The 61,223-nt window shown below is 44.2% G+C and overlaps 1 protein-coding gene and 1 long non-coding RNA gene across 6 annotated transcripts in view; both read left to right on the forward strand.

Moving 5' to 3' along the window:
* Positions 1-15,799, forward strand: part of LOC107317314 — an 84,147-nt gene extending 68,348 nt beyond the window's left edge. For 3 of the 4 annotated variants that reach the window (XR_004308185.1, XR_004308188.1, XR_004308187.1), the window contains one exon: positions 1-82. This exon is cut by the window's left edge and continues 71 nt beyond it. This is a non-coding gene — a long non-coding RNA (uncharacterized LOC107317314). Of the gene's footprint in view, positions 83-8,487 lie in introns of those variants that run through there. The other variant, XR_004308186.1, reaches the window with a different exon arrangement.
* Positions 15,800-50,930: 35,131 nt separating this feature from the next.
* Positions 50,931-54,184, forward strand: LOC116653781. 2 transcript variants are annotated; one of them, XM_032446324.1, is made up of 2 exons: positions 50,931-51,587; positions 52,322-53,886. In XM_032446324.1, the coding sequence occupies exons 1-2, from the start codon at positions 51,020-51,022 to the stop codon at positions 52,387-52,389; spliced, it is 636 nt and encodes a 211-aa protein (XP_032302215.1). In that variant the 5' UTR covers positions 50,931-51,019; the 3' UTR covers positions 52,390-53,886. The 2 variants fall into 2 exon arrangements, with proteins under 2 accessions (XP_032302215.1, XP_032302216.1); XM_032446325.1 differs by lacking the exon at positions 52,322-53,886 and adding an exon at positions 53,894-54,184 and having other exon boundaries at positions 50,932-51,587.
* Positions 54,185-61,223: the final 7,039 nt, after the last annotated feature.

A 61,223-nucleotide genomic window follows, 5' to 3' on the forward strand; every position in this document is an offset into this window, starting at 1 on the left:
TCAGCAGTTTTGTGAGTCATATCATAGTATCATAGTATCATAGTCTCGTGCGGGTTGGAAGGGACCTTAGTGATCATCGAGTCCAACCCCCCGGGATTCGAGCCTCCTGTGTAGCAGAGCGGCACTTCTACCACTTGCGCCACAGGGGGGATTCGAACTCAAGGCCTCCAGTGTTGCAACACAGCATTCCTACCACTTGCGCCACCGGGGCACACAAGTCTGTGATAAAGCTTAAGATACACACAATGCTTAGCTTCAATCCTTCACATATTTTATTTTCTTCTACCTTCCCTCCCTGTCTAGCATTCAATTAGAGTTTTCACTCTATTGAGGTAACCTCTTTAAAGGCTTGCCTATCATAATCCTAATACACTTGAATGATCAGCTAAGAGCTAGTCCTGATTTTATGTTTTTTTCTTCTTATATACATTACTTATGTTTAAATGTAATTAATTTATAGCGTGCTGTGCTTGGGAGTGGTTGAACGCTCTAGTTGTAGTGCCAGGACAGACAGACAACTTTCACAAAGCATCAGTCTGAAGATAGAGATGGTAATAACAGGACCATTTTTCACACTAATACATGAACTGCAAAGTCCTTCTCACATCTGCCTAATTGAATACATAGAAGCAGAGGCAGCTGCTCTTCTCAAACCAAGAAGAGCACTTGTAGTTCAAGCACTTATTGGAGTGAACGAAGAGGGGAACAGTGTGATTAATATCCGACTACTGTTAATTAGCAGCGTCTCTTGTACTCTGTGCCAGAGGGTCTAATAGTTTAGATGACTGATTCCCTACAGTGCCATGTAAACACAAGATGGTTATCCTCAGTTTTCAGTACTTTCTTTTTAGGGTTGTATTTTCAGCAAGAAGCAGTGTGACATGCAGCATCTAAGTTCTTCTAGGTTCATAGGTATCTTCAGGGTTGAGAGTCTGGGTCAGCACAGTGGCAGAATGGGGGCTTCTAGCAACCAAGTGAGTTTACATAATGATATAAAATATTGGCAGAAGCCAGAGTTTAAAATGCTGTCGTTTTGATTAGCATGAACTGGTATAACCTTCATGGAAGGAAGGGAAAACAATCTTTTTCACTTATGTCAACAAGTATAGATTGCTGATCTATCTAGTTTGTGTGTTTGTTCTGATTTGTTTTGTTTATGAGGACGAAGGGGGTGCAATAGGGGGGAAGTTTATGTTCTTTTCAAACCATGTTTCAAATTTCTAATGGGTTTCCCCCTCAGAAGTATCATCCTGTTATTACGGTGAGAAGACTTGCCATGAAATGAGACCAAATCTGAGTTAGTTTGTCATGATCCATTTTCAGAGTCTAATGTTACTGGACACATTACTGCACTTAAAAAGTACCAAGAAAATGCTGTTTCAGAGCCATCCAATTATTTATATGCAAGTATTAACTGTGAAGCAGCTCGGCATTATGTTTATGCTGGCACATTTTGCATCTCTCTTTAAATATCTGTGTAAAAACTGTCTTGCTGAAGGTCGTTAAAACTGTTTCTAACTAATGCATATATAAACAGACACATATATGCATACATTTATTTTTATTTATATTTCCACTTTTTAATGTACAGATATGGGGGTTTGATTTTCTGCTAGAAATATGTGGAATATTAGGGATGCAAATGTAAAACTCCTTAAAGGCAGAAGAGGTTTGCTTCTGTGTTCAAGTTTATTTCCATATTTGCAAGTTGAGATGATGAATGTTGTGGATCATTTTTTTAAGTCTAATTTAAATATGTAAATATTGCAAAATCGCTGCACACCCAGGCTCTCTCTGAACAAATCTTCTGATTTGATGGTGTCATGGATCTTTCCAATCTAACCTTTGCTGGTAGAAGAAAATATTTTCACACTAAATTTGCTGATATGCAAATCTCAAAACGAAACCTCTGTATAAAGTGAATCTTATATTCTATGTGAACATGTAAACTGACAGCAAAAAAAACTTCATTCAGAAGTAGAAATGGGATTTCTGCACATAGTGACCGGGGATTAGATGAAGTGGACAGGAAGCCTTGGGCAGCAAACTGCAAGCCCCATCCTTGAGGAATGTTGTGTAATAATGAATTGTAACAGACATTTTAAAACACCCCTATTCTAATAAGTGGCAAATCTTACCTCAAAAGTCTCCCACTTTCAGTCATATCCCTCTGTTAGATTTAGTGGCAGTGCACTCATTTCATTGGTCAGGGATGTGTTAGGGTGTGCCTTCTGTCTGTGTGTTTTCAACGAAGAGAATCACAGAGCCGTCTGAGTTGGAAGGTTCTGTCTGGTCCAACCCCCTGGCTTTGTATGTCCCCAGCAGGGACACTCACAGCTCCATCAGTGCTCAGAGCCCAACTAGCATGACCTTGAGTGCCTCCAGGGATGGGGCACCCACCACCTCTCTGGGCAACCTGTGCCAGTGCCTCACCACCTCTATTATATACAACTTCTTCCTTACATCTAATCTAATCTCCCCTCATTTAGATTGAAACCCTTTCCCCTCATCCTATCACAACAAGCCCTGCTATGGAGTCCCCTTCCTTCTTACACACCCCCTTTAGATTCCGAAAAGCCAGAGCCTTCTCTTTTCCATGCTACACAGCACCAGCCCATCCTCACAGGGAGGTGTTCCAACCCTGGGATCATTTCTGTGCTCCAACAGCTCCGTGTCTCTCCTGTACTCCTGTGGATGCAGTGCTCCAGGTGAGGCCTCACAGTGCAGAGCAGAGAAGCAGGACCACCTCCCTCAACCTGCTGGCCACACTGCTTTCATTTTGTTTTGTATCCTTTTGTTTTTATCTGAAGAGCATAACTGTTTAAGGAATGGAAGGCCTTTATTCTAAAGATTGCCAGCAGATACAGTACCCTTGCAGGCAATGTAGGCAGAAAGGTTTAGGAACGAATGCAAAGATTAACCCAGACATTATCTCTATCACAGAGTTACAGGTATAAAACCACAACAGTTAGAGGAAGTTTGCATTTTTGCAGCTGCAGGTTTCCTCTGGGCTTTCTTTACAGTGCTTACTACTCATAAAAATGACATAATAAAATATTCATGAATAGCAGGTGTAATGCATTAAACATGATGAGCCTGCAGTGGAAGAATACTACTGTTGAACTGAAAGTTGTCAGCACAGACAAATACACTGTGTAAGGATATATGGAACGTGAGGTGTTGCATTAGGCGTGCACGAACACTCAGGATGTAATGCGATAGGCCCTCCCCTGCTCGGTTATGCATATGTAGAAGGGGTTATGCATATGTAGAAGGGGTGTAGACGAAGTAGATAGTGGCTTATTTAAACCGCTAACACGCATAATAAAACGCCATTTAGCTATTCACCATATTGGTGTGAACGTGTAGTTAAATGGGCCCCAGCTGGACCAGGCCGGATTCGCGGAGGCTTAGCCCTTGAATCCTGGCGTGATAGGGACCACTGGTAACAGTGAGGGTAACCAGGATACAAGGACGTCTGTTTCATGAGGATATGTGATTAATCATATACAGAGCTATTTGGAGTATAACGTGTATTTTTCTCAGATTTGCTAGCAAAATTCAATCATCTGGACTTGCTGACATGGAGGAGGATACCAAAGAAGTACTCAGATTTGGGGCTGGAGAATGGATGAAAAGGAAAACAGCACATGCTTGATCACATAAAGAACGAGCACGTGATCCTAGACAGACAGCATGGCTTCACCAGTGGAAGGTCATGCTTAACTAATCTTGTGGCCTTCTATGATGGAGTGACAACGTTGGTGGACGAAGGGAAGGCGACCAATGTCATTTACCTGGACCTGAGCAAGGCCTTTGACATGGTCCCCCATCACATCCTCATCTCCAAATTGGAGGGAAGTGGATTTGATGGGTGGACAACTAGATGGATAAGCAATTGGTTGAAAGGCTGCAGACAGAGGGTGGTGGTCAATGGCTCTATGTCCAGGTGGAGGCCGGTAATGAGCGGTGTCCCTCAAGGGTCTCTCTTGGGACCGGTGCTCTTTAATATCTTTAAAAATGACATCGATGAGGGAATGGAGTGCACCCTCAGCAAGTTTGCTGATGACACCAAGCTGAGTGGTGCAGTCGATACGGTGGAGGGAACGGATGCCATTCAGAGGGACCTTGACAGGCTGGAAAGCTGGGCTCGGGTGAACCTAATGAGGTTCAACACGGCAAAGTGCAAGGTTTTGCACTTGGGCCGGAAGAACCCCAGGCACCTGTACAGGCTGGGAGGAGTTGTCCTTGAGAGCAGCTCGGCAGAGAAAGACCTAGGGGTCCTGTTCTGGCAGCCCGGAAAGCAAATGGGATCCTGGACTCCATCAGGAGAGGGGTGGTCAGCAAGGATAGGGAGGTGATTGTCCCTCTCTACTCTGCTCTTGTGAGGCCCCATCTGGAGTACTGTGTCCAGGTGTGGAGCCCTCAGTACAAAAAAGACATGGAGATTTTGGAAAGGGTCCAGAGGAGGGCCACAAAGATGATCAGAGGGCTGGAGCACCTCCCCTGTGAGGACAGGCTGAGGGAGTTGGGTTTGTTCAGCCTGGAGAAGAGAAGGTTGCGGGGTGACCTCATTGCAGCCTTTCAATACCTGAAGGGAACTTACTCCCAGGAGGGGAGTAAACTCTTCGAAAAGGCTGATAATAGCAGGACTAGGGGAAATGGTTTTAAGTTAAAAGAAGGAAGATTTAGGTTGGATATTAGGGGGAAGTTCTTTACTAGGAGAGTGGTTAGGTCCTGGAACAGGCTGCCCAGGGAGGTTGTGGATGCCCCGTCCTTGGAGGTGTTCAAGACCAGGTTGGACAGGGCTCTGGGCAACCTGATCTAGTAAAGGTGTATGTTTGGTGGCCCTGCCAGGCAGGGGGGTTGGAACTACATGATCCTTGAGGTCCTTTCCAACCCGGGTCATTCTGTGATTCTGTGTGATTCTGTAATACTCATACAGAACATAACAGACTCATTTTTTTTCCTGCATCTAAGTGATTTTGTTAGAGGAAGTAATTTTTTTGTTAATTTATATGGCCATCTGATATGGCCACGGATGCTGGAAAGAATTAGGGTCAGTTCTAGGGGTTTAGAGACCCACCCCTGTGAGTGTGGGGGTGAATTACCACCGTGCAGGTATATGTGACCCAGGAGCAAAGCGCAGTCCTGCTCAGCTGCTGCGGCCATCTGTGGTTCTGTGTGAAGGTGGAAAGGAGGTGGTCATCTGTGCCAGTCAGACTGTGGAGAGGGCAGGAAAACATCTCTGGCCACAGCTTTGCTGAGTGCTGGCACTCCTGGGTGACAACATGTGAGGCATGATGCAGCATTACCCCACTTTCTAATATTGACATTTTTTTCATTTTCTACAGTGTTTTCTAGATGTGAGCACAGGAAACAAGCCGGTCAGCCACCAGTTCTCTGAAGCGTGAGATGGCAGATGTTTGACTATTGACTTGTTTTAAATGGTGTACTTCATTTTTGATCATTTTCTTTAGCTGTCCTTCTCCTCAGTCTTCAGGTTCCTTATTAACAGAAGACTGGCAAAATCTGCAAGACAGCAGCAAGCTCCATGTAGCACTGCTGTACATTTTCCATGTATCACAATAATACAGGGTTCATTAAACACTGCATTACTTGTGTTATGGAGTTGTTTCAGACACCTTGTCCTTGCCAAAGGCTATTCTTGTTATTAACACACTGGTCTTTTTTCTCTCACCTTTTTTTTTTTTTTTTTTTTTTACCCCAAAACGTGCATTCATTTTTATTAAGATTATTTATGATGGTATCTGTCTAAAGAATACCTTTAGATTCCTTTAATATTTACCCCTGTTATTCTCATTTGGATGCATGAGCAATTTAAGTTTTCTCAGCCACTGGCAATACCAGCTCTGGAGAGTTTCCTAAGCAAAATTATTAATAACAATAACAATAATAATAATAATAATTATTATTATATATATATGAAACTTCAGAATGTGATGCTCCATTCACTTTCTGGTATTTGTGATGTTAACAGATAAGTGTGACTTGGGATTCTGGAGGAGAAAAAAGTGCACAGTGAGAGTTACATCTTACAAGTACTGTGTGAATGGGGATGGTGAAAAGTAGAGTGACAGCATAAAAGCACTGCGAATAATGGAGAATTTTGCTGTGAGTTTGTCGAGACTGCTGTGTGTTACTATCGTTTTACATCAAAGTACTGAACAGAAAATACACACTAATTATCATTTAGCATGGAGTCAAAGGGAGACCTGCCACATGCTTGAGTGGGGGAACAACGTGAGGAAGAAGGAGCTGGAGAGTTGAAGCATTTTGAACTGACCTCAGACTGCTCTCCCTAAGCAACCAGAAAGGGGGTAGAGGAGTCAGGAGTGTTGCTGAACCTGGGAAGGAGGAGGATAAGGAAAGGTGAATTAAGTTTTATTATATTTCTTACTATCCTATCCTCTTTTAAATTGAGAATGAATTAATCTTCCCCAGATTTACTTTTTTTTTCCCAGGCAATAGCTGATGAGCAATCGCCCTGCCCATGTCTCAACCCGTAGGTTTTTTCACCTTGTCCTGATGAGGAGACTGAGTGAGTGAGTGGCTTGCTGGGCATCCAGTGACCAGACGAGGTCAACTTACCACACAGACATACAGAGTGCTTGTTATAAGCCCACCTCTTAAAGCAATTATACCACAGCACTAGGGCTCTCCTATAGCTAAGAATGCTTTTCCTCTACAGGAATACGTAGACCTTCCAGAAGCCTAGTGACAGTCTGACCCTGGTGCAATAGTCTGTTTGGTTTAAGTAGTGCTTATAATTAGCATTCATATTTATTTTCTGTGTTTAGAAATTAGATAAATATGTAGAAACTTCACTATTTCTTCATTTTAAATGTTGGCTTGCAGTGATTTGACACTTTATAACTTCAGAAGCATGCTGAAGCTCTTTGCTTTCTACATTTGTGCAAAGTTTAGCACTGAAAACAAACCACAGTGAATTAATTTAAAAATACATTCAGAAAAGGCTCCCTTACTGCAGTTTTGAACTTTGCCACTGATTACAGAGTCATTAGTGGCTAATTACGAACAAACCGTAAGCAATCTGTCAGCAGCAGAAAATTATTAAAAAAAAATACAGTCCTTGCCACTCAATGGAGTAGTTAGAAGAATAGAAAAAATAACAGCTTTGCATCTTTAGCTCGTAATAGTAGGTGTCAGTAGTTCTCGCAGACACTTAAATTACATAATCAGATCTTAAGTTTCAGGAAGGTCAAGGAGATGCTACTTAGGTTTTCCTTCAACCTGTGTATTTACAACTTATTCTGGAGTACAGAAATAGTTCATGAAGTGAAATGAATCAGAATCTATCCTTTTGCTGTTGTTGTTTTTTTCCCCCTGATACATACAGCCTTATTAGGGTAGCACGCTGGGGCTTTTCCTTATCGTTCCTACAAAATGTGTGCCTATTGAGTTTGGATGTTCATTCTGTGTTGGCGGCCAGGCTGCCTGTGCCAAGCAGGGCAGTTCAGCCCATTTCCCTGTTACTCTGGGGCTTTGCAGTTGTTTCACGGCTGTCATTCTGTAGCCCTGAAACAGCATAAAATATTCTGAACATGATCCAGGCTGAAGTCTGGAGCTCATTTTAAACACATCGTTTATATAATTATTTTGATGACAGTGTTAACACTTTTCATGAACACGAGTCTCACTGGAAATGTTTTCATTGAAGACTGTCTTCTAAAACTCATAGAGAAATGTAATGGCAATGAACAAAACAACTGCACGAATGCATGGAAGATTTCACAGCTTTTACTGCATGTATTTTGCATGCATTTCATTGTGTGTATTTTAATTTCCACATTATTACAGAAGCATTCCATGGTGGTAGCTCAAAGTCCATGAGGTCTGAGTGCTTTGAGTTTTCTTTGGCAAAAGTCATCTTTGTTTCATTGCGAGCCCAGCTGTGAAGAATATTATATATTGATAGTATTTTTCTAAAAAGCATTTTTGCTGTATATTAAATCTAAATTATATTGTTCAACTCTTTTTCACCTTAAACCCTTTGAAACATGCAGCAAAATGTAATCAACATAATTCAGCAAAGGAAATACGCTGCATCATTTAGTGGTGTTAAACACATATTTGATGAGACTGCTCACAGTCCATCCTTGGGCAATGTTTCTATTTCCTCTTTGTTCTTCTTCTAACCAAACCCGCAGGTTTGCAGGATGAGAGCAGATCCCGACCTCTGTCTGCTATTGAATAAGGCTGAACTTTGAAGGCACCTTGCTAATTGCAAAAAAGGGGGCAGAAATGGGATTGGGAAACACCTTTGTGTTTTCCATAAGAAATTGTTTCATTTCCTGCCTTCTGAAATATTTTTCCTTTTCCCAATCTTGTTCTTCCTTTCTCCCCCTCTTTTTTTTCTCTGTAAGTTTCACACAATGAAGCATCTCATATAAATCCCTGTTCTGTGAGACCCCCTGGTAATCTTATCTTCTTTCCATTCACCAGGAACAGAGATCTGGCTCAAGCTATCCTGGAAGCAGAGGAAGACAGAAGAAGCTACTATAGACCTGAACTGAATCTTGTGAGAACCACCTTCTTGTTCCCACTGCCCACCAGGCACCACAGGAGAAGGAGTAGCAAAATCTGAGTGTTAGCCAGTGTCCCTTAGCTGTCTTTTCAAACTGTCTGGAGACACTGTTCTGAGTACCTGAGCTCCTTAAGAAATTTAAGTAGAAGAAAGTTATTTACTTTGTGTAAAACAGTATGATATAGATTTAGTTGTATTAATAATACATTCTGCCAGACTGCCCATCTGCTGCCATCTGTCACACAGCAACAACGTGTAATAGGATATTGATGGGAAGGTTCAACCTCTGCTGCCATGCCACCAGCATCCACTTCTGACATGGTGAGGCAGCATCATCATATAGGAGGCATTACTTTTGGAGTATCCCTCATAGTAGTAGACAAGCACTAGGCATCTTTAGATGCAGATTTATTTACAGGTACAGGTGGTGACATATTTTTTTGTGTGTAGTTAAATCCTCATAGCGTACAAAGTAGCTGTTGTAACTGCTTAGGGTCAAATGACTGATTGGTACATCACTAATATTTACAGCTGAACTCCAACTGAAAAGGTCTTTTTGCTGTTATGAATCAAGCAAAGCACCTGCCTGTCTTATGGTCCCTCTGGTTTGAGGGATATGATTTTAAGGGATATGATTTAGCTGGGAAGTATTGGTAATGGTTGGACCGGATGATCTTCTAGGTCTTTTCCAACCTTGATAATTCTGTGATTCTGTGATTCTGTGAGAAGCAGTCCCCAGTGCTCACTGCCCTGTGGCCAACAGTGTTATTTAAAGAAAACCTCATAGACAACATCAGTTCCTGCTCTCCTTCTCACTTCCAGTTGTAAGTTTTAATTTTGTGTGGCTCCCAGCATTATTGTTGCCTCTTGCAGGGAGCATATTCCTAGGGACACGAACATGAGGAAGGAACGTGCTTTTTGTTTTCTCAAATAGTTTTCTCCCAACCCACAAGTTGTACTTTTAGTTCTCTCCCCCATTCCACTGTGAACTGGGGGGAATGAGTGAACAGAGGTGCAGTGCTGAGCCACCTGCTGGGTTAAACCACAACGTTTTATCACTCCAGATCCATACAATCATTTCTGCACATGTTGATTATAGCCCTTGTACAGTAAAGAGATTCTGCCTGGAAGAGTTCACTTATCTCTTCATAAAACTGAAATATAGATCGAGCCTTCTATGGATGAGGACAGCTGGGCACTAAAATGTTTGTGCTTGTCAACGCTATGCACAGTGCAGTGTAATTATCACATGCTTATTAATATCTTTTTCCTGATGTGTATATCTGCCTACACGTACAGGAAATCGTCTCAGTTAATGGATGAAGGAAAGAAACATCTGAACACAAAAGTTCTTTTGCAAAAGAGATACTTAAATATTGTACTGGAACTACTACAGTTTGTATTCACAGACCAGGTAGCTACTCCTGAGAGAGATGTTCTCCCAGAGTATACACTGGGGCTCGCTTATCTGCTCTCTGTGGAATGTGAAGGGTGAATTGTATGGTTCTGTCTTCAGCCATACGACTGAGCTGGTTCTTTTTTCTCCATGGTCCATCTTTTTTCCCTTTTCTTTTTGTTACTGCTTCTCATGCCTTCCCCAATTAAGATCATAAATTCTCATATTTTTGTGGGTTTTCCTTTAGGAAAGACTCGCCAGGTGCTTTTCCCTTCTTCTGGGAGAATATATACATGGAAAATGTTTCATTTCAGAGGTCAGTAACAAGAAGGAGGAGAAGCTGAAATACATTTTCATCTGCACAGATCCATCAGCTTAGCATCAGATAGGCAGAGTCTGAGATTAACAAGCTTTACCTTGACAGTGACTCAACTATGAAAGCAGTACTGTGACATTTCTTAAGAAAGGCTGCCCACATGCATATTTACAATTCAACCTGTTGGTTTTTTTCTCTCACTCGCTAATCTCTCTCCATTTTGTAGTGAATTACTTACTATAATACTGCAAAAGGAGTTGGTTATGGGCTGTACCTCTTGGCATTTAGGGCACAAGAGAAGTACCAGAATTTCTCTGGTTTCATATTCACTTGTACAGTGTGACGGTGAATGTGGATGCAAAGAGAATAGCAAGTAACCACCCTTTCTTATAGAGACTTCATGCATGTCAGAATACATCCCCTAAAAGCAACAGAGCAATCTTCCTCAATGTTTTGCCTCTCTACTTTTGGTGTTGTTTTTTTTTTTTTAAACAAATAGTCTAGACCAGAAATCCATATTTTCTGTTTGTGTACCCAACAGACAAACTAATAAAGAATACAAGACATATATTCAGATATACAAAATCCTGTCCTAATCAGATGGATCGAAACCTATAAGCACAGGTAATTAGGAAAGATGTAGTTGGCCATCCAAAAAACATTCTTCAGATGTTTCACATGGTAACGTGAGACACAAATGTGGTATCAAGAAGGTCTCTTTTGTCTGCATGTTAGCATTCACTTATCTTGGATTAACTGGGCATTAACAGATGCTGAAACATGGGGAATCTTTTTTTCTTCTTTTTTTTTAATTAGGCGGAATAAAAGCCTTTTATTTGCTATTTAAGGCTTTTGTGGTACTTCTTTGTAGTTATTTTTTCATTGTCTGGTATTTTGCCCACTCAGCAGATGAAACAGCTGTGAGATGAGCGGTTCTTGCCTACAGGATATTATTGTAGCATTAAAATGATGCACGCTCATCATCTAGTGAAATCCTTATATTTTTATATATTTCTTTATAATTGTTTGTCATTTATTTATTTTTATGTATAAGCATAAATATGCATGCTTTCATTTATTTTTAACATGTTTTCCTGCTTAAAAATCACCTTTATGCTCAGTCTGCAAAGAAAATTGGGTATCGATACATACTTGTCTAAAAACATCAATGTGAAAGTTTCCAAATGTTTTTTTCAGCCATTATTAACAGAAATTAGTTGTGATTTACGCATAGTTCTCTGCCTTCAGGGTTTTTGATTGCTTTAGCTGTTCTTTTTGATGAAATAAAAAGATGAAGTAAAGATGAATTTAAAATAAATGAATTAAAAAATACAGAAATAAAATGGAGCAGGTCTGGATCATGACAAGCTGGTATTAGCTGTGGTGTGCAAAAGGAGCACAAATTCCATGAGTTTCCCCAGAATTCTGTGGCTGCAGTAGGTGCTCAATGCCAGGGATGGATAACGCACACAACGCATGAACATATTTGCACCACAACATTCTGTGGCGCTAACAGAAAAATATATGTAATATAGAAGCACTCATGGAAGCAAAGATAAAGAATGCAATTGCTATTTTTTTTCCCCCACTAATAGTCACATATGACGTTTGCATGTTTTATGTCAGTGAATTTAAGAGCTAACGATGTCATAGTAGAATGCAGATAGGACTGAGCGCTGGTCAAAGTGCTTCAATTTATTTATTTATCTGTTTATTAAATTTGTATGCTTTTCTCCAAAACAGGACAAAGTGCACCAGTTTCAGTGACCCTGCTCAGGGACAAAGGGAAAAGGTCAAAGCATTCCATTTGAAGAACATATGTTCCTGGGCTGTCTGGATTATGTTCATTAGATAGTGTAAGAATATAACAACAATAAGTCTTATTTTCAAAATCTAATAAAAACTAATGAAAGGGATTGTATTTAAATGAAAAGTTTTAATGATACTTAAATTGTTCTTCCTTGCAGATATCCATGTTTTATTACATTCTTTTATTAGCTAGCACTAGTATTTGCAATAACATTATCTGAGATTAACATCTATTCCTCATATAGTGTTACTTGAAGATAAATTGTTTGATAATCCAAGTAAAATGCTTGGCCTTTGTGCAATAGAATAAAAAAGGGACAAAAGAGTTGCCAAAATGTGAGTAAATAATACAGGTCATAAGCAAGGATAAAGACCATATACACAAACATATGAATTTTCCAATAAAGAATGCCATGGCAGGGCAACTGATCTGCACTCTGTGTAAACTGAAGAGATTTCATTTCCCTTCCCTACTGATGTGTACAAACTGCAGAGATGTTTGGCTTTGTGAAGGGCTCTGGAGCCCTTTCCTTTTCTGAAAATGTTGTTAAGTGACAACCTGTTATTCCCAGGAATCTTAACAACTGTATTGTAAATAGTAATGCATAATTTCTTTTAACAAAACTTTCTAAGATGAGTCTAATTTCAGGCCATGAAATAAATGCCGTGTTTGCATTATGCTTGTTTCAAGGCTACAAGAGAACTTTCGAATCCTGCAACGAACATTAAATGAGTTTCAGTGCTTAATGGATTACTGCACAACCCCCTCCAACTTTTCTAGGGATAAGGATCTGATTTGCAATGAAAATGATAACAGGATGTTGGTTTTTCTTTCATAGTCTTTGTCTGTAAAAGAAGGCCAGGTAATATAATGCTAAGGCAATATCACTTAGGAAACAGAATTCATATTGTGTGTACTGAAACCAAACTAAAAGCTGCAGAATCCACTCTACTAATCTTTGGAGATAACATGCTCATAGCTCTAGTCATAGCACAGCTGTGTGGGAATCCTTGGCACCCAGGAGCACTACATTCTACTTTCCTCTCAACATTTAAGAGCAGAAATATTTTAAGGCAGTCCTAACAGCCATTTCTTCTGGGGGTTGCTATTGTGGAGAGAGGAAGGATACAGTACTGTAGTATTTTAGCATTGTGGCTGTTGTGCAATAAAGAACACCACCAAAACCAAACAACAACAAAACACAACCCTGTGTCATCAGTTTTCCTACTGATGAAAATGTATCACAGAACAGACTCCGCTATGTTGAGTAGGGAGGAATATTAGAGTATCACTGCACTGCTTTAGTGTGTGCTCAGCAGTTGATGCATCTGAAAAGTCAGGATTCTGAAGTTCATCCTTATCATTTTGGCACTGCTTTTAAAAGTGCTTCCACAGATTTACTAACATAGGTTTTTGATGTTTCTGTGAATATTTGAAGTATTGTACTATTTGGGATAAAACTCTATGACAACTCTATGAAGTTCTTAACATGTACGAATAAATAAGTTCAGATAGATGTTGTGGCCTAAGAGTATGTGTTCATTCTTCTTAATTAAAATACATACTTGGAAATTCTGAAAAATGCCTCATTTCAGTGCAGTGACATTTGAAGATGTTTTTAATTCTTTTTGTCCTTGTTTTGGGGCTTTATTCACCAGCAAAACTAGAATCTAAGCAATAATGATTTTACAGATGATTCATAATGTCAACGGCACCAAGATCCACTGGAGAACAATTTTATTAGCTCATGATTTTAATGTTCTGTAGCAGCCAGACATTCCACAAGCTGTGAAAGAGTGCATGTTTGATACTCTACAAAGTTCTTTGGAATAAAAACAGTGTCATTATATTCAGTCTATTGAATTGTATGTTTTCAGTGAAGAGCTTTGATTTCTTTTCCCTTAACAAATTACTAAGGCAGGACTTTCCCTTGATGAACACACGCTGACTATGAATGATAAATATTTTGTTCCATAACTGCTTCTTAGTATCCTCGAGCATAATCTTCTCCATAACTTTTCCAGGCACTGAGGTTAGACTAACAGGTCTGTAGTTTTCTGGGTCTTCTTTGAGCTGGAAATAAGACTGACTTGCTCCCTGTCAACAGAGGTGTTCCCAGAGTCTCCAGACCTCTGGTAAATTTTAGTAGGGTTCAGCTACAGCACCTGCTAGCTCCTGCAACACTTTGATATCCATTCATCCTTTAATAGTGCTCTCTGTAACTCCTATGAGATTTTCTCTCTGTTATTTTCTGTGCCCACGGTTTTTCATGTGAAATCCAGTAGTTTTTCAAGGTCTACTCAATGAGCTAAAACTCGGGCCAGGGCCAGCTCATCTGCCTGCCTATCGATGCAGTCATTCCACTGTACTAAGACATGAATCTAAACAAAGTGATTTTCCTTTTTGGGAAGCTGTAGAAAAACAAGGAAAGAGAAATGAAAATGGCTGACTAAATGTTATCCATATGATATCACAGAAAGAAACTAGCTTCTGTAGCTCAAAAAGAAATATTCTGAAGGAATACAGTAGGATAAAAGCGGGTGAAAAGGAATAGGGAGTATTAAATGAAATTATTAAGCAGCGTGTTGAAGGAAAACAAGTACCTTTATCATGCAAATAATGTTGCAGTACTGAGACAGCACTAATTGAGAATTAGTGTAGCCTGTTTGGAGAGGATCCTGTGAGCTGGCCTACAAAGAGGAGAGAATGTCTACATACTGTGGGTGATGTGAAGATGATGGATTTGCACAGATCTCTAGCAACGGTACAAGAAGTAAGACATTGTCATGCTGACTGGCACTCGATTTAGAACAGAATATTATGAAGATGTTACTGGTTAGATACCTGAGCAAGAAAGTTACAATTGACTTAAGTGCCTGAAGTTGTTGACTTCCCAGCTATTGCTATGACCAGTAAGACGGGGAATCATTAGTGATTTCCAGTAGTACGGCTGTCTGCAAAATAGCCTCTGACATCCAGAATAACCACTGGGGCGTGAGAGGTTGAATAAAGATACTTGTGAAAAACTGTATCTCTTTGTTCCAGTGCAAGCTTACAAGAAATACTGGAAGAAATGTTACAAGGCCATATTTCTCTGATTCAGCGTATATGTTCTGTGTAGGTTCTTCAGAAGAACAAATCTCCATGCGTTTGCAGCTTCTGTGATGCAGCTGTTTACTAATTTAGTGTACAGCCCTCTTCAAGACTTTAGATTCTGCTGAATGGATACTCTTCTAAGCACTGGTTTAAAATATTAAATATTAAAACTTTCCTGTAATAACACTGTAGGAAGCATTTCCCACTTGTGATAATGTCCAAAGTCCACTACAGAAGTTGAAAATTCTGTCTCCAATCCCATTTGGATCCAGGCATTAGTCTGTGAGGTTCCTGTTTTTTTTCTCTCACATTTCATAAGGATGCTATTTAACATTAGGGTAACCTGAATTTGACCAAACCATCATAAAGTCCTTTGGGTAGTCAGTTTTTAGCACAAGCAAAGACTAGTATAACGGAGTGCTTGCTAGAGAGGAACTTCCAGTCTTCTACAGGTGAAGTGTCACGTGTTACTTTATTCCAACATTAAGACAAACAGAAGTTTGTGTGCATTATTTTTAATTGAATGGACTCGTGCCAAATACATGACCTTCATAAATGTATTTTTCTAATGAAAACAAGTGAGCTCCAAATGCTACTGACAGCTTAAGCTAAGAAAATAAAACTAATTATGCTCAAATTAAATTAATTTTCCAAGAAAATTTATTCCAAGAAAAATTAAAAATGCAAAGGTCATGGGATTTTTTTGCATTTTTCCCCCTTTTAACTCACCCTACTGAGACTCCATAATTGAAATAGAAATAATTAATTAAGCAGCAGTGGGAAAAAGGAAGCTCCAATCAATCTAAGTGTTCCCTTGATAATTCTGAAGTATCTTATGTTTATACAGATTTAAATTACTGCATATTACTAATGCAGTTCTTTATTATTTTATTGCAATGTAATTGTGATATCAGTGGCTGTAATTTAAAGGCAGAATTTCCTTCACGAATGCTGTATTCATATACTTTACAGTTCAAGATTTGTTTTTTAGTTTACTTCACTTATGTCATGTGAAAAGGTTTTTTAAAATGTCTGTAATCTGTAAACTCATGGCAAAAACTTCCATTAATGTGTCTTATTATTTGAACCACAGCTTTTTAGTTTTAATATTAAGTACATTTTCCCCATTTATCATGTACATTAATTTCCAAACACTTTATTCCTGAAATCAAGAGTCAGCTGACATCAAGGAACAGGCCATTTACATGGCATGAATGGGATTTTTCTGTTTTAATTCTTTTGTGTGTCACATCCTTGGCTTAGATCAATTTATGCTTCCTAGTTATACAAACACTGTACATACATAGTGCTGTGAACTGGAAGGTCAAAAGGACTGAGACATTTTAGTCCAGTCTAATCCAGTTTGTTCAGAAAAGTTCAGCAACTTTAGTAGATACACAGGAAAATGTTATCAAACACTGCACAATCTGGGAAGTTTAATTTAACATCATTTGATTATTGTTTATGCTTCCCATTCTCATAATTCTACATGACTAAACCTAAGTTTAGTACAGTATCTTTCTTTCCTTTGTATCATGTAGTAGAGAGACATTTTATTCATTAGCGTATGTAGATTTTCCTGTTGAACTTACACATTCACAATCTAAATGCAAAGACTGACTGTGAAATATCACTTTGGCTAATTACCCTAAGTTTGTTCATTGACTAGTGAGGCAAACAAAATGAAGCATTCCATAACTGTGCTTATCAGAATGTTAAAATATCTTTTAAATTAAGATACCATATAAGAATTTGCCTTTTCATCTTTGAAACTACTTACCATTTACAAAGAAAAGGAAGTTATAACTGGAAAAACAGCTTATTTCTTTATCAAGGTGTTGAGATTCTCAAAAAGGCACCAAGGAGAGCTGTTTAATTAAGCTTGCTAAACAAATGCCTAAACTTTCTGTGTGAGTATTTATCTTGCACTAAGCAGCCCTTTTTGCCCTTGTTAAACACTGACTCATATCAGAGGCATTACAAACACAGTATTTTAGGAAGATCGTGAAGTCTGATTATTAAGACAGGGAGCAACACACAGAGCCACAGCAACTGTTGTAGCTGTTACCAGTCTTCTTCAGAGGATCCTGGTGACTGCTCTGGGTGAGAGCTTGCTTCTGGCAGGCTGGAAGATGCTACACCTCATATCCGCAGATGACTTTCTTCCTGGGGATTTAGCTCCGTGCAGCTCCTCTGCACCTCTGCAGAAACCTTGCATGTGGTGTAGCAGCGGATCCTGTGGTGGACAAATGGCTATAGATGCTCTCAGCAGTGCTAGAAGAACTGCTGCTGTCATCGCTGGACTCTTCCTGCACAACTGGCAGTCTACCAGCCCACATTCGGGAATCACCAGAGTCAAGAAAAGAGCCATGAGCCCGTGATGTTGTGGGCTGGATGGCCGGCATGCCCTGAGCAGCGCCAGCAGTGTTGAAAGCATCACCTCTTGCCTGCACTCTTTGCTGCCTGGTGCTCATCACACTCCTTGGCATGGAAATATTCCAGCGTGACAACAGCTGCTCATCAAGAATTCTTCGGGGTCCTGAGATCATACGAGGGCACCCACAGGCCCTCCTGCTGATCTCAGTGGGATCCTGGAAACTCCCTGCTTCTCCCAGCGCTTCAGTCATGGCCACAGCTGGTTCTTCTCTTTCTCCTCCCTCAGACACAGACAAGAGGAGTGCTGCTGCATTGGCCTCCACCGCAGAGCATGCAGACTCAGAAGAATACGAGCTTTCTGAATCTTCTTCTGTATCTACATGTGATGCAGACAGAGGCTCCAGGAGAGATGCTGAACACACAGTGTGTGCCTCATCAGATGGGCCAAGAGATGCAACCTGCAGGGTGCCAGATGACTCTCCTGCCGTTTCTCTCCCAGCGCTCTCTTCCAGTTCTTGCTGCAAATCCTGGACTAACACATCCCTGGCTGGGGAATCATCAGAGGCAGAGAACTAGCCCCAGTCCCCGATGTAGTGTATTAGGTGAAAAGCGGGGTTTCGGGTTGTTACGGGAAAGGTTCCACCTCCCTAGTTAATATGCGTGACGCAAGCATGTGGGTGTAATAAGCCATGCCTACTGCCCAGAAGGCTCTGTGCCAAGGGTCCTTCAGGAGGGCCCACCAGTAAAAGTTAAAGGTGATAGCGGGTCCTGGGAATCAGGATGGACTGTATTAGTGTGGGGCAGGGGGTTTGCAGCAGTAAAGAGCAATGAGACTGGGGATATTCAATGGGTACCCTCGCATCTAGTTAAACCAGAATTGGCTAAACAAAACAAGAAGGCTAAGGAAGTAACAAGAGCTGAGTGTTTCTTCATAGGATTTGCCGATTGGATGCCCTAAGAGACCGGAGAACCCAGAACAAAAGAAGCACAGGAAGACGCTCCTGTTGATACCAAAGAAGAAGGGACGTGAATCCCCTGACAAAGAATCTTTGCTGCCTACGAGAATTACTGTGTTGACATTTATATACCTCATGTGTTTATTGTGGTCACCAGTGGGGGGCATTCACCTGCTTAAACAGCCAGGAAACCTTTGGGTTACATGGGCTAATCAGACGGGGAATATGCATTTTTGCCTTGCTTTACAATCAGCTGCCTCACCCTTTCAAACGTGCCTTATTGGGATTCCGGAATGGGATGACTCGGTGTTTATGGGATATCTTGGGAAGGGCCCGCCTTATTACCGGGATCACCGTTGTTACCGTGACTGTATGAACTTGAAATCTACCTTAAGGGCGTTAGGAAATGATACCATGGATTATTTGGGAAAAAGGATGGCATGTATTATCTGTAGGTTAAATGTCACTCTTCCAGGGGACCCCGAGGAAGTGGAGTTGCTTGGCTCTCAGGCAGTGCAGAATGACACTTGGGACACCAATAGTTTGCAGTGGCTGAGCCCTAGATGCTTATTTTTTGGCACACAAAGGAAACCTCTAGATATGCTGCAATTCCTGGGGCATGGAGGCCCTTATTGGGATCACAAAACTGACCAATCTGCTCCATTTACTCTTGTATATCCCCGGAATAGCCGGACCTTTAACGGAGATGGGGAATATTGCGGTTTCACTCCTAATGTAACAAGGGCATACAGTCCACTGAATCCATTGAATGGGTCCTGGGTTCCACCAGCAACGACTTTTAATGTTAGCAGACCGGATGGATCGGTTAGAGAGGTATATTGTGGGAATTATTCCAGGTACAATGGCTGCGTCATTGCCTCCTTTCCCAAAGGCTCAGGCATAAATGCAATTTCCGTCTGGAATAATAATACCGCTAAAGCCTTACCCCCAGGAATTTTCCTTATCTGTGGGGATCGCGCTTGGCAAGGGATTCCAAGAAATGCAATAGGGGGACCCTGTTATCTAGGAAGGTTAACTATTTTATCACCCAACATTACGGAGGTATATAAGGCACTCAATCACACTCGACCTAAGAGAGGAATTCACGCCTTGGATTCTGAATGTGGCGATGATGTTAAATTGTGGGGACCCACGGCAAGGATCTTTGCTTCGTTCCTTGCCCCTGGGGTAGCGGCTGCACATGCTTTGAAGGAAATTGAAAGATTGGCTTGTTGGACTGCAAAACAGGCTAATGTTACTTCTCAACTCCTTTCGGACCTACTTGTAGACGTAAGCGGCATTAGACATGCTGTACTTCAGAACAGAGCAGCTATAGATTTCTTGCTTCTGGACCAAGGACATGGATGTCAAGATGTGTAGGAGGTGTGCTGCTTTACCTGAGTGATCACAGTGAATCCATACATAAGAAGCTGGCTTGGTTGCAAGATCATACCAAGAAGATTGGCATCCAGGATGATCCATTTGGGAACTGGCTGAGTAGTATATTTGGAGGTATTGGACCTTGGATTAAGCAATTATTAAAGGTGCTAGTAATAGGGCTCATTCTATTTCTCGCACTGCTGATCTGCATACCGTGTATCATTCAGTGCCTCCAAGGATGCATCAGACGGATGGTGACAGGAATCTTCGAAGAGAGACGTGAGCAAGAACGGATGTATGAGAGGCTCTAAAGAAGCATGAAGAATAAAAGCGATCGGGTTGTCACAGGTATTTTACCATAGGGAGGGGGAAATGTAGTGTATTAGGCGAAAAGCGGGGTTTCGGGTTGTTACGGGAAAGGTTCCACCTCCCTAGTTAATATGCGTGATGCAAGCATGTGGGCATCATAAGCCATGCCTACTGCCCAGAAGGCTCTGTGCCAAGGGTATATAAGGATGTGTAAACTTGAATAAAACGCCATTTGCCATGTGCTCTCTTGTCAGCCGCGGATAGTCAGGGATGAACACGGGACAATTCAGAACTACACCCCGATGTCAAATTGAGGACACTCAGCACAGCCAAACCACTGTCAGCTGCATCGGCACTATCTTCACTATGCCTCAGCAGCCTGGGCACGCGAATGCTATTTGCCCAGGATGTGTTCCAACTGGACAGCATCTGTTCCTTCTTTGCTTCATCCCGGATTCTCCGGATTGCTGGATGAACTGGAGGACATCCATACTCCTTCCCACACACCTCTCTGGAATCTTGTAATCTCTGTGCTTCTCCCAGAGATTGGTTGGAGAATTCAGGCATGGTGGTAGTTGGTTCTCCCTCAGATGCTCTCCAGAGAAGTGGTGCCGCCGCATTGGCCTCCTCTGGAAAGCATTCAGCCTTGGAAGAAGTTGAGTTCTCCCCATCTTCAGGTCCAGTTTCTGGCAAAGGCTCAAGTTGCCCTGCAGGCCCTGGGCCTGAGTCCAGAAGAGAAGCTGAACGCGCTGTTTCTGCCTCTTCAGATGGGGCAAGAGATGTGGATCCTCTGGGGGACAGATGGCCATAGGTATGGGACAGGACGGGCACTGTATTCTGAAAATGTCAAGGGACTTCTCCTGGTGTGGAAGCCTAATGGGAAGTGGGAGACTTATAGGCACCTGGATGCCAACACTGCCCCTTCAGCAACAGCTGTCCCAAATGTTTCAGAATTGATTGCTGCTCTACAGGAACAGGCTCACCCCTTTCTGGCTGCTGTTGATGTCAAAGACAGGTTTTTTATGGTCCCCTTGAGGAAGGCAGAGGACAGTCAGTTTGCATTTACTTGGAGGGACTGCAATGCACATTCAGCTGATTACCCCAGGGGTACAAACACTCGCCCACTCTGGAGCTCAGAGCATAGGCACGGAGGATGGAGAAGGTTACGTTGGACCACAGTGTCCGGGTTTGTCTGTATGCTGATGACATCCTCATATGGGGGAATGATGTTGTCATGGTTTAATAATTTTGTAATTTTGCTCTCAGTATTCCACATCATAACATCATATAAAGCATGAATAATTTTACTGAATCTGCAACTTACAGAAGAAGACTACATCTCCCAGAGAACAACACGATGGGTCACGAGACCTGGACATTATATTAACTCGCTCGCAGGCTAGACTGACGTCTTTCGAGTTCCGGCGTTCAGGGGAGTGTGTGGCAGCCTTCGCCGTTTCGCCTAGATTTCACAGTAGGCCTCTCGGTTACGGGACTCATTCTCTCTCCTATTTTGCTTGATTCGTTAGTTTATTCTTCAATTATATTGTATTATATTGTGTTATCCTGTATTTCGATATAGTANAGAAAAGGAGCCAAAGCAATGATGTGTCTTAAAATTATCCTTCTGTGAATGTTCACAATCTCAGGCTGCTGTCACAAATCAACCTGACACATTTGCTTTAGTGGAAGCCACTATCTGACAGGGAATCACAACGATGCCATGATGTTTTTTGCAGCTCTGTCAGAGCACAGGCTCTCTAGTAAAGGGACAGAAAACAATCAAAGGTATCATCTGAGCATCCTTGTAAGCAAACGCTGATTTAGCAAGTTATGCTTCTATGTCCTCAGCTCCCAAAGCTGTACTAAAGTCCTTCAGTTTTCTAACAGCTTTACAAATCATTACTCAATTAATGTGAAACACAGAGGTGGAATCACAGAACCTTTTGAGTTGGAAAGGATCCTTAAAGGTCACTTGGTCCAACTCCTCTGCAAGGATGTAGACAGGTCTGGAAACAATCCCACATTCACCCCTTCCCATTCATAGGCATTTGATGGGCATGACCAGAGTCTCCACTCGAATTCATACAGAGCAATCATACTGTGGTCCAGTAAAGCAACCAGAACTCTGCTATTCAATAGCCGTGTACTAATCTTTATTTTTCCTTTATCATTCTTGCACCTTACCCTGAGATTAGTATATTTTCACTGCTGTGTATACATTAGTGCCCAAGGCGCTAATGGACTGTAAAAGATCCCTTCAGCCAATAGAGACATACTAGGAGTTCTGCTTACTTTTTATTACAAAAACATATATATATTAGAAAACAACCTCTATTCAGCTCCAGCTAGATGCTGTGCATTACAGTCTACCTTAGTAATGCTTTAAAACAGCAACAAGCAAAAACTACTTTTCACAAAGGCATCAGTTGCATTTTGCTATTTCCAAACATTTTCTTCTTTCTCCCATCATCATGATTTAGTGCTGTTTTGCAGGCTCATTGCTGAGCTAAACTTATGGGACTGTGTTGTTGTAGTTGAGAATGAGGCTCTTGAGGACTCCTAATGGACAACAGCTGTAAATAGCACAAAGCAAAATAAAACATGCTCCCTTGCAACTGATGAAAACGGCTTTAACTCCTGTCTCTTCTATACATTGGGAAAGCATGCAGCATGTTAATTGAGCGATTCTTTCTTCAGTTACTCTATGAGAAAACGAAACCACAAGAAAGGGTCTTCACATCTCAGAAATGGAAGGTTTGCCACAATTCAGCTAATTGAGGATACTGTGAGACTGGCAGAGATGTGAATTCTGCTCTCCTCAAGACTGATAAACCTCTGTCTAACATTCAACGTGACAAAAGCTTCTAGAGAGTCCTGATTTTAAACCCCAGGAAATAGTGGATCCATAGGATCCAGGTGGGGAAACATCTCTATTCCACTTAAAACTCCCTTTCTAAGCTTCACTCCCCTCCTGACAGGTATATTTGCAATGCCAAAATCACATCTCCGGGCACCAACTGGCCGGCAATAGTCAAGATTTCTGCACTTAGCTGAGCTGCTACACTTCATTCTTGATTCACTATGCCCCATAACAGCAGTGCTGATGAAGCCACCCCAGTGCTGCTGATCTGCTCTGGGACACACCTACTGTTCTGAAGTGTAATTTTGGTCCAGAGCCCCTTGATACCACCTTGTGCTACACTGCACCTCCTCAGGACACCGAGACACATGTTCTTCTATGTTTCCTTCAGGGCCCAGAACTGAGTTTGATGCTTCAAAATCCCCAAGTCAGTCCTTACACTGAATCCTCCCCAAGTCCTGGGGAAGCTGCCAGAAAGCTCAGGTTACCCATTTATCTCTGCAAAGCCCACATGACACGTAACCTTCACTGGGAATGTAAATAATAAAAAGAGTGAGCAGAGGAACCTTTTCGTGCTACATAAAGCCCCATCCAACAGATCTTGTCTCATTACTCTGTGCTACATTCTGACATGGCCAGGATATAACGTGCCACTAACAAAACCAGAGATGAGAGATTAAAGGCACTGATGCCTCTTGCAAAACATGGAGCAAAAACCCTTTGAGTAATAAATCTAACGTATCAACCACCTCCCACCTTCCCTTCTCTTTATTCATTTTAACTGTGGATATATGCATGAAAATAAGAGCTTTGTTCCTACAGTACTGCTAACTTGTTGCTTAATCTCCTGCCTATTGCAGGGATCTTCCTCTTGATTTTATCTGATTTGGAAGTTAGAAATCATGACATCAATCTGAAATAAAAGAATGAAACCCCGTTAACAAATCAATGTCTCGCCTCATAAAAAGAGGCACAGAAGGGAAATGAAGTGCACTTCCAGATGCCCTGACATGGGTTAAAATTCTATGCATTGTCAAGCTGCTATTTGGGCCACAGCGTTTGAAAGGGAACAAGGTTTTGAAATGACACAAGACTGGGATTTCATTAGGAGTCAAAGGGAATCATAAAGAGCGTGTGACAAATTCAACCTAGATCCAGGTCTTGACTGGAATGATTCTGGCTGTGCCTCTGCATACCTCTCATCCTATCAGCCCCAAGCCAGAGCCCACAAAACATAGGCCTTCCCTCCACTCCCCCTTATTCCTAAATACAACATGACTTTATCATGAGAGCTGCACAGATCAAAGGTTCAAGTTTACCCCCTGGACATAAGAGATAAACAAAGAAAGCCAACATTCCCACCCAACTTCATTATGTGTGACCTCTACAGCATATTCTGAGAGTCAAATGATGTGTAAAAAAGAGCATCAAACGCAGTTCTGCTGCGTGTATCACGGCTGCATCCTGCCTTGGATACATCTGAACTGCCCAAGGCTGCCTAGTTAAACAAAGTCTGACAAAGACAGGATATGGTGTGATGTACATCAAATATATTCAAGGAGAAGGAAAAAAAAAAACAACTTCAAATACTGAGATCACAGAAAACTTGAGACTGCTCTGAGGCAGAACCTGTGTTGGTCACTTTCCTCCGCTCCCCACCCAAAATCTTTCCCCAAGTTGTCACATTTTCAGTTACTCCACGATGTAATACTATGCTCCTCCATTTACCCCACCTCCTCCTTATTTCCTGACCCTGCATTTGGCAAAATCCTACTCAAAGAGACACATCTTAATGCAGAGGCAGCTTACCTAGTCTGACAGGGCCCACTGCTGTTTTCCAGAATTATCAGAGAGATAACCCTCCCTTAAATACACTTACACGATATGCGTTATCAATGGTCCTCATGGCAAAGAAGTGAATGTTACAAATCACCTTGGTTAACTGCTTTCTACCATCAAAGCTGGGTGAAGGTATTCCAGGCTCCAAGTTGCTTGGAAACATCCCTTAGTGGATGAGTTTTATGAATTCACTCACCAATGAATCAGAATGATTAGAAATGACTGCAGAGACCAATACATGTACAAAGCATCCAGACATAGTACAGTTTAACATCCTACTAAAGATGGATATTCTCGTTATTCTTTTTCTGGGTTATTCCCCCAGCCCCTTAACTCCAAGAAATTAGAATGTCAGGTTCTATAAATCATTTTGGGGCAGATCCCAAAATCCCAAATTCTGAAGGCAGATGGAAATTCTACACACATTGACTAATATTCCATATGATGCAACTAAAAACAACCAAGTGAACTAATACCTGATGAAACAAAAGCATACCTATAGCGAAGGATAGGGAAACAAGTCTGCAAAGAATCCTCAATGATGAGAAGCCTCAATGCTTTACTTAGAATCCTCAATGCTTAGAACACTCAATGTTTAGATCCTCAATGGCTTAGAACAATCAATGCATAGATCCTCAATGCTTAGAATTCCAATGCTTAACAGAGAATCCAATGCTTAGAAACCTCAATGCTTAGAAACCTCAATGCTTAGAAACATCAATGCTTAGCATCCTCAATGCACAGCTTAGAATCCTCAATGCTTAGAAAACTCTATGCATAGAGTCCTTAATGCTTAGACACCCCAATGCTTAGCTTACTCAATGTTAAGCAACCTCAATGCTTAGTTTAGAATCTTCAATGCTTAGAATCCTCAGTGCTAGAATCGTCAATGCTTAGAATCCTCAATGCTTAGAGAGCTCATTGCTTTGCATTCTCAAAGCATAAAATCCTCAATGCTTAGCATCATCAATGCTTAGAAATCTCAATGCATAGAGTCCTTAATGCTTAGAAACCTCAATGCTTAGAATCCTCAATGCTTAGAATCCTCAATGCTTAGAAACCTCAATGCTTAGAGTCCTTAATGCTTAGAAACCTCAATGCTTAGCATCCTCAATGCATAGCTTAGAATCCTCAATGCTTAGAATCCTCAATGCTTAGCATCTTGAATGCTTAGTATCCTCAATGCATAGAATCCCCAATGCTTAGAATCCTCAATGCTTAGAGTCCTTAATGCTTAGAAACCTCAATGCTTAGAAACCTCAATGCTTAGAAACCTCAATGCACAGAGTCCTTAATGCTTAGAAACCTCAATGCTTAGCATACTCAATGCTTAGCATCCTCAATGCTTAGCTTAGAATCCTCAATGCTTAGAATCCTCAATGCTTAGAAACCTCAATGCTTAGAAACCTCAATGCATTGAGTCGTTAATGCTTAGAAACCTCAATGCTTAGAATCCTCAATGCTTAGCTTAGAATCCTCAATGCTTAGAATCCTCAATGCTTAGCATCCTCAAATCTTAGAATCCTCAATGCTTAGAATCCTCAATGCTTAGAATCCTCAGTGCTTAGCATCCTCAATGCGTAGAATCCCCAATGCTTAGTATCCTTAATGATTGGAAACGTCAATGCTTAGAGTCCTCAATGCTTAGCGTAGAATCCTCAAGGCGTAGAATCCCCAAGGCGTAGAATCCTCAGGGCGTAGAATCCTCAAGGCGTAGAATCCTCAGGGCTGAGCTTAGAATCCTCAATACTTAGACTAGAAAAATCAATGCTTAGAAACCTCAATGCTTCGAAACCGCAACGTTTTGAAATCTCCATGCTCAGAATACCCGCTGCTTAGCTTAAAATCCGTAATGCTTAGCATCCTCAATGCTTAGCATCCTTAATGATTAGAAACCTCAATGCACAGAGTCCTTAATGCTTGAAACATTTATGCTTAGAAACCTCAATTCATAGAACCCACAATGCTTAACCTAGTATCCTCAGTGCTTAGAACCTTCAATGCCTAGAATCCTCAATGCTTAGAATCCCCCCAATGCATAGAGTCCTTAATGCTTAGAAACCTCAATGCTTATCACCCTCACTGCGTAGCTTCGTATCCCCAATGCTTAGAATCCTCAGTGCCTAGAATCCTCAATGCTTAGCATCCTCAATGCTTAGCTTAGCATCCTCAATGATTAGAATCCTCAATGCTTAGAAACCTAAATGCTTAGAAACCTCAAAGCATAGAGTCCTTAATGCTTAGAAACCTCAATGCATAGAGTCCTTAATGCTTAGAATCCTCAATGCTTAGAAACCTCGATGCTTAGAAACCTCAAAGCATAGAGTCCTCAGTGCTAGAAACTTCAATGCTTAGAATCCTCAATGCTTGCATCCTCAATGCTCAGCATCCTCAATGCTTAGCTTAGAAACCTCAATGCTTAGAAACCTCAATGCGTAGAATCCTCATTGCTTAGAATCCTCAATGCTGAGAAACCTTATTGCTTTGAAACCTCAATGCTTAGCACCCTTAAAGCTTAGAAAACCTCAATGCATAGAGTCCTTAAATGCTTAGAATGATCAATGCTTAGAATCCTCAATGCTTAAAGTTCTTTAATGCTTAGAATCCTCAATGCTTAGCATCCTCAATGCTGAGAATCCTCATTGCTTAGCACCCTCAATGCTTAGCTTAGAATCCTCAATGCTCAGAATCTGAAATACTCAGAAACCTCAATGCATAGCATCCTCAATGCATAGCATCCTCAATGCTAAGAATCCTCAAAGCATAGAATCCTCAATGCCTAGAAACCTCAATGCTTACCAACCGCAATGCTTAGCTTAAAGTCCTCAAAGCTTAGAACACTCAATGCTTAGAAACCTCAATCCTTAGCATCCTCAATGCATAAAATACTCAATGCATGGAGTCCTTAATGCGTAGAAACCTCAATGCTAGTATCCTCAATGATTAGAAACCTCATAGCTTAGAGACCTTATTTTTAGTAACCTAAATGCTTAGAAACCTCAGTGCTTTGCACCCTCAATGCTCAGCATCCTCAGTGCTTAGTTTAGAACCCTCAATGCATAAAATCCTCAATGCATAGAATCCTCATTGCTTAGAATCCTCAACACTGAGAAACCTCAATACTTAGAATACTCAATGCCAAGCTTAGAAACCTCAATGCTTGGAATCCTCGATGCTTAGAAACCTCATTGCTTAGAACCTAAATGCTCAACGTAGAATCTTTCAATGGTTAGAATCTTCAATGCTTAGAATCCTCAATGATAAGAGCCCTAAATGCTTAGAAACCTCAACGTGTTGCATCCTCACATCAGAGCTTAGAATCGTCAATACTTAGAATCCTCATTGCTTAGAATCCTCAATGCTTAGCTTAGAAACTTCAATGCTTAGAATCCTCACTGCTTAGAAACCTCAATGCTTATAATCCTCAGTGCTTAGCATCCTCAATGCGTAGAATCCCCAATGCTTAGAAACCTCAATGCTTAGCATCCTCAATCCTTAGTATGCTCTATGCTTAGCTTAGAATCCTCATAGCTTAGAATCCTCAACGCTGAGAAATTTTATTGCTTGGAAACCTCAATGCTTAGCATCCCTAATGCTTACAAACCTCAATGCATAGAGGCCTTAATGCTTAGAAACCTCAAAGATTAGAAAACTCAATGCTTGGCTTAGAATCCTCAATGCTTAGAAACCTCAATGCATAGAGACCTTAAAGCTTAGAAACCTCAATGCTTAGAATCCTCAATACATAGAATCCACAATGCTTAGCATCCTCATTGCTTAGCATCCTCAATGCATACCTTAGAATCCTCAATGCTTAGAAACCTCAACGCGTAAAATCTTCAATGTGTAGAATGCTCATTTCTTAGAATCCTCAATGCTGAGAAACCTTATTGCTTAGAACCTCAATGCTTAAGTCCTAAATGCTTAGAATCCTCAATGCTTAGAATCCTCAAATGCTTAAAATAGAATCCTCAATAGTTAGAATCCTCAATGCTTCACATCCTCAATGCTTAGCTTAGATAAACCTCAACGCGTAAAATCTTCAATGTGTAGAATGGTCATTTCTTAGAATCCTCAATGCTTAGAATCCTCAATGCTTAGAATCCTCAATGCTTAGCATCCTCAATACTTAGTATGCTCAATGCTTAGCTTAGAATCCTCAATGCTTAGCATCCTCAATGCTTAGCATCCTCAATGCTTAGCTTAGAATCCTCAAAGCTCAGGATCCTCAATGCTTAGAAACCTCAATGCACAGAGTCCTTAATGCTTAGAAACCTCAATACTTAGCATCCTCAGTGCTTAGCTTAGAATCCTCACTGCTTAGAAACCTCAATGCTTAGAATCCTCCATGCATAGCTTAGAATCCTCAATGCTTAGAATCCTCAATGCTTAGAAACCTCAATGCTTAGAATCCTCAATGCTTAGAAACCTCAATGCTTAGAAACCTCAATGCTTAGAATCCTCAATGCTTAGAATCTCAATGCTTAGAATCCTCAATGCTTAGAATCCTCAATGCTTAGAATCCTCAATGCTTAGAATCCTCAATGCTTAGAATCCTCAATGCTTAGCATCCTCATTGCTTAGCATCCTCATTACATAGCTTAGAATCTCAAAGCTCAGAATCCTCACTGCTTAGGAACCTCAATGCTTAGCATCCTCCATGCATTGCTTAGAAACCTCAATGCGTAGAATCCCCATTGCTTAGAAATTTTATTGCTCTGAAACCTCAATGCTTAGCATCCCTAATGCTTACAAACCTCATTGCATAGAGGCCTTAATGTTTAGAAACCTCAAAGATTAGAAAACTCAATGCTTGGCTTAGAATCCTCAATGCTTAGAATCCTCAATGCTTAGAATCCTCAATGCTTAGCTTAGAATCCTCAATGCTTAGAATCCTCAATGCTTAGAATCCTCAATGCTTAGAATCCTCAATGCTTAGCTTAGAAACCTCAATGCTTTAGAATCCTCAATGCTTAACATCCTCAATGTTTAGAATCCTCAATGCATAGCTTAGAATCCTCAATGCTTAGAATCCTCAATGCTTAGAATCCTCAATGCTTAGAATCCTCAATGCTTAGCATCCTCAATGCTTAGAATCCTCAATGCTTAGAATCCTCAATGCCTAGATTAGAATCCTCAATGCTTAGAATCCTCAATGCTTAGAATCCTCAATGCTTAGCATCCTCAATGCTTAGCTTAGAAACTCAATGCTTAGAATCCTCAATGCTTAGAATCCTCAATGCTTAGAATCCTCAATGCTTAGAATCCTCAATGCTTAGAATCCTCAATGCTTAGAATCCTCACTGCTTAGAAACCTGAATGCTTAGAATCCTCAATGCTTAGAATCCTCAATGCTTAGAATCCTCAATGCTTAGAATCCTCAATGCTTAGAATCCTCAATGCTTAGAATCCTCAATGCTTAGCATCCTCAATGCTTAGCATCCTCAATGCTTAGCTTAGAATCCTCAAAGCTTAGAATCCTCAATGCTTAGAATCCTCAATGCTTAGAAACCTCAATGCACAGAGTCCTTAATGCTTAGAAACCTCAATACTTAGCATCCTCAATGCTTAGCTTAGAATCCTCAATGCTTAGAAACCTCAATGCTTAGCATCCTCAATCCTTAGTATGCTCTATGCTTAGCTTAGAATCCTCAATGCTTAGAATCCTCAATGCTTAGAATCCTCAATGCTTGGCTTAGAATCCTCAATGCTTAGAATCCTCAATGCTTAGAATCCTCAATGCTTAGAATCCTCAATGCTTAGCTTAGAAACCTCAATGCTTAGAATCCTCAATGCTTAACATCCTCAATGTTTGATCCTCCAATGCATAGCATAGAATCCTAAAAATTCATGCTTAGAATCCTCAACTGCTTAGAATCCTCAATGCTTAGAATCCTCAATGCTTAGAATCCTCAATGCTTAGAATCCTCAATGCTTAGAATCCTCAATGCTTAGAATCCTCAATGCTTAGAAACTCAATGCTTAGCATCCTCAATGCTTAGCATCCTCAATCCTTAGCATCCTCAATGCATATCTTAGAATCCTCAAAGCTCAGGATCCTCAATGCTTAGAATCCTCAAACTTAGAAACCTCAATGCACAGAGTCCTTAATGCTTAGAAACCTCAATACTTAGCATCCTCAGTGCTTAGCTTAGAATCCTCACTGCTTAGAAACCTCAATGCTTAGCATCCTCAATCCTTAGTATGCTCTATGCTTAGCTTAGAATCCTCAATGCTTAGAATCCTCAATGCTTACAAACCCTCAATGCTGAGAAATTTTATTGTTGAAACCTCATTGCTTAGCATCCCAAATGCTTACAAACCTCAATGCATAGAGGCCTTAATGCTTAGAAACCTCAAAGATTAGAAAACTCAATGCTTGCTTAGAATCCTCAATGCTTAGAATCCTCCATGCATAGCTTTAGAATCCTCAATGCTTAGAATCCTCAATGCTTAGCATCCTCCATGCATTGCTTAGAATCCTCAATAGTTAGAATCCTCAATGCTTCGCATCCTCAATGCTTAGCTTAGAAACCTCAATGCTTAGAATCCTCAATGCTTAGCATCCTCAATGCTTAGCATCCTCATTGCTTAGCATCCTCATGCTTAGCTTAGAATCCTCAAAGCTCAGAATCCTCACTGCTTAGGAACCTCAATGCTTAGCATCCTCCATGCATTGCTTAGAAACCTCAATGCGCAGAATCCTCATTGCTTAGAAATTTTATTGCTCTGAAACCTCAATGCTTAGCAACCCTAATGCTTACAAACCTCATTGCATAGAGGCCTTAATGTTAGAAACAACAAAGATTAGAAAACTCAATGCTTGGCTTAGAATCCTCATTGCTTAGAATCCTCAATGCTTACCATCCTCAATGCTTAGCATCCTCAATGCTTAGAATCCTCAATGCTTAGAATCCTCAATGCTTAGCATCCTCAATGCTTAGCAATCCTCAATGCTTAGCATCCTCAATGCTTAGCATCCTCAATGCTTAGCATACTCAATGCTTAGAATCCTCAATGCTTAGCTTAGAAACCTCAATGCTTAGAATCCTCAATGCTTAACATCCTCAATGTTTAGAATCCTCAATGCATAGCTTAGAATCCTCAATGCTTAGAATCCTCAATGCTTAGAATCCTCAATGCTTAGAATCCTCAATGCTTAGAATCCTCAATGCTTAGAATCCTCAATGCTTAGCATCCTCAATGCTTAGCATCCTCAATGCTTAGAATCCTCACTGCTTAGAAACCTCAATGCTTAGAATCCTCAGTGCTTAGCATCCTCAACGCGTAGAATCCCCAATGCTTAGAAACCTCAATGCTTAGAATCCTCAATGCTTACAAACCTCAATGCATAGAGGCCTTAATGCTTAGAAACCTCAAAGATTAGAAAACTCAATGCTTGGCTTAGAATCCTCAATGCTTAGAATCCTCCATGCATTGCTTAGAATCCTCAATAGTTAGAATCCTCAATGCTTCGCATCCTCAATGCTTAGCTTAGAAACCTCAATACTTAGAATCCTCAATGCTTAGCATCCTCATTACATAGCTTAGAATCCTCAATGCTTAGAATCCTCAATGCTTAGCATCCTCAATGCTTAGCATCCTCATTGCTTAGCATCCTCATTGCTTAGCTTAGAATCCTCAAAGCTCAGAATCCTCGGTGCTTAGAAACCTCAATGCTTAGCATCCTCAATGCTTAGAATCCTCAATGCTTAGCATCCTCAATGCTTAGAATCCTCAATGCTTAGCATCCTCAATGCTTAGAATCCTCAATGCTTAGCATCCTCAAAGCTTAGAATCCTCAATGCTTAGCATCCTCAATGCTTAGCATCCTCAATGCTTAGAATCCTCAATGCTTAGTCCTCACGCTTAGCATCCTCAATGCTTAGCATCCTCAATGCTTAGCATCCTCAATGCTTAGCATCCTCAATGCCTAGCTTAGAATCCTCAATGCTTAGAATCCTCAATGCTTAGAATCCTCAATGCTTAGAATCCTCAATGCTTAGAATCCTCAATGCTTAGAATCCTCAATGCTTAAATCCTCATGCTTAGAATCCCAATGCTTAGAATCCTCAATCTTAGATCCTCAACTTAGCATCCTAAGCATCCTCAATGCTTAGCATCCTCAATGCTTAGCATCCTCAATGCTTAGAATCCTCAATGCTTAGAATCCTCAATGCTTAGCTTAGAAACCTCAATGCTTAGAATCCTCAATGCTTAGAATCCTCAATGCTTAGAATCCTCAATGCCTAGATTAGAATCCTCAATGCTTAGAATCCTCAATGCTTAGAATCCTCAATGCTTAGAATCCTCAATGCTTAGCAACCTCAATGCTTTGCTTAGAAACCTCAATGCTTAGAATCCTCAATGTTTAGAATCCTCAATGCTTAGCTTAGAATCCTCAATGCTTAGAATCCTCAATGCTTACAAACCTCAATGCTGAGAATTTTATTGTTTTGAAACCTNCCTTGTTGAGAGAGATTGACCCCCATCTGCCCCACAGCAGCTCCTGCCTTCATACATCTGACTCACAGCATCTCCTGCCCCATAGAACTGGCCCACATCAGCCACAGCAGCTCCTGACCTATAGATCTGACCCACATCTGACCACAGCAGCTCCTGCCCCATAGATCTGACCCACATCTGCCACACAGCAGCCTTTGCCCCATAGATCTGACCCACATCTGCCCCACAGCATCTCCTGCCCCATAGATCTGACCCACATGTGCCCCACAGCAGCTCCTAACACATAGATCTGACCCACATGTGCCCCACAGCAGCTCCTAACACATAGATCTGACCCACATGTGCCCCAGAGCTGCTCCTGCCCCATAGATCTGAACCACAGCAGCTCCTGTCTCATAGATCTTACCCACATCAGCCCCACAGCAGATTTTGCCCCATAGTTATGTCCCACATCTGCCCAACAGCAACTCCTGCCCCATAGATCTGACCCACATGCGCCCCACAGCAGCTCCTGCCCCATAGGTCTGACCCACATGCGCCTCACAGCAGCTCCTGCCCCATAGATCTAACCACCATCAGCCACACAGCATCTCCCGCCCCATAGATGTGACCCACATCTGCACCACAGCAGCTCCTCCCCATAGATCTAACACCCATCAGCCTCACAGCAGCTCCTGCCCCATAGATATGCCCTACATCTGCCCCACATCAGCTCCTGCAACATAGATCTGACCCACATCTGCAACACAGCAGCTCCTGCTCCATAAATCTGACCAACATCAGGCCCACATTTGTTCCTGCCCCATAGATCTGACCCACAGCAGCCCCTGCCTCATAGATCTGACCCACAAGTGCCCCACAGCAGCTCCAGCCCAATAGACCTGACCCACATCTGCCCCAAAGCATCTCCTGCCCCATAGATCTTTCCTACATCAGCCCCACAGCACCTCCGGCCCAATAGATCTGACCCACATGTGCCCCACAGCAGCTCCTGCCCCATAGATCTGACCCACATCAACCATGTTGATAAACATGAAAACATACAACATGGGTTGTATCAACCATGTAATCCATGGTGTCCCTATGTGTCCCAATGTCACCCTATGGGTCCCAGTGTCTCCCTATGGGTCACTATGTGTCCCTATGTGTCCCAATGTCCCCCCTATGGGTTGCTATGTGCCTCTATGGGTTCTCTATGGGGCTCTATGGGGTGCCTATGGAGCTCTATGGGGCGTTCTGAGGTTTCTATGGGGTGTCTATGGAACGCTATAGTGTGTCTATTTGGTAAATTAGTTTCTATGGGTGGCTATGGGAGCTCTATGGGGCACAATGGGTTGCCTACGGGGCTCTATGGGATGTCTGTGGGGCTCTATGGCGCGGCTATATGTCCTTATGTGGTGTCTATGTGGCACTATGTTGTGCTATGGGGTGCTGTGAGGCACTATGGGGTGCTATGGGGCTCTATGGAGCAGTATAGGGTGTCTATGGGTCTCTATGGGGTGCAATGGGGCGCTGTGGGGCACAAGAGAGTGTCTATGAGGCTCCATGGGCTGCTATGGGGCACTATGGAGTAGCTATGGGGTGCTATGGGGTCTCTTTGGGCCCCTATGGGTCACTATGGGTCACTATGTGGTGTCTATGGGGTGCTTTGGGGTATCCTTGGGTTCCTATGGGGCGCTATGGGTGACTATGGGGTGCTATGGTTTGCTATGGGGCTCTATGCGGAAGAATGGGGTCTCTATGGGGCGCTATGAGGTCCCTATGGGGCTCTATGGGGTGTCTTTGGGGATCTATGGGTTGTCTGTGGGGCTCTATGGGGTCTGCATGGGGTCTGTATGGGGTTCAGTGGGTCTCTATGGGGCTCTATGGGGTGTCTACAGGCACTATGGGGCGATATGGGGTGTCTATGTGGTTCAATTGGGCTCTATGGTGTGGCTGTAGGGCCTTATGTGGTGTCTATGGGGCACTGTGGGCTGCTATGGGGTGCTGTGGGGAACTATGGGGTGTCTATGGGGCTCTATGGAGCAGTATGCTGTGTCTATGGGTCCCTATGGGGTGCAATGGGGTGCTGTGGGGCACAATGGAGTGTCTATGAGGCTCCATGGGCTGCTATGGGGCACTATGGAGTAGCTATGGGGTGCTATGGGGTCTCTTTGGGCCCCTATGGGTCACTATGGGGCTCTATGGGGTATCTTTGTGTTCCTATGGGGCGCTATGGGTGACTATGGGGTCGCTATGGGTTTCTTTGAGGCACTATGGGTCTCAATGGGGTCTCTATGGGTCTCAATTTATCCTTATGGCTCCCAATGACTGTCTATGGGTCTCTATGTGTCCCTATGGGTCCCAGTGTCTCTCTATGTGTCCCTATGGGTCCCAGTGTCTCTCTATGGGTCCCAATGTCTTCCTCTGGATCTCTATGGGTCCCTAGGGGTCCCAGTGTCTCTCTATGTCCCCCTGTCTAGGTGGTAACTATACAGATGGTAACAAAGATGGTAACAAATGTACAGAGGTTCTAAGCGAGAGAGAAACTCACCAGTGGTGATGCCTTCGCTGAGGAAGCTGGGGCGGTCTTCACTGCAGAGCGATGTCCAAGAGATGCTGCCTCACAGAATCACAGAATTCTCAAGGTTGGAAAAGGGCTGCCAGCTTTTGTAGGAGAATAGCATGGGAGACAGTTGTGAAGGCTTTGCTGAAGTCCAAGTAGAGCACATCAACAGCCTTTCTTTCCTTCATCCATCAGATGGGTCACAGGATCGTAGAAGGAGATCAGATTGGTCAAGCAGGAGCTGCCCTTCACGAACCCATGCTGGCTAGGTCTGATCTCCTGCTCATCCCACACCTGCCGCATCTGTCATCTCCCTCAAGACAATTCGTTCCATTCCCTTCCCTGGCACCGAGGTCAGGCTAACAGGCCTGGAGTTGCCCGGATCCTCCTGACAACCTTGCTTGGAAATGGGAGTCACGTTGGCAAGCCTCCAGTCTTCTGGGACCTCACCCGGTAACAGGGAGCTCGGAAAGATAATGGAAAGCGGCTCGAGTGAGGGTCAGCCCTTAAATGAGGTCTCAGAGGAGGTGGAGTCGAGCTCCAGCCCTCCCGGGAGCACAGCTCCATTACTCTCACCTGTGCTCCCGCAGCTGACCCCACACTTGCCTCAGCTGATTAATCAGAGGTTCAGGCTGTGATTACCAATCTCCCACACAGCCCCTGTGGGTCCCAATGTTTCCCTATGGATCTCTGGGTGTCCCTATAGGACTCTATGGGGTTATTATGCCTCTAAATGGGTCCCTATATGTCTCTATGTCTCTCTATGGGGTCCCTATGTGTCCCAATGTCCCCACTATGGTTTGCTATGTGCCTCTATGGGGTCTCTATGGGGTCTTTTATGGGTAACTATCGTCCCAAATGTATTCCTAAGGGTATCTATGGGTTTCAATGTGGTCCCTATGTGCCTCTATGGGGTCTCTTATGGGTCTCAACGAAGTCCCTATGTGTCTCTATGGGTCTCACTGTCCACCACTGTAATCCATGTGGTCCCTATGTGTCCCAATATCCCCATATGGGTCCCAGTGTCTCCCTATGGGTCACTATGTGTCCCTATGTGTCCCAATGTCCCCCCTATGGGTTGCTATGTGCCTCAATGGGCTCTCTTATGGATAGCTCTGGGCCCAAATGTCTCCCTGTGGGTATCTATGGGTTACATTAGGTCCCTATGTGCCTCTATGGGGTCTCTTATGGGTCTCAGCGGGTTCCCTATGTGTCTCTATGGGTCTCACTGTCCCCCACTGTAATCCATGGGGTCCTTATGTGTCCCATTGTCCCCCTATGGGATCCAGTGTCTCCTCATGGGTCACGGTGTGTCCCTATGTGTCCCTATGTCCCCCCTATGGGTTGCTATGTTCCTCTATGGGGTCTCTTATGGGTCTCAGCAGGGTCCCTATGTGTCTCGATGGATCTGACTGTCCCCCACTTTAATCCATGGGGTCACTATGTGTCCCAATGTCCCCCTATGGGTCCCAGTGTCTCCCTATGTGTACCTATGTGTCCCAATGTCCCCCTATGGGTCACTATGTGTCCCAATGTCCCCCCTATGGGTTGCTATGTGCTTGTATGTGGTTTCTTATGGGTATCTCTGGGCCCAAATATCTTCCTATAGCTATCTATGGGTTTCAATGTGGTCCCTATGTGCCTCTATGGGGTCTCTTATGGGTCTCAGCGGGGTTTCTATGTGTCTCTATGGGTCTGGCTGTCCCCCACTGTAGTCCAAGGGGTCCCTATGTGTCCCAATGTCCCCATATGGGTCCCAGTGTCTCCCTATGGGTCAGAATGTTTCCCTACGTGTCCCAATGTCCCCCCTATGGGTTGCTATGTGCCTCTATGGGGTCTCTGTGGGGTCTCTTATGGATATCTCTGGGCCCAAATGTCTTCCTACAAGTATCTATGAGTTTCAATGTGGTCCCTAGGTGCCTCTATGGGGTCTCTTATGGGTCTCAGCGGGGTCCTTATGTATCTCTATGGGTCTCACTGTCCCCCACTGTAATTCATTGGGTCCCTATGTGTCCCAATGTCCCCCTATGGGTCCCAGTGTCTTCCTACGGGTCACAATGTGTACCTATGTGTCCCAATGTCCCCCCTATGGGTTGCTATGTGCCCCTATGGGGTCTCTATGGGGTCTCTTATGGTTATCTCTGGGCCCAAATGTCTTCCTTTGGGTATCTATAAGTTTCAAAGTCGTCCTATGTGTCCCTATGGGTCTTAATGGCTCCTAATGTGTCCCTATGAGTCTATATGTGGTCTCACTGTCCCAGTGGGTCTCTATGTGTTCCTATGTGTCTATATGGAGTCTCTATCTGGTTTCTATGGGTCTTGGTGTCCCTCTATGTGTCACTTTGTGCCTCTATGGGGTCTCCATGGGTTTCTATGGGGTCTCTATGTCTCTCTTTGGGTCCCTATTGGTCCCAATAGGTCCCTATGAGTCTCTATGATGTCTCCCTTTGTCCCCATATGGGTCCCAGTGTGACCCACATGTGCCCACAGCAGCTCCTGCCCCATAGACCTGACCCACATGTTCCCCACAGCAGCTCCTGCCCCATAGATCTGACCCACAGCATCTCCTGCCACATAGATCTGACCCAAATCAGCCCCACAGCATCTCCTGCCCCATAGATCTGACCCACATGTGCCCCACAGCAGCTCCAAACTCATAGATCTGACTCACATCAGTCCAACAGCAGATTTTGCACCATAGATATGTCCCTCATATTCCCCACAGCAACTCCTGCCCCATAGATCTGACCTACATCATCCCCTCTGCAGCTCCTGCCCCATAGGTCTGACCCACATGTGCCCCACAGCAGCTCCTGCCCCATAGGTTGGGCTAACCACCATCAGCCCCAAAGCAGCTCCTGCCCCATAGATCTGACCCAAGTCAGCCCCACAGCAGCTCCTGCCTTATAGATATGACCCCCATCAGCCCCACAACAGCTTCTACCCCATAGATCTGACCCACATGTGCTCCACTGCAGCTCCAGTCCCGTAGATCTGAACCACAGCAGCCCATGCCCCATAGATCTGACCCTCATCAGCAACACAGCAGCTCCTGACCCATACATCTGACCCAAATCTGCCCCACACCATCTCCTGCCCCATAGATCTAACTCACATGTGCCCCACAGCAGCTCCTGCCCATAGATCTGACCCACAGCAGCTCCTGCCTATAGATCTGATTCAAATCTGCCCCACAGCAGCTCCTGCTCCATAGATCTGACCCACATGTGCCCCAGAGCAGCTCTGCCCCATTGATTTTGACCCACATCAGCCCCACAGGAGATCCTGCCCCATAGATCTGACCCACATCAGCCCCACAGCAGATTTTGCCCCATAGATATGTGCCACGTCTGCCCCACAGCAGCTCCTGCGACATAGATCTTACCCAGATCTGCTCCACAGCAGCTGCTGCCCAAAGATCTGACCAACATCAGCCCCACAGCAGCTCCTGCCCCATAGACCTGACACACATGTTCCCCACAGCATCTCCTGCCCCATAGATCTGACCCAAATCTGCCCCACAGCAGATCCTGCCAAATAGATCTTAACCACAGCAGCTCCTGCCCCATAGATCTGACCCACATCAGCCCCACAGCAGCTCCTACACCATAGATCTGACCCACATCTGCCACACAGCAGCTCCTGCCCCATAGCTCTGACCCACATCTGCACCACAGCAGCTCCTCCCCATAGATCTAACACCCATCAGCCTCACAGCAGCTCCTGCCCCATAGATAAGCCCTACATCTGCCCCACAGCAGCTCCTGCACCATAGATCTGACCCACATCTGCAACACAGCAGCTCCTGCTCCATAAATCTGACCAACATCAGGCCCACATCTGTTCCTGCCCCATAGATCTGACCCACAGCAGCTCCTGCCCCATAGATCTGACCCACATCTGCCCCACAGCAGCTCCTACACCATAGATCTGACCCACATCTGCCACACACCATCTCCTACCCCATAGATCTTACCCACTTCTGCCCCACAGCAGCTCCTGCCCCATAGCTCTGACCCACATCTGCACCACAGCAGCTCCTCCCCATAGATCTAACACCCATCAGCCTCACAGCAGCTCCTGCCCCATAGATCTGACCCACATCAGCCCCACAGCAGCTCCTGCCCCATAGATCTGACCCACATCAGCCCCACAGCAGCTCCTGCCCCATAGATCTGACCCACATCAGACCCACAGCAGCTGCTGACCCATAGATCTGACCCACATCTGCCCCACAGCAGCTCCTGCCCATAGACCTGACCCACATCAGCCCCACAGCAGCTCCTGCCCCATAGATCTGACCCACAGCAGCTCCTGCCCCATAGATCTGACCCCCATCAGCCCCACAACAGCTCCTGCCCCATAGATCTGACCCCCATCAGCCCCACAACAGCTCCTGCCCCATAGATCTAACCCACATCAGCCCCACAGCAGCTCCTGCCCCATAGATCTGACGTACATCATCTCCACTGCAGCTCCTGCCCCATAGATCTGACCCAAATCTGCCCCACAGCAGATCCTGCCAAATAGATCTTTAACCACAGCAGCTCCTGCCCCATAGATCTGACCCACATCAGCCCCACAGCAGCTCCTACACCATAGATCTGACCCACATGTGCCTCACAGCAGCTCCTGCCCCATAGATTTGACCCACATCAGCCCCACAGCATCTCCCGCCCCATAGATGTGACTCACATCTGCACCACAGCAGTTCCTCCCCATAGATCTAACACCCATCAAGCCTCACAGCACGCTCCTGCCCCATAGATATGCCCTAACATCTGCCCCACACTCAGCTTCCAGCAACCATAGATCTGACCCACATCTGCAACACAGCAGCTCCTGCTCCATAAATCTGACCAACATCAGGCCCACATCTGTTCCTGCCCCATAGATCTGACCCACAGCAGCTCCTGCCCCATAGATCTGACCCACAAGTGGCCCCACAGCAAGCTCCAGCCAATAGACCTGGACCCACATCTGCCCCAAAGCATCTCCTGCCCCATAAGATCTTTCCTACAATTCAGCCCCATCAGCACCTCCGGCCCAATAGATCTGAACCCACATTTGTTGCCCCACAGCAGGCTCCTGCCCCCATAGATCTTGACCCACATCAACATGTTGATAAACATTGGAAAACATACAACATGGGTGTATTCAACCATGTATCCATTTGGTGTCCCTATGTTGTCCCCAATGTTCACCCTATGGGTCCCAGTGTCTCCCTATGGCGTCACTATGTGTCCCTAATGTGTCCCAATGTTCCCACCTATGCGGTTGCTTATGTGCCCTCTATGGCGTTCTTCTATGGGGCCTCTATGGGGTGCCTATGGAGCTCTATGGGCGTTCTGAGGTTTCTATGGGGTGTCTATGGAACGCTATAGTGTGTCTATTTGGTAATTAGTTGCTATGGGTGGCTATGGGAGCTCTATGGGGCACCAAATGGGTTGCCTACGGGGCTCTTATGGGATGTCTTGTGGGGCTCTATTGGCGCGGGGCTATATGTCCTTTATTGTGGTGTTCTTGTGGCACTATGTTGTTCCTATTTTGTGCTGTGAGCCACTATGGGTTGTTCTATGGGGCTTCTATGGAGTTAGTATAGGGTGTCTATGGGTCTCTATGGGGTTGCAATGGGGCTGTGGGGCACAAGAGAGTGTCTATTGAGGCTCCATGGGCTGCTATGGGGCACTATGGAGTAGGCTATGGGGTGCTATGGGGTCTCTTTGGGCCTATGGGTCACTATGGTCACTTATTGTGGTGGCTTGCGGCTGCTTTGGGGTATCCTTGCGGTTCCTATGGGGCGCTTGGGTGACTTATGGGGTGCTTATGGTTTGCTTATGGGGCTCTATGCGGAAGAATGGGTTTCTATGGGGGCGCTATGAGTCCCTATGGGGCGTCTTATTGGGGTGTCTTGGGGATCTATGGGTGCTGTGGGGCTCTATGGGGTCTGCATGGGGTCTGTATGGGGTTCAGTGAGTTTCTATGGGGCTCTATGGGGTGTCTACAGGCAGTATGGGGCGATATGGGGTGTCTATTTGGTTCAATTGGGCTCTATGGTGTGGCTGTAGGGCCTTATGTGGTGTCTATGGGGCACTGTGGGCTGCTATATGTGGTGCTGTGGGGAACTATGGGGTGTCTATGGGGCTCTATGGAGCAGTATGCTGTGTCTATGGGTCCCTATGGGGTGTCAATGGGGTGCTGCTTGGGGCACAATGGAGTGTCTATGAGGCTCCATGGGCTGCTATGGGGCACTATGGAGTAGCTATGGGGTTGCTATGGGGTCTCTTTGGGCCCCTATGGGTCACTTATGGGGCTTTTATGGGCTATCTTTGTGTTCCTTATGGGGCGCTATGGGTGACTATGGGGTCGCTTATGGGTTTCTTTCGGGCACTATGAGGTCTCAATGGGGTCTCTATGGGTCTCAATTTATTCCTTATGGCTCCCAATGACTGGTCTATGGGTCTCTATGTGGTCCCAATGACTGTCTATGGGTCTCTATGTGTCCCTATGGGTCCCAGTGTCTCTCTATGGGTCCCAATGTCTTCCTCTGGATCTCTATGGGTCCCTATGGGTCCCAGTGTCTCTCTATGTCCCCCTGTCTAGGTGGTAACTATACAGATGGTAACAAAGATGGTAACAAATGTACAGAGGTTCTAAGCGAGAGAGAAACTCACCAGTTGGTGATGCCTTCGCTGAGGAAGCTGGGGCGGTCTTCACTGCCAGAGCGATGTCCAAGAGATGCTGCCTCACAGAATCACAGAATTCTCAATGGTTGGGAAAAGGGCTGCCAGCTTTTGTAGGAGAATAGCATGGGAGACAGTTGTGAAGGCTTTGCTGAAGTCCAAGTAGAGCACATCAACAGCCTTTCTTTCTTTCCTTCATCCATCAGATGGGTCACAGGATCGTAGAAGGAGATCAGATTGGTCAAGCAGGAGCTGCCCTTCACGAACCATGCTGGCTAGGTCTGATTCTCCTGCTCATCCCACACCTGCCCGCATCTGTCATCTCCCTCAAGACAATTCGTTCCATTCCCTTCCCTGGCACCGAGGTCAGGCTAACAGGCCTGGAGTTGCCCGGATCCTCCTGACAACCTTGCTTGGAAATGGGAGTCACGTTGGCAAGCCTCCAGTTCTTTCTGGGACCTCACCCGTGGAAACAGGAGCTCGGAAAGATAATGGGAAAGCGGGCTCGAGTGAGGGTCAGCCCTTAAATGAGGTCTCAGAGGAGGTGGAGAAGTCGAGCTTCCAAGCCCTTCCGGAAGCACAGCTTCCATTACTCTCACCTGTTGCTCCCGCAGCTGACCCCACACTTGCCTCAGCTGATTAAATCAGAGGGTTCAGGCTGTGATTACCAATCTCCCACACAGCCCCTGTGGGTTCCCAATGTTTCCCTATGGACTCTGGGTCCCTATAGGACTCTATTTGGGGTATTATGCCTCTTAAAATGGGTCCCTATATGGTCTCTATTGTTCTCTCTATGGGTGATCCCTATGTGTCCCAATGTCCCCACAATGGTTTGCTATGTGCCTATATGGGGTCTCTATGGGGTCTCTTATGGGTAACTATCGTCCCAAATGTATTCCTAAGGGTATCTATGGGTTTCAATGTGGTCCCTATGTGCCTCTATGGGGTCTCTTATGGGTCTCAGCAAGGTCCCTATGTGTCTCTATGGGTCTCACTGTCCCCCACTGTAATCCATGGGGTCCCTATGTGTCCCAATGTCCCCCTATGGGTCCCAGTGTCTCCCTATGGGTCACTATGTGTCCCAATGTCCCCCCTATGGGTTGCTATGTGCCTCTATGGGGTCTCTATGGGGTCTCTTATGGGTATCTCTGGGCCCAAATGTCTTCCTATGTGCATCTATGGGTTTCAATGTGGTCCCGATGTGCCTCTATGGGGTCTCTATGGGTCTCAACGAAGTCCCTATGTGTCTCTATGGGTCTCACTGTCCCCCACTGTAATCCATGGGGTCCTTATGTGTCCCATTGTCCCCCTATGGGATCCAGTGTCTCCTCATGGGTCACGGTGTGTCCCTATGTGTCCCAATGTCCCCCTATGGGTTGCTATGTTCCTCTATGGGGTCTCTTATGGGTCTCAGCAGGGTCTCTATGTGTCTCTATGGGTCTCACTGTCCCCCACTGAAATCCATGGGGTCCCTATGTGTCCCAATGTCCCCCTATTGGTCCCAGTGTCAGCCTATGGGTCACAATGTGTCCCTATGTGTCCCAATGTCCCTCCTATGTGTTGCTATGTGCCTCTATGGGGTCTCTATGGGGTCTCTTATTTGTATCTATGGGCTTAAATGTCCTCCTATGGGTATCTATGGGTTTCAATGTGGTCCCTATGTGCCTCTATGGGGTCTCTTATGGGTCTCAGCAGAGTCTCTATGTGTCTCTATGGGTCTCACTGTCCCCCACCTTAATCCATGGGGTCTCTATGTGTCCCAATGTCCCCCTATGGGTCCCAGTGTCTCCCTATGGGTCACTATGTGTCCCTATGTGTCCCAATGTCCCCCCTTTGGCTTGCTATGTGCCTCTATGGTGTCTCTTATGGGTATCCCTGGGACCAAATGTCTCCCTAAGGGTATCTAATTGTTTCAGTGTGGTCCCTATGTGCCTCTATGGGGTCTCTTATGGGTCTCAGCGGGGTCCCTATGTGTCTCTATGGGTCTCACTGTCCCCCACTGTAATCCATGTGGTCCCTATGTGTCCCAATGTCCCCCTATGGGTCACTATGTGTCCCTATGTGTCCCAATGTCCCCCCTATGGGTTGCTATGTGCCACTATGGGGTCTCTATGGGGTCTCATGGATATCTCTGGGCCCAAATGTCTTCCTTTGGGTATCTATAAGTTTCAAAGTCGTCCTATGTGCGCCGCGGCCCGGCCACGTGCGTTTCAGAAGAGGGGAAGGGAAGGGAGATTGCGATTAGTTCTAACAAAAAATAAGAGAGAAAAAAGGTGATCTGAGAACGAATGGCAGTTTAATAACCTAATAATGCTAAACAACAAGAGAGTTTCAACAAAGAGAATACCAAGTCCCCAATCTCACCACTTGACATAGGCTCACTGCAGTCATTCACTCAGGCTAGTGGGTGTTTGAATCTGACGGCTGAGACTGACACAGGTTCACTGTGATTCCTTGCCACGGACCAGTTCTTCAGCATGTTGTCTTGTTTTCTATTTGGTCCATTATCACGGGTATAACGAAAAATCCACCTGGGTCCGTGACAGGGGGCCATGGGCCCCGCAGGGGCCCTAGGCCGAAAGGAAAAAGTTAATTAAGAAAAGAAAACAGTGGCAAAGATCTAAGGAGGCACACTTATTTACTAAATACTATATTGAAATACAGGATAACACAATATAATACAATATAATTGAAAATTGAGCTAACGAATCAAGCAAAATAGGAGTGAGAATGAGTCCCGTAACTGAGAGGCCTACTGTGAAATCTAGGTGAAATGGCAAAGGCTCCCACACACTCCACTGAACTCCAGAACTCGAAAGACATCAGTCTAGTCTGCGACCAAGTTAATATAGAGTCCAGGTCCCATGACCCATCGTGTTGTTCTCTGGGAGATGTAGTCTTCTTCTGTAAGCTGCAGATTCAGTAAAATTATTCATGCTTTATATGATGTTATTATGTGGAATACTGATAGCAAAATTACAAAATTATTAAACCATGACATCCATTCTATCCATTATTAGGCAGATGGCTGCGATGGTGGCACGGTATGGCGCTAGTGTGCTTTCGGTATTTTGCAGTGAAAGGATAAGCTCAAAAATTGGAGGTCTTCTATCCAGCTCTTCATACCTGTTAGCGGTCGTTAATAGTACACTGGAATACCACTCCGGTGCTGACCGTATGAGTTTCTTCCATATTTCCGGAGTACAGCTCACCTTCTCTGGGTCATGGCCATCCTCTGGGTCCTTAGGGACAAACATGGGATCAAACAGCATTTCTGCCACAGCCATTTTTCTCAGGTACTGGATACCTTCCTCAGCTGTACTCCATTTTTCCAGTACAGGCTCCAAATCACTTCTGAGAAGACAAGTTGCCTTTACAGCTGACAGCATCCTCTCCCAAAGAGTGGCAACTCCATCGAGACATCTGCTGATCCCTCTATCAATATATGGGTTTTGAGCAATGTTTCCTAGTTGATGAGCCTCATTGCAACTTAGGGACACGCTGCTGGCCCCATTGTCCCAACACCGAAGCAGCCAAATGACAAGGTGTTCACCTGGGAGTCGGGCAAACTCCTTTCTCGTGCCTTGGATTTCAGTAATTTTCATAGGTTTACGAATAGAGGAAACGGTGACTTCCCCCTCATCATCACTATCCTCTCCATGTCTGTTAGTCTTCTGAGTTGCCTTCCTTGGTGGTTTTGGGGAGGGCCCCTCACCAGGATCTTCCTCTACTTCCTCCTTCCATTCCAGACATGAGGACACACGTTCCCATCTCTGGCCTGCCACTGGGGCGACTGACACTGATGCTGGTGCTTCCTGTGGTTGGCTGGGATTAACTTGGAGCCTTTCCCTTAGGGTTTTGATCTCATTCTTGAGACTCTCTATCTCTTTCATAAGCCGCTCGTTCTGAGATCCCCCTGAGTTACACCATCCCTCACTCAAAGGTTCATTTAATTTCTCAAGGTCCCTCTGGTGTTCAGGAGTGAGATTACCTGACACCGGGGGGTCCCGATGCTTCTGGCCTTTTTCCTAAGTCTCTCACTATTCTTTGCAAGTCTCTCTGCACTTTATAGTAAGTTACTACAATTACTATAATTAGAGAGACTAACAACACAGTGTCCAATTTGACACCCCAGTGATACTTAAGGAACTCAGAGCATTCGTGAGCCAGTCTGAGCACAGTGTCTGTGATGTTTGTTAGGCTGAAAGGGAGCCAGGCAGGTATCCCTATCACTGGCTGCCGTTGGCATAATGATTGTACAACTAACACCCCCAACACGATGCTCTGAAGCTGGGACCACAGGAACATAAGGACCCTCAGTCCCATGTACAGGGCTGCTGAAATAAGCCACTTCATTACTGCCCAAAACATTGCCCAGAGCATTGCCCGCATTCTCCACTGAAAAAGGTCACAGAGTTCTCTCTAGAGCTCACTCCGGGTCAGTGGGAACAAACCCAGGGGAGCAGGAACAAAAGTGCCTCCCTTCTCTAACAGCGTGGTGCAGCATGTGCGGCCTGGCCTGGCGCGGTTCGGCCTGACCATGTGCGATTCGGGAGAGGGGAGGGGAAGGGAGATTGCGATTGGGTCTAAAAAAAAATGAAGGAGAAAAAAAAGAATGATCTGAGAACGAACGGCAGTTTAATAAAACCCAATAACACTAAACAACAACAAGAGAATTTCAACAAAGAGAAAACCAAGTCCCCAATCTCACCAATAAGCTGTGGAAGGCGGGAAGCTCCAACCACGCTGTCTCCTCGTAGGGAGCCAGGCCAGAAACCCCGTCCCCCTCCCGACTTCCCCTCCGGTGCCACTCCCCACATGCCCATTTAGGGCAGTCCACAGAAAAAACTTGTCCCCTTAACTCCCATTATTCGGCATGATGTTCTGATGTGGAATACCAACACCAACCAAATTGCAAAACCATAACAAACAGGCATGAAATCCTGGTTAGGAGAAGCATCCAGAAGGTCAGGGGGAGGGGAAGCGAGGGGAGGGGAGGGAACATTCCATCTCAAACAGCATATAATCAATCTACAGAATTTAATCCAGCAGGCAGCCCTGTGGCCCAATTCCGTGCTGGCAGTGGAGACCTTTTGATGAGCATTAGGAACATTCCTGGTTACACATTAAAGCTCTAAGACCATTTATGATTTGGAAGATTAACTCCTAGATTTTATGTAGAACTTTTAGCAGAACTGGGGAGGAGGAGAGGCTGAACTGTATGTATGTTTTTCTTGAGACTTTCACACTCTTCTAGGTGTTCATTTATCAGTGCTACATCTAAGTAGCTGGACCTGGCAGACCAGAAGGACAAGAAGCTACAAGTCTTGCTCCACTAGCTCCAAGAAATGCCATGTCTTTGACCATACTACAGTCTTACATCTCACAGCCACTTAAACAGGTAAAACAAAGATCTTGGGACTACTATCTGAGTTCACTTACATCCGCTGAAACCCAGAACAGAAAGACTAGTACAACAGACACACAAATGCTCCTTTTTTCAAAGAAACATAAGTTAGAGGAGGGAAGGGGCAGAACACTGGAAGCCTGATGGGTATTCTCCTGCTGCCACCCATAAAGCACATTTCCTCCCTGCTCACTGCCAAATTCTGTTTATCAAAACCTTATACAGTCTCCCCTGGGAAAAGAGCTCAGCTTCTAAAAGGGTTTTGGTTTCCTTTAGGGAGCTTTACACCAGGAAGCTAACATTCAAGGCTAGAAAAATAAAATCCTTATGCAGATTTGAATGCTTTGTCAACAAAAAGAGTAACATGCTTAAAATGGCAATACTGACTCCAAGTTCAAATTGCCATTGCTTTGTTCTGCTCATTATTTTTCAAAACAAACACAAAAAAATTCATCTTTTTCCCCTCTTCTGAAATCAGAAATGGGGTAAGTAGGGACCATTCACATGAAGATAAGTATCCTAGGCTTTGGGAAAAGTCAGAAGAAAAGGACCAGTGGAACATGTCAACATTTCTGTAATCAAGACAATGCAGCTGGGCAAACATAAGAGAAAAGTAGCCAAAGAAAATGGTTTTGACTGGGTTGAGTGAAGGAGCTGGGTCAAAGAAGGAAGGTCAACCTGAGGAAGACTTCTGACTTCATCCCAACGACCACCGGAGCGAGACCCCCGCTATGGACCGCGCACGTGTCAGTAGTAAATGAGTTCCTGGGAAAACAATGAATATGTTAATGATTTCTTGGAAATCTGTTGAATATGTATACACTTGCTCTATAACTTTCTAACACTCCTGTCTATTGGTGCACATGACAGGAGGAGTGATCCCCCATGTGCCCAGCACTGAATAAACACATAGCTGATTTATAACCTAGTTCTGGTTATAGTTTGATTCTACACATCACTGTTTTTTAGCTCAATATGATGCTTTTGTACTCAAAATACCCTTGTTTGTCTCCAAAATCCAATAATTTCTCCTCTTAATATCAGTTTATGTCCAAAATTAGACATTTTTACCCCAAATATTACTGTTTATCCCAGAAATAAAATTTTCTCTTTTAAGCATGACTTTTTATACCATCAAAAAGACATTTACTCCTCAAAATGCTGCTTTTTTTTCTCAAAGGTTAAATATTTTCTCCCCAAAACACCTATTTCCATCCCAAACTTTAGGCATGTGTAAGAGGCTGTGCTTTTGCACTACTGACTCAAAGCTGAGGATTGACAAGTCCAAGCAAGTCCTGGGCAAGGGTTGAGAAATCCTTTGTCTGAGTGGCACTGATAAGGGGCAACAAGAGGTAAGCTGCAGATGAATGGCAGTGAAGTGGTCTTGTGTGTGGGCTTATCTCGAGGAAGATGGCCATCTCAGGGGGTGCTGCACGACTCTTACCCAAACACCCAGGAATGTCACGTAGGCAGGAGAAAGGAGGATAAAAGAGGGATCAGCAATCATGAAGTTAAGTTTTCTGACATCAGATTCCTCACAACAAGAACAAGAAGGTTTTCTGACATCAGAATCCTCACAATGTGAACAAGGTTTTCTGACATCAGATTCCTCACAACCTGACACCTGCATGCTGAAGAAGATGTCTGCATGCTGAAGAACAAGATAGGTGTCTGGCTTCAGATCCCTTGCTGCTGTTCTGCTGCTCTCCTGGGCCTGCTGCATGAGACCCTGCTGTGTGAGACTGCTGCTTCCTCCAGCACCTGCTCTGTGCTTGACCAGTTTGCTGCTTGTGGCCAGATGCTGCTGCTGCTCTCCCCTGCGCTTTTGCCTTGGACCAACAGAACAATATGTGATGGGTCACTGCTACATCCAGATGGTAACTATCCCCACACGTCCCAGAGGACCTCACAGTCGGAGAGGAAAACACATCACAGAAGTGATGCTGGCTCTCTCTCTCTCTCACTGCCTGGCAGTGGGTGTGGGTGTGCTTCCAAGCCGTGGCACCTTCAATTTCAAAGTAGGCTTCTCAGTCTTTGGAAACCCTGAGAATAACTGGTCTGACTTATATGTACAGACTTTTTAAAGACAGACATAAAGAAGGCATTCAGAACCTCTGCCTTTTCCTTATCCTTAGTGGTCACATTCCCAGCATCATCCAGCAAAGAGTGGATATTTGCCTTTGTCCTCCTCTTACTGTTAATGTATTTAGAAAAGTTTCTTATTCCTTTTCACCCCAGTGGCCAGGTTAAATTCAAGCTGGGCTTTTGCCTTTTTGATTTCACCTCTACAAATCCTAACAACTTCTCTGTATTCATTCTCAGTTGCCCATCCCTCCTTCCACAAGTGGTAGATTCTCTTTTTCTCCCGGAGCCTCAAGAATAGCTCCTATTCATCCACTTCGGTCTTCTTCCCCACCGGCTCATTTTACAGCTCAGGGGATCGCCTGCTCCTGCGCCCTTAGAGGACTACGCGTGCATCTCTTTTGTCATAGTAGTATGCGTGCACTAGTTCTTACGTTTACACAAGCTCCCCTCCAAGTACACTAGTACGGATGCGCTGCTCATTATACACAACTATGCATGTGCCATTTCAGGTACATGTCTACGCATATGCTTTCATTGCCGTGGTAGAATGCGTGCGCCTTTTTTCACGTAGCAGTTTGCATGCGCACTGCTGTCTGCAGGAGTAACCAGTACCGATTGGCGGCCTAGCTGCGCAGGGCGACGACGACACGTACATGTACCACTTCCGCACGGCTGCGCGCGTGCCGCAGTTCCGCGGACTGGCCGCGCGGTGGCAGCAGAGACCGCGGAAATAACCGCGACCATGACACGGAGCCGCAGCGCAGATCGTGGTTCTGTCAAGATAACGGGAATTAAACGAAGTTAGAAGGGAGGGGGGTGTGGGGTGGGGGGGAAATAGGACGATGAAAACCAAGGAAAACTTCTCCAGAGCCAGAAAGCTCGTGCTAATTGCTTATGAATATCCATAAAAAATGATCTAGTTGATGTTGTCATGTTTTTTTGTTTGCTTGTTTTGGTTTTTTTTTTGGCTAGCGTCTCTTTACATCGTTTTCCAATATTCAAGAACCGGGTGTGGAGCGCTCGGAGTACCCCAGAGAGCCCGTGCCGTCCTGGCGGCCGTCAGGCTCAGCGCTGTGTGGGGAGCGGCGCTAACATCAACCCAGCGGACGCAGGAACTTCAACCCGCAGCTCCGACTGCGCTCACCGCGCGTGCGCCCGAGCTCGGCACCAGCCTGGCCCCTCTCCCGGAGCGTTCCACCCGCTGGAGGGGGGAGAAGCTGCGCGGGCTGCCGTGCTGTCTGCAGCCTGTCGCACTGCGATGGCGGTGCTGCTGCCTCAGCTCCTCCCCGCCGAGCTGTAGCGATGGTCTGTGCCGCGCACGGGCGGCCGGCTGCCGCCGTTCCCCTATAGGTGAGCGCGTTCATCGCCCCTCCCGCCGTGGCCTCGTCAGTGCTGCCAGCGTGGAGCCGGTCCGAGCTGAGGCGGAAGTTTGCGGTGGGGAGGCGGAGGACGGCGGAGGCCCCACCGGCAATGGACGCGACTCTGGAGAAGGTTTGTGTGGGCGGCTGTCGAGGTGGGGCCGGGACACCCGCGCGCACACTTCTGGCGGTGGGGCCTGCGAGGCGAGCGGCCCGGAATGGGAGAGCGGGACGCGGCGGTCGCGTCGCTCGATGGGGTGGGGGCCGAGCGGAGAGAACCGGGGCCGGCGGTTGGAGAGGACTTGGGTTTGCGTATCGCTGGCGCCCGGGCTGCGGCCGCGTTAGCGCTTCGTTGGCGCTTAGCACCTGGTTTGTGTCGAGCGAGCCTGAGGAACTTCAGACACCGGCGTGGCCCTGCCGCTGCCCGGCCGTGCCCAGCGAAATGCTTTGGGAGTGCTTAAAATAAGAGGAACGGTATTTTTGGGGAATGATAGGCTTCAGCAGGAGAATATTTGACTTTATCTCCCTTTTCTTGTTGTTTTTGTTTGTTTGCTTTTTTGCATTGTATCCTGGAGGTGTTTGCAGCCCCAGGTTTGCTCTCTTGTGTCCGGTGTAATGTACAAGGCTAATATTGATTCTGTCATAGCGTAAGTCACCAACTAAGTTTATTATGCTGTAGTCACTGTGGATCAGTGAGAATCCAGCAGTTAGCCAGGGCCTGTCACACTTGTGCTGGCTCGCACTGCACCTGCTGTGCTTCCTGGAGGGGAACAGGCAGCTAGTGTTGTGACTGCTTGTATGCGGCTCAGCCCCATTATTACTGTCTTTGAGACAGTGTTTATTTGAAATAATTTATTTTTTATGCAGCTGAGATGTTACTGTATCCCTTCTCCTTTACATCATTTACTGTACTCGGTGTGCTCAGTTCTGTGTAATCTTTGGAATCAGCCAGACAAGCGTGAACACGACGTGCTGTGTGAGTAAAAAGGGAATTCAGAAAGCCTCATGTAGTTACTGAGTTGTAGCAAAATGTTTCGCTATTTTAAATGCAAATGAAAAAATGTATTGCTTGAGACCTGGCTTTGGCAGGCTTTAAAAACTTCAGATCTTTACTGGCCCTAGCAAAAATGACACTGACTGCTGCTTATTCAAGAAAGCTTAATGAAGTAACTTCTAACTGAGCATAGCAGTTTTGAGTATGGTCTTTCTTCTTCTTAAGTCCAGTTGACTTTAAAGAAAGTGTGTTGATGCTCTACTGACAAACTTCTTATCAGTTTTGTTGAACTGAGTCCCTGTAAGTAAAGAAACTGTGATGCAAGAATCAAATGCTTAAATTTCTCAATGAAGTCCATGTTTTGGTTGCTTGTATTGCTGATGTAAGCTGTAGTTTGTAAATAGTGCCAACTCTGAGAACTGATGTGCTTGGTAGTCAGTATACACAAATAAATAGATATCTATAAAGAGTTGCCATCTGATTTATCTTGTTTTGTTTTTTTATCATGGCTTTTTTTTGTTTTTGGATAATAAAAACTGTGGCCCTCTGTATAGTAAATATCATGATACTTCAATTGTCTTTTAGCCACTTAGCAGTTTGTACCCTCTTTTGATAGTTGTTGGTTGCTGTAAATCACTAAAATCTGCATTTTATTTGGTCTTATGCATGGTATGTAAGAAGTGTGCTTCCTAAATCAGTTTGAAATACATCCAAGTTGAGATATGTTTATCCTCAGAGAACTTGCAACCACTTACTTTGCACCTGTCTAAGCAGTATCAAAATGCATCCAAGTGCCTTTTACTTGAACCACAGGTTCTTTTCTTTGTATATACTTAAACATACAGCTTACTGGAATATCACTGATAAGTACTTCATGCCTTGCATTAAAATCCATCAATAAAGGAGGCATTTTGGTAGGATCACATAACTACTGGGAACGTAGAGTGACATCCAATGACTGCATGTATCAGTTTCATGCAAATTAAGTGATGTAAGTAGAATATAAATTTCTTGAGAATTGAAAACATCTTCTGATAGGGTTGTGAGGAAAACTGGTAGACTCCAACACACAGGTGTGCACACCAATGGTCTTTTAGTTTGATTTTGGCAGTGAACTCTTATCAGCAGACATGGCTTATTTTTTTCCTAGTTTTATGAGTGTTGTGTGTCATAAGGATTATTTTCATAATGAAATTCAGAAATCCTCTTTGGGCGAACTTCAGATAGAACTTCTGGAACCGTAAGTCTGTCTTAAGAAATGTGGGTAGCAGCAGAACTCTTTTTGTTGTTGTTGTCTCCATTTGTGCTGTGATTTGTGAGCAGTCTCCTGAAGGTTTTAAACATTTTAAATATCAAGTTAGGTGACTTTGGTTTTTAAAAAACAAAAAACAAAACAAAACAAAAAAAAACCACATTCTTTACATCTTTTTACTGTCTCCACATAGTGGCAGTGCTAAGTCATGGCCTAAAGCAGTGATGGAGCACCTGGTGGGGAGGCAGGGCCAGCCAGGGGAGCTCAGGTGCATGCGGTGAATGTACTGAGTGACCAGAAAGGTGGAGTCAGGATACACCCTATCCAGTCCTCATTTAAGAGCTGGCAGTGGAGGTGAAGGGATCTTACTGGAGATCCCTGCGTACCTGAAGACCTTACAGGCCTTCTAAAGGTAAGTAGTTTCTTTCTCTTATTTGTGTATTCTCAGCTGTTTTGTCTGAGTGGATCCTTGCTCGCTGTGGCCTGGGACCTTGCTGCTCTGCTGTCTTGTTGCACTTTCCATCGTCTTCTGCTCTACAATGCTGCTTTTCTTAAACATGAAAAAAACAATTATGGTTTGCCGCTCAGTGTGTAATTTTTGTCTCCCGTTACAGCATTAATTACTATGGCATCCTGGTAACTTTATGGAAAACCTGCAGCAACAGATATGTGTGCAATTGTGCTGCACATTAAGGAAGCGATAAAGTTTGAAAGAACAGATGGCCTGTAAACAGAAGCCTTGTGCTAATATGGTGCTTTTTACATTCAAGTCATGATTCTGCTACTTTTTTGTTACCCCAGGAATTTCTTTGCCTGTGGAATAAATGCAGTACTCCTCTGGGTAAAGAATATTAAATATTCTTTGAGACTGATATAGTTAGGTACAGTAGATATAGTTATAGTAGATATAGTTGAGAACAGTATTTTTCAGAAGTAAAACTTTTCAATGGGCAAATATGCAAGGAGGTAAAGTAGATACACTTCTGGTGGAGTGCTAAGCTGCATCTGTGAGTCTCTTTGTATGCACTTGTTTATGTAGACTATTTAAAAGCATTCCTTTCTAGCTTCTCTTTCAGATGATCCATTTCTGTGTACAGCCAGCAGAAGTCCAAAATAAAAATTGTGAAACACTAGTATTCTCACTTTTGAATTTGTTATTAACAATTAGTCTTATCGCATCTGGAGATAAGCACTTCCCCTTGTAAGGGAAACTGTTGATCACAGCCTGAACCTCTGATTAACCATCTGAGGCAAGCGATGGGTCAGCTGCAGGAGAACAGGTGAAGGCAATTCAGCTGTGCTCCCAGAAGGGGTGGAGCTTGGCTTCACCTCTCCTAGATTCTGTTTAAGGGCTGACCTAAGGTAGTATCTCTTTCTGGAGATTGCTCCTTCATGGAGTTTTTGTGGTGAGCCTCAACATTGGCAAGCATCCATCTCAACTGAAAGCCTCAGCACTGGTGAGTCTTTTCTTAGATACTCTCTGGCTATTTACTCTATGCAACTATACACCCTGTTGCCAAGTGACCCTGAGATGTGGAATACTGACACAATACCTGAAATATTTTACTGTTCGCGGTGCTTGAAAATAATAAATTTTGAGCTGAAGAATGCAAAAGCATAAACACAAATCAGACCTCTCAATTAACCTCAGTGAATTAGATTAGTACATCTTAAAGGCAGCAAATAGCAAAAACTAGAGTAGGTTGATTAGCGTCAGGATTTTGGAAGAAGTGCTAGCAATGCCTTCTTAGGGCTTGAAGTACTGTTGCATGTTGTATGTTGTAATGCAAATGGCTGAAGGATCACCTTACTGTGATTAGTCAGGTCCTGTTGATTCCAGGGAAGGGAAGTAAAGAATCTAAGACCTATGTAAACAGTTTCGGTTTCTGAGGTGTTTCTGCAAGTAGTGTCCCAGTTTTTCATAGTTATTTCCTTGTTTGCATTTCTAATGCCTTGTCGGCAATGGAAAAACATACTAAAAAAGTTTTCCTATTAATGTGCAAAGACAGACTTTCAGCAAATTTGTTGCTTCTTCAAATATTTGTGTTTATCAATCACTGCTGTCTTTTACCGTTCTTTTTCACTTCATTATAGAATGCTCGCAATCTGATAGAATAAAATCCTTGTCTTTCTTCCACACTTTATCTTTTGCTTCTTTTTCGTAAGCCAGTAGGTGTTTACAGTGGTTTCTGAAATGGTGGTGGCAGTGGATTTTGACAGTGTGTCTGGATGAGCTTATTAATGCTGGAGATTGGAACTGACACTAGTGCTGGGAATCTAAAAAGTATTGAAGCTGAGAGAGCTGTTGTTTCTGCTGAGTCAGCCAGTGCATTACGTACTTCTGGATGCCTAAGGACATAAATTGAAAGCAGCCACACCACTCCCCCATCCTTCAGTTCTGCAAGAATTGTAGGTCTAAGCAATCATCATCATCATAGTATCATAGTCTCCTGCGGGTTGGAAGGGACCTTAGAGATCATAGAGTCCAACCCCCCGGGATTCGAGCCTCCTGTGTAGCAAAGCAGCACTTCTACCACTTGCGCCACAGGGGGGATTCGAACCCAGGGCCTCCGGTGTTGCAATGAGGCATTCCTACCACTGCGCCACCGGAGCACACAATCACGTGAATAATCTCAGACTTGAACAGGAAAATAAATAAATAAACTGTGTGATAAAGAAGAATATAGGGCTGTGAAAATTTTGCTGTGCTGGGTGGAGGATTATCTTAGTACTTGGCAGAAAGAACCATGGAGATGAAAACAAGTTTGTTGGGATTATGCATGTGAAGAATGCAAACCCTGCAGGAGGTAGAAGAAATTGATCTGGTTGAAGCATGTTGGTGAAAGGAAGTGACCTTATGTAGGGCTTTAGTGCACCCTGCTAAAAAATTGTATTTACTTCTGTCACGGAGTTCTCTCTAGAGCTCACTCCGGGACAGTGGGAACAAACCCAGAGGAGCAGGAACAAAAGTGCCCCCTTTTTTCTGGCAGCACGCGCGGCCCGGCCACGTGCGTTTTGGGAGAGGGGAGGGGAAGGGAGATTGCGATTGGGTCTAAAAAAAAATGAAGGAGAAAAAAAGGTGATCTGAGAACGAATGGCAGTTTAATAACCTAATAACGATAAACAACAACAAGAGAGTTTCAACAAAGAGAAAACCAAGTCCCCAATCTCACCAATAAGCTGTAGGAAAGGCGGGAAGCTCTGACCACGCTGTCTCCTCGCAGGGCGCCGGGCCAGAAACCTCGTCCATTTCCCGACTTCCCCTCCGGTGCCTCTCCCCACATGCCCATTTAAGGCAGTCCACCGAAAAAACTTGTCCCCTTTACTCCCATTATTAGGCATGGTGTTCTGATGTGGAATACCAACACCAACCAAATTACAAAACCATAACAACTTCATTGTCCCATGGAACTTTTGCTTCTTCCACGAGGGGTTGTATAAGTACTCACATGAAGAAAAAAAGCATTGAGTAACAGAAGAAGCAGCTTATTGTGTAGGCATGCTTTTAGCCATGGAAATCAAGAAGCTAGAAAAATTTGCTGAAATAACATACCCCATCATAAACAAGCAAAAAAAAAGAAAGCCCTTACAATTCATATTTTTTGTCAGGGACAAAAAAGATAAATAGCTAGAAGTCCTGCATAAACTGAAGCATGTTAAAGAAATCTGAGTTTCCTAGCACAATGAATAGAAGGATGACCTGCAGTGTAATATAAGTCATTTAGACATCTGAAAATATATTTAAATGAAAGTGAAGAGTGCAAAAACCATTGCAGAATGTTTATGAGACTTGAAAATACATGCAGTTATGCTATGTTAAAACTCTTATTTAGGAAGATAAAAATACCTTTGAGCTGCCTCAGGTGGATTAGTTTGACAGCCTGGCAGCAGTTACATGCAAGCCAGGGTAGAATTTCATGTTGCATAGGCAGGTCCTTGAATTCAGATCATTACGTACAAAGTGTTTCCAAGTTTTCTCAGTTTTCAGGTTCTTTTGGGGTTGCTTTGGTGCACTCTTGTAATTGGGATTGCACAGTTTATTGTGAAGAAATGAATGATTTGTGCAGCAGAAATACTGTTTCTTGCTGCTTGGAGCTCATATACATGTCACTTTATTTACAGACTAAGCTGAACAAGTGTGCAACTTCTCTATGGTATGCTATTTAAGCATATCCAGGATTCTTTAATGGTATGGTTTGCTGTTGCAACTTTGCCACACCTGTTTTTCTTACTGTTTAAAGTAAGCAGTAGCTTAGTGTTGGAAATACCCTCAATAATTTTTGGTCAGGACGGTATCTCTGATAAAAAGCAGTTTTTATTCGCGATTGCAATGGCGGGCGCCCTGATGGCAGAAGCACGCCTATGGACATGATGTTACAGTTTTTATACCTTTTCTCCCATATGTTTCCCCCTCCCCTCTCCCCTTTGGTTGGGTATTACAGGTTACAGTTTTACCCGAGGTTTGCATTTGTTAATTACATTCTGAAATTTGTTAGTTCACTTGCTATCTTGTCAGTCGCCGTCCTGCTGTTTCTGTTTCCAAGATGTCTCGGTACTCTTATCGTATTGATATGTTGATTCCCTTCAAAGCTTCTTCCATTCGGTCCTAGAGGCCTGTCACGGGTTACTTAGATTTACCTATGCCTGTGACAGGGGAAGCCACCCCATGGCCCCCCCCCCGGGGCCCAGAAAGGAGAGGGAAAAGGGGAATGGTATAAAAATAGCAGCAATCTAAGGAGGAAAAACTTATTTTACTAAATATGATATCGAAATACAAGATAACACAATATAATATAATTGAGGCTAACAAATCGAACAAACAGAGAGAGAGAGAGAGTCCCCGAAAACCGAGAGGCCTACTGTGAACTCTAGGCGACACGACTGGAACGCTTCCCACTCTCTGAGAAGTTCGAGAGAAGAAGGAGGGCACTCCAGCCTGGGAACGAGATTATATAGCGTCCTGGTCCCGTGACTTATCATTAACCCTGTTGTTCTCTGGGATTTGTAGTCTTCTTCTGTGGACTTCACATTCAATAGAAGTATCCATACTTTACATGATGTTATGATGTGGAATACTGATAGCAAAATTACAAAATTACAAAACCATGACATTCCACCCCTTATTCTACATTATTGCATCATGGTTAATATACATATATATACACGTATGTAAAACTATGATAGCTAAATAGTAGAATTGTATGTAACAGTAAACTAATGTACAATCTATAAATCAACTAAATACATCCATGCAACTATATATTAAGTAGATACTAAATTATGCACTGCACTCCCCCAGCATAATTCCCTTGTGGTACACACGTTGACATCCCCATCCTTCTGCCATTACCCCCAACGTGCACCAGGTCCTGGGCAAAGACAGTTCCACGGATAGGTTTTGCCCTTTCCAGAAGCTTGGAAGAGCCAAACAGCTTTCTCCAACAATTCTTTACATGTAACACAGGGACCTTATCTCTTCTACAGTGTGTAGGGGGCTAGATTGACTAGGACCATCAACGATTGACAGATCCTTAGATATTGACCAACCAAGTGCCTTTGCCGAGCATTCTGCCCAGTGCTTAAAGTTCACCACCCTTGCTTTCAACATGTTTTCAACAATTCCTTATATCGTTCAATTTTACCAGAAGCTGGTGCATAATTAAATCCACTCCAATGCCGAATATCTTTGGCCAAGTATTTTATACAGGGAATTTTTGGTAAATGTGTCCATTATCAGAATTCAATTCTTTCTGGGGTGCCATGTCGCCACAGGCTTGTTTCATCAAGGACCTAATTGGTGTTTCGAAGCCAGTAATGGGGTACTGCGTATGGTTTTCAAGCCACCCAGTGTTGCCTCTACCATGGTGAGTACATAAACTTATCACTGCAGATCGTGCAAAGTGATATAATCAACCTGCCAATGCCTCCCTATTTATACGTTTGGCACCGCCCTTCCTCCAGAGAGGTTGTCATCCCTTTTGGCTTTGTTTTAATGTATGGCACAGTTCACAATCGAGAATAATCTGCGCAATAGCGTCCATGGTTAAGTCCACCCCGCGTCTGGCCGCCCACTTATATGTCGCGTCTCTTCCTGATGACCTGAGGTCTCATGAGTCCCATCGAGCTAGAAATTAGATGCCTATTCTGCCAGTCCAGATCGATTTGAGCCACCTCAACTGCTGGCATTCTTGTTTAATCTACCTGCATGGTTTTTTGTTGTTCTCAGTAGCGCGACTTTTGGGCACATGTGATCCACAAATGACACCCTTTACAAACATTTCTTTTGTTCGAGCAGCATGTCCTTCCATAATTTCAGCGGTCCCCAACAGGATTCCCTTTCCGCGCCAGTGTATTTCTGTTCCCAACTCTGTAACCACTCCCCATGAGGAGATTGCCACCAGCCCCCCCCCCCCCCCATCCATGAGTCAGTATACAAGATCACAGCATTGCGCCACCTCTCCCTTCGCAACATCTAAGGCCAGCTGGCAGCTTTTTACCTCTGCAAACTGAATTGATTCTCCCTTACCTTCAGTGGCCTCTGCAACCTGTCGTGTTGGGGCTCCAAGCAGCAGCTGTCCCATGTTGTGATGCTTCCACAATGCGAGCATGATCCGTCAGTGATATAGGGCATTATTTCTTTTCATTTTCTGGTAATTCGGTTGTATGGTCGCTGGGTCTCTTTAGCACGTGATACTCTTCTTGCTGGTGATGTTCACGAACCTTCTTATCGTCTCAGCAGTCCATGATTACCTCTAAGTTTCTGGACGATTGATCTGTTTCCTTTCGCCGCTCGCTGTGTAATCAGGTTCACTTGGCTCAGGGTGACACGGTAGGCATGATGAGTGGGGGGAACTGTCCTTTGAACATCAGTTCAGCACTGGCAGTCGAGTGCAAAAGGAGCGTGTTTCAGTCCCAACTACTTCGAAGCATCCGACCCCCTCATACCGGCTAAGATCTCCTGTCTCAGTTGCGTGTTAGCACTCTTCAGACCCTTATATGATTTGACCATCAGAATCCAGGGGTCAGCCTCGGTCTCTCCTGAGGCTCTTCTTGCCACAAAACTCCAGTGGGCCTTTCTCTCCAGCAGCAGTATAAGAGATGTTCTTTACATCTGTCCAGTCCGTACTGGCCCAGGCCTAAGACGGGCTATCTCTTTTTATGTGTTTGCAATTTGGTTGGTGTTGGTAGTTCCACCTCAGACAACTATGCTAAGATAATGGAGTAAGAGGGACAAGTTTTTTTTCTGTGAATGCCTAATGGGCATGTGGGAGGGGCACCGGAAGGAAGTGAGGAAGGGGACGGGGTTGCCTGGCCGTGCTCCCTGCGGAGGTAGACACGTGTTGTCAAGAGCTTCCGACTTCCACAGCTTACATACGGTGGAGATTGGGGACTTGGTATTCTCTTTGTTGAAAACTCTCTTGTTGTTGTTTAGTGTTGATTAGGTTGTATTAAATCTGCCATCTCGTGTCTTCAGATCACCTTCGTTTTTCTCCCTCATGTTTTGTAACATGTTTGTTTTGGTT

Source organism: Coturnix japonica, chromosome 8 (genome assembly GCF_001577835.2).
Source record: "Coturnix japonica isolate 7356 chromosome 8, Coturnix japonica 2.1, whole genome shotgun sequence".
Lineage (NCBI taxonomy): Eukaryota > Metazoa > Chordata > Aves > Galliformes > Phasianidae > Coturnix > Coturnix japonica.

Excerpts from the sequence above, each read along its gene's own strand:
- LOC116653781 (XM_032446324.1), top strand. The coding sequence starts at position 51,020 with ATGTTGTCATGTTTTTTTGTTTGCTTGTTTTGGTTTTTTTTTTGGCTA. Across the intron at positions 51,588-52,321 it reads TGGACGCGACTCTGGAGAAG|CTGAGATGTTACTGTATCCC; the intron begins GTTTGTGTGGGC and ends TTTTTTATGCAG.